At 36.1% G+C, this 60926-nt stretch overlaps 1 long non-coding RNA gene across 1 annotated transcript; it reads left to right on the top strand.

Moving 5' to 3' along the window:
- The first annotated feature begins 23884 nt into the window (after positions 1-23884).
- On the top strand, positions 23885-46008 carry LOC113963800. The gene is made up of 3 exons (XR_003532960.1): positions 23885-23986; positions 38666-38669; positions 45998-46008. It is a non-coding gene; the product is annotated as an uncharacterized LOC113963800 (long non-coding RNA).
- The last annotated feature ends 14918 nt before the right edge of the window (positions 46009-60926 follow it).

The raw sequence follows: 60926 nt of genomic DNA, 5'->3' as shown, positions 1-60926 counted from the left end.
AAAGAACAATGCATTCTGTTTCATTAATGAAGAAAAAATGTGTCAATCTGTGTAGTCCTTTAGGAGATTTCTATCTGAAGAAGCTAAGTTGTGAAATAAGAAACAGACAGAGAGAACATTTTGTGGAATCCAGACCTGCCTAACAGATATGAAACCGAAATAATGTTTTATAGAGATAATAGATCTGCATGTACTAAAAATAAAGTGGCAAAAGCATGTAACTGATGAACCCTGTGATTCATGCTTCAGAGCAACACTCAGTGTTTAGGCTGTAATTTAGTTAAAGTGACATGAAAAAGGCTTGTGCAGAAGGCTTTGATTAAACAATGTGTGTAGACAGTCTTCAAACAAGAAGTACATAAACAAAGCATCTTACTCTTCTGCGTATTCTTTCTATTCTTTCTCTGGATACAAAATCACATGGAGAAGCTCATTCTCCTCTTAGACAGAGCTTTTGATAATGCATCCCCATTGGGACTATGTGTGTATATAGTGATTTTTTAAGAGTAGATGGACGGTGAAAATGTCTTGGCAGACTGTTTAATATTTACTCAGAAGCCTATCTACGTTTTCTTCTCAGTGTTGTAGATATTCAGTGCACACTCTTTGCTTTATCTGATGTACACTTCAAGTTTGCAGTGGAGTACATGTATAACTTTTTAATATCAATTATGGATGAATACTGGTTGTATTTAGTGAAATGATTATACACATGATAAGAAACAATTTTTCTCCCATTTCCTTCTGTGTTCCATTTTCTGAAGTTTTCCATTATTCAAAAAATATATTAAAAAATAAGGAAGCTTCAAACTAAATAATAATAAAAACCATTATAATATGGACTATAAGATTGAATAAATAAGAAAATTGTCTGAATTTAGAGGGAGTTTGGGGAGAGGATTGGTTTTGGAGCTTTTTTGTGGGGGAGATATTGATATTTCTCTGATGTTTTTAATTCACACAACACCTGGATCAGACTAAAATAATCTAGTGCTATTAAAAAGTCTTATTTCCATTAGATTAATATGAATGACTCTAAATTACACCATTAGATTACTTATGCAAAGCAAGCCATGGGAGCAAAGGAAGACTGAAGTAATATAAATAGCAAAGGGAGAAAATAATGGTTATTTCTTCTTTTTCTCCCAGAGGGATTGCCCCTTGATGTGTTTGTGAGAACTGGTTGGGAAATCTGACAGCTTTAGCTACATAGATGACTTGATTGCAGTCGGAACCAAAGTCTTATCGCTTTTGTGCTTACACTTTTTACCAAAACTAAGTTTGAGAGTCACACACAGATAAAATTAAAAAGAAAAGTGAAGTAGCTAACTAGAATTTCAGAAAAACTCTACAGAATACAAGACAGGTCCTTGGCTTTATTTTGTTTCAACCCTTTAACAAGACAGTCTAAATGGGTCTCCTATCATTTCTGGAGGAATAGAAAATCTCCAGTGAGCAGTTTTTTCGATAGAAACATGTGCTCCTGTCCATAGTCTTGTCTAACTGAACAAAGAGTATCTACTGTATCTATGTGGAGCAAGGAACTACTAAAGATGAAATTCATTATGGTCCCATTAATACATACAGAAATTTTACATGTCATCTGTCTATCAGCTATTACAGACTCTATATAAGATATGGTTGGAAAGGATGCAAATAGAGGTAAGTGAATGTTACCATAGTTCATGTTGGTGCTCAGATGAAACCTTTCCAGGGGTTACTGTCTGGAATTATAAAAAAAATTTAATGCCCATTCAAATAGAATATTTTAGACCCTTAGTACTGAAAAGCCATATCTTCTTATTTTTATAAAAACTTTCTGGACTTCACAAGTTATTTAGACATTTAAGAAAGCAAGCAAGAGAAGGATAACATGAGTCATTTCTTGTCTCAAAGTATAGCAGGAGTAGGAACTGACTCTCAGCTTTTATATGACTGTCACAGACTCGTAGCTTATTGTATAAACCAGACTAAATTTTATCTGTCCTACATTTTTTCTCCATATGAGAGGTTTCAGTTATTTCAGGATAAAACAAACACAACCTTCATCCATTTTGTAGAAAATTGGTTATTTTGCCAAAAATAACCTAAAGCAAGATTAAGTTTAGAAGGTAACAGAGGTGATAGGCCAGTCCTTATAGAGTTTGCTTAAAGTACACAAACTTGATTTAATTTTCAATTTCAATGTTAAAATTTCTCTCCATACAGTTGAGGCCCTTCGTCCTTTTTGAGAGCAGTGTTCTCAGCTCTTTTACATTTAAATCCTTCCCCAGAACAGTGCACACTTTAGTAGTTTCTACAAACCAAGATATTTTTCACAATAAGAGAAAAATTCAGTACAAGAGTATGGACATCTAAGTGTAGATCTCTAAGTGAGAACTACAGCCAACACTGTATGTTGCATTTAACATAAAGCAGTGAGTAGAACAGAAGAAGCCTTCTCATAATCACAAAAAAGGTGCTTATGTTTGAACAGATGAACAGCTGTCTAGGCAAGATTTACTATATTAATCATTCCTCTATTTACAATGGGAGCTGATATCTAGACACTTCTATTTATGTTTCTACCACCTGAAGATTTGAATACCTTTCAGGAGGAATGATGATGGGATGGAGTAAATTAACTAGAAGGTCCATTGTAGATGTTAATGAAATATATTTCTGGCCTGATGACCAAAAAAGGTCTTTGGTCTTCCTTATTTGAGGAGTGGTTTGACTATGATGTTTTTTGTAAAAGGCCAGAACAATGTCAGGTATTGCTGTTCAATGCAATTTTTTCTTGATTTATGGAGATAGTGATTTTCAATAAGGAGGTAAGGGATTAGGTAATCTATTCCTTACTTTCCCCCAGTCTCTTCCTTTTGCTTTGAATGCAAAGCTAATGCAGAGAGATTTTCCTCAATGAGTTTTTCTTTAGAGTTCTTAGTTTCCTGTTTATGTTGTTTTTTGAAGTCACAAAATCTGAAATCCCACTCAGGATTTAATATAGAAGTGGGGTGAACAGTTTTAATTAGCCTCCAAATTTCTTTGGTTAGTCTAAGTTAGAGCTTAGTTTCTTTGACAAACAAGTTTTAAATAAACTCATTGGGCTGTTTGGATTTGGATTGTAGACGGCTATGCTCTGTAACTACTGTAGTTAAGCTAAACCTTGATCTTGGAGGAATTGGCAAGTACCATGATTTTCTCTCAGAGAAGCTAAAGCAGAAATTCTAGACTAAATTTTCTCCTACTCTACTGGATACAGTAGAGCAACCCTCTGTTTGTTTGTAGCAGTTTTTTAATTTTTTTTTTCTATCACTGTTAATCTCTTTTACGCCTCCTGCACTTAATTCTCAAAGGTTGTATCCTCTCTGGCAGCTTGGTTTTCCAGCAATGCAGAGATTAATACACTACAGGGAAAAAAATTACTCCTTCACACCATGGTGTTGTTGCTGGCACAAGGGTTCCCCGTCAACACCTGAGGACCCATCCTATCCATACTATCACCCAGTTTTTAGAGAGCACATTCAAGACTAAAACAGGGCTATTGCAGAATCAGAACTGTGAAATGGATGGGTTTTGGGAATGGTGCTATGCATTGTGACTTCTCAGACCCTCAAGGACAGTATTCTCTCCTGTCATCCAGATATCATCCAGCAATGAGAAAATAGCAACACCTCACCATCTCCTCTTCACATATTTGCAGGAAATAAATAATGCATGTCCAGGAATGGCTTCGTTCTTGGTGTACTGCTGCAGCTCACGAGGAGGCTGTGTTTAATGTTGTAGTCTCTAGAAAGGCTTGTTTTTAAATTGAATATACCTTTGTCATACCAGGTCAGAAAGTATTAGATGCAAACTAATTCTGACCATTTTAGACCTCTGATTTGGTCATATTGATGCAAGTAAATTGCCAGATTTGACAATGAGTTTAATAAATGTTTGGAGAATAATTAAATATTTTAATGATAATTATTTTCTGATAAATAGAAGTTCATAGGAATGAGGAAAATCTACCTGTTTCCTGACTTCCTCTGCCTGCCGATCTCTCTACATCCTGACTCTTGCTTCCTTGATTCACTCAGTTCTGGTTCTGAGCCGCCTCTGTCCTAGAGCACTACTCTGTAGACCTACATTTCAAACAGGATGTAGAATTCTTGTAGATATTGTTATTCTCTATATGTTTCATAATATTTCTTTATGCATTTTCTACTCTATGTTTTATAAGCATGTACGATAGACTGTTCTTCAATTTCTGAAGTGTAGTGTCAGGTTCTGACATTAACCTACAACCATATATCCAAGGGAACTTCAACTCAGAATACTGAGCTAACTTATACTAAAATTGTCAGAGATCTCTTGGAGTCAATTGCAAAACTGCATGAACTTTAATAAATTATGTAAGGTGGGAGAAAATTAATTAGAGAAAACATAGTGGAACTGATTTAATTAGGGGATTTCACAGTTAAATTCATTCTTTATTAATGCATTGCCTCCCTGGTTTACACTATTCTATATACAGAAAGTTGAGACAAAACAATAATAATAATAATAATAATAATAATAATAACAAAAAGATTTCACTATAAATCACAGGAAAAATATTCTATATTGTCTGAAAGATTAAAAGAAAATGCATTAATATTTTTCAATTTGTCTATTATATATTACACTAGTCAATAATTTTATCTCTTTTATTGCTGGATGGTTGGTATATTTTGTCTTTATATGAATGCAAATCAGGTTTTCCTGTTGATAGCAATGCTGACCAACATCTTACCTTGGTCAACTGTTAAAACAAATCACAGCTTCTAGATAGCTGATAACTAAACACTGAGTCTTGTACTGAAGAGGAATAGCTGCTACAAGATAAGTTAAGTAAATATTCACTGGAAATCATAGAAAAGACAAAAAGAATAGTAGGATAAGAACCAGATAGATTTTATTTAAGGAGTCTAACATGCTTAGTTTATTAAGAAACCAGGAAAATACCAAATATACTTAACTATAGTTGTTACTACTTAACTAGATTAAAAAAATCGTAGGATTGTAGAATGGTTTGAATTGGAAGGGATCTTCAAAGTTCATCTTGTCCAATCCCCCCTCAGATGGGCAGGGATAGGTTTCACTACATAAGGTTGCTCAAAGCCCCATCTAATCTTGAACACTTCCAGGAGTTGGGCATCCACAACATCTCTGGACAGCCTGCTTCCCCACCCTCATCTTAATAAAACAGTCTAGCTTTTATCCAATCTAAATCTGTCCATTTTCAATTCAAAACCATTGCCCCTTGTACTGTCACTACAGGTTTTAGTTTAACTGAATTGGCAGCTAGAATTGGAAATACAGCTCTTTAGAGAAAAGAACTTATGTTACAACATCTAGTGCAAGCAGAGCTCATCCATCACTTCCTCCTTCCACAAGTGAGATAGAGTAATAGCATCTTGTTTTATACAGTTTATGATATTTGGTGTCTGAAACTGGTCTTGAAGTCAGATAATTTTCTGATTGCCTAAACCAGAAACTATTGGATAAAATATTCATCTTTCCATAAATTTCAAAGAGTTTTGATACGTCTTTGTACAGTTGGGAGGTGGGGAATATGTTTTGCCTTCAGCTTAGGAGTTTCTTGTTTCAGAAATTAAGAATTTGTAGCAACAAACTAAATAATTGCAGCTTTTTCCTCAGCCCTTTAAATATTACTTTTCAAATCTCACTTTCATAAAATAAGTACAATAAAGCTGTTTCTGCACATTAGCAATGCGATGAATATTCAATAAAGGAAGATCAAGATTGATATTTTATGTAGTGAGTTAGTATTCTTCATCTTGTTTCTATAACTACAATAAGCAGTCCAACATCAATATTCATAATGCATTAAGTTCTATTCATTTATTAAACAGTGGATGATTAAATTAAATACAACTTCAGCATCTCATTTGACTCTCTCAAGTCTGAAAAGCCTGAAAAAAACACTTAGATGGAAGTGCAGTTTATTCTGGTAGTATCCTCATGCCACTATAATTTCTTTCTCCTTGGAAGGTCAGTATTGTGTATTTCACTGAAATGCAACCCCCCAGCTTTCCCACCCTTTACTCAGACACTTGTGAAAAACATTGTATTCAAGAAGTTGGTGATATTGGACAGGCCATGTCTGGTTTAATGGGGCTCCTACTTAGAGAAACCTGAGATAAACATTCTTGAGAATCTATATGTAATTAGTACAACCTGCAACTTAGAGTACCTTGGAGCATTCTCAGTGAGATCCAGTAATAGCCCTGCACTGGCTCACTCTCACCTCACCCTATCCCCAGTGAAGAATACCCTATATTCCTAGCTCAATTCCAGAACAAAAGTCTTAGAATATAATGCAAAAATATAGCAGACATAAGCTAAATTTATTTCATGAGTACACTCACCATTCTGACCTGGAAGTGTTTCAAGACAATTTTTCAACTATTCCATGAAGCAAATTAATGTAATAACAAGGAGCCTTAAGTTGCTAAAGCTTTTAAAGTCTGTAAATTAGTGAAATTTTCTTTTATCTTATTTCCCCCAAAAGCATTTATATGCCCCTATGAAATGATAACTGTGCACTTTTAATTATTACCAGTTTGTGCTAACGGGGTGCCAGTGTTAGTGTGCTGTTTGGTGAAGCAAACGTCTTTACAAAAGTAGCACAACTAAAACTATTTTATCCAGAGGCATCTCCTGTTTTTAATAAGTCTATAATCATCATTACTTTTGTATTTAGTTATGACACAAAATTGTTGCTTCATAATAAAATCACTACGTATAACTAAAATACCACCCTGCTTATATACCAACTGCTAATACTTAATTGTTTGGAACACATTGCACATTTATATGTGTAGTTCCAACAAAATATTGTAGAGACAGAATGAGTGTTGATTTTGTAATTAAGACCTAATTTTCATACATATTGAGATATATGTTAAATGTAAATTTAAAAATGGGTAGTGGCTCAAAACTGCTTGACACATGGTAGTTTTTAGTTATTTACATGTGATGCTCAACAAGAGTCCTGAGTTTTTCGTACCATATAAGTGCACCTGGAAATGACTTGTCTGCTTCATGATGGAAATGAACAGAAATAACTGTCTTGATATTGATGTGACTTATGAGCTGGATGTGTGGAACATAATATTTCTTCTGGATAGTACCTGTAATTAGGAAACTCAAGAGTGCTTTCAGGCTCTTACAGTCCTGTGCATACCCTGAGTCTCAGGATGACACCAGGAAACAGCTATTGCCAAATGACAGCTATTCACTACCCTTTCATATACCACAGAAGGAGATGCTAAACAGGTAGACAGTCATAAGAAAGTGAGAAGTTAATTTTCACATCCGAAAAAATAAGTCTGCATGCAGTCTTTGCCACAGGAGGATTAATTCTTTGGACCCTGTTCCACTCTTGTCAGTATGGCTTGACATGTTGTCATACTCCTAAGGGCAGCAGCACAAAAGAGACAGCAGTTGCTTTGGGCCACCTCTTTAGAATCTTAGTAGGTGAAGAAGGGACCTGCTCAGTTGCAGAGCTCTAAAATATTTACTATATGATCAGGTAAATATACAATCTTTTCTTTTTTTTTTTGTTTTGTTTTGTTGTTTGGCTAGATTGTGTCATTCAGTATCAATGAATATATATCATTCAGTGTTATGTTATATTACATCACTGTATATATGCTTATATAATTCAGTGTATAATTCAGACATAAAAAACAAAAAGAAATGTCCGACTTCCTATCTTTTTTACCTGCTTTTGCATTTTATTTTTTTTTTTCTCTCCAGTGGAAACTGCATTGAATCTAGAGATGAACTAAACATTTCAGTGAAAACTATAATCTAGTGTTTTATTATGGTATTACCAAATGAATATGAATCATAAGTCTTTGCTTGGTTTGACGTATAGAAGTGAAACAAAGTTTAAAAAAGTGCAGGAATTTAAGCAGTATTATGCAGGGATCATTGGAAAGAATGTTTCCGCTATGAAAAAATCAAGCCTACCTGATGCTGGAAGTTAAATGACATCAGAATGATATTTTGGTAGGAATTAATATCTCTCTAGTTCAGTATCTTGCATATAGCTGTAGCCAATAGTATATTCTGGGACAAATAGTAATTAAGAACACAAGGAACCTGTGTCTTAATCAATTCTGTCTTAGTCATCTATGGCTCAAGAGACTTTCTCTTCCAGAGCCTGTATCTTTGTACTTGATAGCTCTCAGTGGCCTTGCCTGTTCTTCCATGAATTTGCCTGGCAGCTTATAAAACCAATTGAAATTATTAGCTTCCATAATATCCTGTAGCAATTTGTACCATAATGAAATTTTGTGATGGAGTACTGCATAATGTAAGGCACTGTATCGAGGCTGCAGCATAGTGGCAGAGTTACCACAAAGGCAGATGTAAGATGGAGTGGGCTGATCCCTGACATTAAAGCAAAATCTTAGTACTGAGACCAGATCTAAGAACAAGTAGTTGCACAGAAGCAGCCTCCCTTCTGTGAGAGCAAAAACATCTGTCAGATATGCACTCAGAACTCAGTAGGCGAAGCCCTGTAAGGGCAGAACTGATGCAGGCATGCATTCCTCTGAGCACAAGAGCTAAAAGTCACTAGAGAAAGCACAGTAAGCTCATCTCCAACAGGCTTTTACATTCATATTATGGATTATCCAAAGCTAGAACAGAACAAACAATAAAAAGCTTATATTTATTTCTCAAAACACATCTATGATCTGTAGAGCTGTTTACATTTTTTCTCCACATCATAACTAATTTTTTTCATTTTTTAATCTGGAAGAAAAACTATATTAAAAAATGCTTTTGAGATATTATCAACTATAATTTATTAGAAGAAAAAGCAAAAATAACATTGATCTGTCTTGTGACGTGTAGATCTTGGGAGCATGAGGCATGGTAATTGCTTTTGTGCTTTAGTTTTCATAGTGAAGAGGTTCCTGGATATTTGTTTATCATGTTTCTAGATGTCTGTTACTATGGAAATTTAAGTAGGTGTTTCTCTATCTTATTTCGTCATTCTTAGTTAGCCATCCATAACTACTGGTATCGAGATCCTGCCTAATTTAGCTGGAAAGTCTCACAAGATTGTACTTTATGAAGAATAGTAATTAAAGCCAAAATAATTGAGAGTCAGATGAGCAGAATTCAAATAGCAATACTAGGAAAAAAGTAACCAAATTATAGTAAAGTGAGGATGCCTCTACTGGTAGACAGAGAGTTATTTCAGAATTTTTTTTTTTGTGTAATTTGGAAATCAAATCCAAGGCTGAGATAAGGATTTAGTGTATTAAGAAGAACTAAAATAGATTTTATGTGCTGCTTCTATTTGATAATGAATTATTGGATGTATCTTTTCAGAGCTATTTGTAGGAAATACAGCTTTTGCAAAGGCTATGGTTAAGAACCCCCTGTAGCAGGATACTCTGCCTGGAATGGGGTAAAACAACTTGAACAATGCCCTATCTGCAAAGTTATCAGTGGTAAATGAAGAAGGGGGCTCATGCTGCTTTTGATGTTGAATAATGTTGAAACGAGTCTGATTCATCAATTCCAAAGTTAAGCATCCTGATAGTGAGGTGAAGATGTAGTAGACCTAGTAAAATACCCCAAAAAAGGAACAAAGAGTGATACTACTGATAACTTATCTAAAGCTGATGAGCTGACTTACCTGGCTTCAAGACATATGACTGACAGTCAATCACGTTATACTATAAAAGCCCAGTACCAAATTTAACAGCAGGGCCTTCTAACATATTCCTCCTTGGAGTGTGTTGTGGAGATTCGTCCCTTGAGTGGAGGTGCCCCTCAGGGTTACTCCTCCAGGCTGAGCAAAAGAGATTTGCCCCTAGTCATTGGTATGGGTGAGTAACATCGATCTCTATGTAATAATTAGTTTTGCTAGGTTTAATATAATTGCTTTAATATAATTGCTTCAATATTGCTTCATAGTGCACTATATTATAATAGTGCATATAGCTCCTGTATTGTGTAGTAAGAAATCCTGATAAAGGTTTTTTATTTAATCATTATCATAATAAATAGTGTATATTTATATATATATGTCAGGTTTGCTGTCTTTAACCCTGCAGGGCAAAGTTGTATAAAGGTTCAACTACACCTATATAATCTTTAGGCTATTGACAAAGTCTGGGGCTGAGATTGGATCCAGGTACACCAAGGCTCTTCTCTGAGAAAGAGTTTATAAAGTGAGGAGGTCCTTTCTGCACCTTGTGACTCAATGGGAGGGCTTCTTTAATTAACTTTATCTGAAGCTCCTACTCTGCCTGCAACTCCCCTGGCCCACAGGTTTTTGTATTTGAAGATGTATCTGCATAATAGCAGTCCTGTGCTGGGCTCTAACTCAAGCATTTACTGATCCAACAGGCTTATTAACTGTGCTGTGCCTGAGTTTATACACATTTGATCTTAGTCTTTTAATCTGAAAACAGTGATATGCTATTACAGTCAACAGATTTTGGATGAAGGAAGTTTTGGATTTGGAAAAATTAATATATGGTCAGAAAATATAAAATACAATGCAGACATGGTCATTGTTGATGTTTGATTACTTGCATTACCTGAATTTTCTTTGCACCAAAACCCTTGTGGAAACAGAAAGTGACTGTTACAATGGACTTACCTAGAAATGGGAAATTTCAATTTAAAGTAATCAAAAATATGTTCTGGAGAAACTACTTTAATATAGAAAAATAATATAAGAATGCAACAGTCTTGCAGCCAGAGAGAGAATAAACAGAGGGGTTTAGATATGACTTTAATGAGCAGCTAAGATGATAGAGATTCTAAATATACATAATTGAAAACTTTAATCATCTTTTTTTTTTTTTGATTCTCAAGTACAAAAGTCAGTTAAGCAAGATGGGATTTTTTGCACTTCTCTTCAGTTTTTTTATGTCAATTCTACTTCTGCTGACTGCTTGGGGCAGAAGTGCCATTTTGGATGCTGTACTAAGTGGTTAGATAACTATTGTACGTTGTTGCTGGGAGTTAAGATTTGCATTTGTGTTTTTTAATGTTCTTTGCTTGTAATTCAAGGAATACAACATTTCATTAAACGTAAATGTCATGTAAAACACTTTAGACATTCAACTGGAACAAAACAAGCACTTCATGTCTTTGAGCAACAAGGTAATATACAATAACACAAGATCATCAGAAGAATAAACTGGTAGCTATGTATTACAAGGCATTAAGTCGTAGTCAGTCGCTGCTCATGAAACAGAAAGGTAATGTAAATTCATCCATTACAAATGAGGACATTTGTAGAAAATCTGTTGATTTAGTGAAATTCATCAATACTTAAACTGATTGTGTGTTATATTTTTTGGTCTGAATAAATAGATGTTATCCTGATTTTCTAGAATAAGAACAACTCTGAATATTACTATACCTTGTGAAGTACCACACACATATAAAACCGCCTGCCTTTTTTTATTCTTTGTATGATGAATCAATTGATTATATTGTATTTGTTAGTTAGGGGAGTGTCATAGAGCAACTGAATTAAAGGGGAAAAAAAGGCCTCTACATTTTACAATTACCAAACTAATTGCATTGTTAGAGTTTAAAAGGAAATCACAAAAGACATTGTCAAGACCATCATCACCACAGAAATCTAAAGAGCTGAGAATAAAGTTATTCCTTACAATCTAGATGGTTTTGTTTTCATGAGACTGAATAAATGCATAGCATCCTTAAATCAATTGCATGATTTTTATATAAACCCATTCTTCCCTAAAGCCTAGATTTTTCCATTTATTTGCTACTTCATTTTCATGCAGATGAACTGAAGACGAATTTGACCAACACCACTAGGGGGGAAACTGTAAGTTTGTGGAAATGCAGCTCTCAGTAGAAGTCACTGTCAGCAGTATGTCTGGGCAATGAGGTCAAGAGGGCTGCTCTGCCTATCTGGTGTCTGTTGCACCTGGTAGGAAGCTGGGAAAGGGCAGAGGAGTATGTATTGCCAAGGGGAATATCAATGGACATGTGCCAGGCACTTCCTAATCTTATGTAAGTGCGCACTAGTACTTTACTTACAGAAATTATGCTTTTGAAAACTGCAGTATTCAAAAAACAAACTTCAGTTTGAAGTTGTGTGTCAATAACCATACTGGTGTGTCAATAACCATAAAGCAGATCGTGAGCTTTAGCCACTGCAGAAAATGTAAAAATGATTTTTAAAAGAACTTTTCTAAAGTCATATTTTACATATATACATATACAAACCTCTACACAAGACATAGAATAGTTTACTATAACTTATAATAACAACAAAGAATTTATCTGAGTTAAGTTCAGTGATGGACTACAGTCAAATAGTTTATCTGAGGCTCTATAAAATTTTTGTTGTGGTGGATAAAGAGTTCACTAAATGTTAGTTATATCCAAAGCAGTATTCATTTTTTTTCCCAAGATAGTGACAAATATATGAATCTGCTACATTCTTAACTCGATTTTAAACAAAAATAAGAAAGCATAAAATGGCTATCAAGGTTTTCCATAAGAGACTTGATGTTTGGAGATGTTTTTTGTCATATCCAACCATAATACTTTAAGATGAAACATATAAATTTTAGTGCGTTTTCACCTAGATTTCACTAATTTTCAGAATTCCATATTTTTGTTTAAACTTCTGCGTGAAATTACATCAAGCAAAATTTTTAATGCTATATGTTTGTGACTTTTTTTTTCTGCTGACAACATTAATTTCTCTACATTGCCCTTAATATGTTTAATGCAAATATTACTTTACAGCTGAGCTTTGCAGTTTTGTTTAACTGTGTTTCTCTTTTGTGCTAAATTATGAGATTTTTTCTTTTTTTTTGTTTTATTAACAGTATTTTAACCTCAGTGCATTTTTATTCTGTTTTTTTTTTTTTTTTAATTAAAACATCAGGATGTACTGTCTGAAAGTACTGTGTATATATATGTATGTACTGTGGGCATATGTCACCGTAAAATTATTTTTTAAAATATCTATGACTTTCTTTAGAGACTATTTCATACTATGCTCCGATACTTCTCACTTCCCAGGTCTTTTTCACAGGGAAAGAAACACACTTGTATATTTGAATAATTTGCTTTATTATTTAGTTTTCAGCATTTTCTCTAGCAACAGCAATGTTTAAATGGCATCAGAAATATTTTTAATGATTTAATTAATGAAGCAGGTGTGTCTGCACGGTCAAATTACACTGTACTGTATAATCTAAGATAGATTGTTGTTTGAATTTCTTTTCTTCATGTCATTGTCTCATCAGACACTTTTCTTCCTCAAAAAAGCTTTTTTCTTTTCTGTCTCCTTGCTTGCTTGTTGTATACTCTTATGAAAATACTAAGATATTCTGAAGCAACAGTTTAAATTCAAATAATCTTTCTATGATTACAATTTAGTAGTAATCAGTATACACTCCTGAATAAAGGTCATCTTTTGCGAAAGAATAAACAGTTTTGAGGAGTCTCAGATGACAGGAAAAGGATCTTTGTTGGTGTTTCCCTCCATTTTAGTAAATTTCTCAAACTTTGTGCTTATTCACATTTCCTATGATGCTTATGTGTATATATAAAAGAATATTACAACTTCCTTTGTATTAACAATCACTGTGATTATTGTAACTTGGAATCAAATTTTAAACATTACCATTTCAACATGTCAAGTATTTTCCTTGTCATTAATATAGGCAAATTTTGTAATGTCCAAAATGTCATGGAAGTCTTTTTGCATGCACATGGATATTCCTCTTGTGCAGAAGGCTCTCACTGGTTCTCTAGCTTTTTTTCCTGTTTTGTATTATTTGCAGGTAAAGGAAACTGCAGGTAGAATAGATGGTTAGGAGAACGGTGTTGTTCAATATTAAAAATGGCCTTCTAGTAGGCACGGGTTGTTAATTTTCTTTTATTTACAAGAATAAATTCAAATTTCATCAAATTAAGTGCCATAAAACCTTATGAAATCAAAGTATTTTAAATTGAGATCTCATGCATTTTGAATCTGATCAGCTGAGCCAAATTAGCTCAACCAAATTGAATTCAACAGCTTTTAATACCATTTATATCATTGTATAAAAGATCCTGCCCCAGAATGCAAACTTTGAAGGGTCATGCTGCTTGAGAATGGTAGAAACATCATTTGACGTGTCATAGGAGGGAGCTTTCAAGAACAAGAGGAATATTTATACATTAAAGATCCAAAATAGCTAAGGTAATATAAGTGAAATAGAACTTGCTCGGGTCAAATATTAAGGTAAGGTAAGATGTTTAAAGATGTTTTATGCAAATAGGGCTGAATATTTTTCTATTCCCAAATGTCTGGATTTAGAAAGGGATAGCTGTTTACCTAGACAAATAGGAATAAATATGTCATCAATGAGATTTTAAATTTTAAAATACGTTATAAATTACAAATACTATTGATAATGTCAGGTTTAATATTTTTTTCTGCATGAAATAATTAAGATATATCTTCATCAGATAATCACAAAACTATTAAGAGGTGATGTAATTGCAGTTTCTTTTTTTCAATTTGATGAATGGTGAGATAATAGAAAAAATGGAAATAATAACAAGTTTATTTAATTTAAACTAAATTAAACATATCAAAATTTTACTTTAAAAAAAGATTATGTGAATGAAAATGAAACATTCAAGGAGCTGAAGGATAAAGCTTAGATTTATTTAAATCACAATCACACAAATTTTCTGTATTAATTCCTAAACAATATAAATGAGACAATAAACACTGATGCTCTCATAGATAGTTTCAATTACAGTTGGAATAATACTTTGAATCTCAGAAATTATCAAGCAGACAGTCTACAAGCAATAGAAACAGATGTAGACCATACAGGAAGCTATTTTATAGGTCAAGGTAGAGACTAAAAGAAAATTACTAGAAGCCTTATATGGCCAGACCTGTCAAAGACATTAAGCCAAAGAGGTTCCTTTTTATGTAGACAAATGCAGAGTAAGCATAGCAAAGAAACAAAAAAAAAAATACAAACCAGGAAAGTAGAATAGAATAAAATTATGTATAGTCTAAATACCATCTCATATCTAAGTGAATTTTGTCTCTACTTTCAAAGAAAGAAATTATATTGGTTGTAGGAGCAGGGGCTGAAGGCCTAAAGGGAATGAATGTCTGTTGTGCTAATGGAGCTATAGGCAAAACTTTTAAATTTGCAGAATCTTCTTGTCATAAACATGAAATAACTGTTACATGACAATGTAGTTCTATTAAACAAACAAACAAACAAACAAAACCTAAAAAAAAATCACTTTTGTATGTATGTGAAAACATATGCAGAGAGAGAATTACTGGGAAAGACAAACTTCTCTAGTGGAGAAAAAAAGAGAAAGCCAGGTGAATTGAAAGAGAAACAGATTTCTGCTGTCCCTTTCCAGGAACACTGATAGTATCAGGAGATCATGAAACTTTGACTTCTCATCCTCCTTCTTTATTTCATTCTTTGCAAGGTACTGTGGCAGGTAGTTTCAAAACAATATGCAAAAATAGTTTCTGGTAATTGTGGGAAAAGTAAAGTAATATGGAAAAAAAAAAAGAATAGTCATGATTCCAGTCTCTAAAACCTTTATAATTTCTATATTGCTAAAGAGTCAGAAGAGGAAATATCAATGTGACATCAAAGATCTGGTCATATATATCATAGTAGCAAGAATCAGCAGAGGAAGCAGGTTAATAGTCCATGGAAATACTCTCATTAGTACAGTAGTTTCTTCCTGACATTTGATCTACACTACATCCAGTCTTGGGTGATCAAACATTTAAAAGTCCATTCATAGTTCATTATGCATTAAAAAAAAAACCCAAACCACATTCTGGTTTGGGAAACTACCAATCTCCAAATTAGAAAAAGTACTCTAGTAATTTTAACTCACTTCATACTGCCTGAGACCACTTTCAAACTCAAGAACACATAAAGTCTTTTTAAGTATCACAATAATTTTGCACACCTCCAAATCATGTGTAACTTGAGCTCCAATCTTTCTGAAGTAAAGTACATTTTCAATGCTGGAGACTACATCTTAATTTTTCCTAGCACAGGACTCAGAGGCAGAGGAGAAAGACAGAAACGTGAAATCTGTGTTGATTGTGGGTCAATCAGAAATAAAAGATGCAAGCCGGTGAAATTTGCATTTGCATTGGGTAGGAAGGTGGTCTCAGTTAGCATGACTCCCCTTGAACAGTTGATAGTTTTGAAATACCATAAATCACAACACAAAAAAATAAGCACTTATGACGTCACCAAAATTCTGGATTACCCGTCTGGTTTCTACTTACTCCATTTGTAATACACAGTAAACTAATAGGAATCTGTTCTTATACACCCAAAGAGTTAATGACTCATTATTTTTTGTAGATGTTTGTGATGCTCTAGTTTAAAGCTTCTTCAGGAGTCTCTTTGGCTATTTCTTTGGTCCTTTCTGTATTCTTTACTTTTAATGATGCTGTGGCTTGACCTTGACTGGCTTCCAGATGCCCATGCAGTGGCTCTATCACTCACTCCCCTTTTCAACCATCGTCTCTCCATAGGCTGTAGGGGAATCTGCTCAAAAAAAAAATCAAAATAATTATTTTTCTCACAGTTCTACTCATATTTTGAAAATTCTATGAGAGATTTATTAATTCTGTTCCTTTCCTCCTGTTAATTACTTGGTAGCCAGAAACTGAAGAAAAAAGAAGGCGGACAGGAAGGAAAATTGCTGTTTTAAGCACTTGTATAAGTAATAAAAGAATAAAAGATGAAGGTTTATGAAGTCTCTCCTATGTGGCTGCAGGTTTGGGTGGTCTGGGCCACAAATAGTCCATGCAGATCTAAAATTAATATCACTATTGTAAAAATTCGAGACATCTGTTCAGCACAAAGTATAGGCAAACCTTACCGATATCTGCTTTTCCTGTACATGCTAACTAAATGGAGGCTGGTATAACTGTATGATGAACATGATGTTTTGCTGCAGAAAGGAATCCAGGAGTATTTGCCCGTCACTTCTCAGATACAAAATTATCTACTAGAAGTGGTTTCAGACATGGCTAATTTTATACAGATTTACACTGATGTGTAAATGAAAAAAGCAAATAGAAACTCAGTACTATGAATGGAAAGGCAAGCAGCCAAATCAAGTAAACAATCAGAAGGTTTACTCAGCTGTAGTTGTCTACATTTAATTTAAAAACACTCACTCTAATAAAACTGCAAGTTTTATCAGATATATGTGATATTACCTGCTCTTTCAGAGCACTTTTAAAAAAAAATAATTAATTCATATAAAGTTATTTTTAACGTGTTCATCACTATTCCCTGTGAAACCTTTATCCTCTTCTCCCCTTTCTTTAAATATTTATGTTTTTCAGTTGGATTCAGAAGTAATGATAGTAGTTCTCACATTCTAATTGGTCCTTTACACATAAATGGACTATTCTGTCTTCTATGCTAATGTATTTTAAAAGATACCATTATGGTCACCTGATGACATTTTTCTGCACAACAGCTTAGTAGAGACTTTTTTTGTAATTTACTCTATACAGATATTTCTATTTGTCCAGTTTGTTTGAAAGACGTTGCCAAAGATATAATGCAAATATTCTTCAATTCATCCTTTCTCCTCTGTATATTTTTACTAATAGTAAACTAGTGGATAACATATTTACCTTTAATATGTAAATATATTTTCATTTTTGAACTGGTAGTACATATGTGTCTCTGCCTATGCATCTAGATGATTTGCTACAAATCTGAGATAATTGCCTGATGCAGAAGTTATATAAGTGAATTTGCATGATAGTCAATTTGATTAGTGTTGTGTCAAACTGTGAAGTCCTATATAAAACCATAACACCTGAGTCTATCCAAAGTTATTATTATCCGTGTTCTTAAGGGCATTGTCCAAATGCCTCTTACATACTGACAGGCTTGGGGTATTGACCACCTCTCTAGGAAGCCTGTTCCAGGGTTTGACCACCCTCATATTAAAGAAATGCTTTCTAATGTCCAATCTAAACCTCCCCTGGTACAGCTTTGAACAATTCCTGTCAGTGGATCCCAAGGAGAAAATATTATCACCTCTCTTTCCACTTCCCCTCTGCAAGAAGCTGTAGAGAGCAATAAGGTTGCCCCCCAGCCTCCTTTTCTCCAAACTAGACAAAACTCAGTGTCCTCTTCTGCTCTTCATAAGGCATTCCTTCCAGTCCTTTCACTAGCTTTGTTTTCTTCTCTGGATCCTTTTCCTCTCTTTACATCCTTGTTAAATTGTGGGGCCCAGAACTGCCCATAGAACTCAAGACGAGGCTGCACCAGTGCTGAATACAGTGGGATAATCACCTTTCTGAGCAGCTGGTGTTGCTGTGCTTGGTGAACCCCAGGATGGGGTTTGTCCGCTCGGCTGCCAGGCTACGCTCTGCTGACTCACACTGAGCCTCATGTCAACCAGCAGCCCCAGATCCCTTTCTTCAGGGCTGGTCTCCAATCACTCCTCTCCCTATTTATACTTGAGTCTGATGTAACTCTATTCTAGCTGCAGAATCCAGCATTTGAAGTTCTTAAATTTCAGACCATTGAGGGTTGTGCAACGCTCCAAACTATCACAAACCCTCCGCAAGACTTGTCCCTCAGGAGAGCCAACAGCACCTCCCAATTTGGTATCAGCAGGCTTGAATGCATTCAGTCCCTGAATCCAGATCATTGATAAATGTATTGAACTGAACTGGACCTAAAATTGAAATCAATTTGATCTTTATGTTCTCATAACTTCCTCTTTTATATAAGAATGTCCATACTGAGTTAGGCTTAAGTACCATCCAGCTCAATTTTCTGTGGTAACCAAAAGGGATTGTGTAGGAATATAAGAGCATAAAGGATTTTATTTCAGAGATTCTATATTATTATTTTCCTTTTTTGTAAGATTATTACATACTTTATTAGATTTTGTGAGTGCCTCACAGTAATCCTTAGATTATTGCTGCCTATATGCATACTTTTCAGCCTCCATTTCTACATATTAATTTCTACATTTTGGTTGCACCTAAGAACAGATATTCCCTTTATAACCATTATAAATTTATTAACCACTATGCTATCTAAGTTTATAAGATAAATCATGAGCAGAAGCAGATCTAGCATGAGGACAGTAGCCAGTGGTATTTAACACTTATGCTACATATATTTTTTTATTCTTTAAAAATAGATAATAGCTTTTGTTTCATAAGATATATTCAGAAAAATATTTCCATACTAGGATCTGACTATATCTCTTCTAGGCATTTAGGAGTATAGTTTAAATATATTTTCCCAAAATCTAACCAAAGAATGAACTTACACTGACCCATTTATAATTATTTGCATTTTTTTTTCCTTTTTAATAAAAAATGTTGTTTCCCTTTCTGCAATCATACAAAATCTGCTGTACCCCCTGTAATTATGAAAAATATAATAAATGATGATCAAAGAAAACAGTAGGCAGGTCGTACAATATTCCCAAATATTGTATGTGTGCTTAGTCTACCACAAAATATATATCCTATAGTCTTATCTTCATAACTTTGCTCTGAAATCCTACTTTGTTCTTGAAATTAACCTTATTACTTGCATGGTTCTAACTACCTCTTTTGTGGACTTCTATATGAAACAGGCAGAGCAGGAAGATAAGATATGCTGCAAAGACCTCTGCCACTTATATGTGTATGTGTGTATATATGTATATATATATATAATGTTGTCCACCATGCAGATCAGCCAATAATATTTATAAACATATGGTGACTAGTGACTCAGGAAACAAGTGTCATGGATGCATTCATTTCCAGGCTGTTGAAGATTAGAAAAGTAATTGATGCCTGTGATGGACGTGATATGGGATCTTCAGTTTCCTCAAATTGAAATTAAATTGAATAGTTCAGGTTTGACTGCAAAGCAATGCAATATATAAAGGTACTCTTTGGGTTGTTGGGAAAGCACAAGTTTATGTGCTTTTATCCTTACAATTCTCTCCCCAGTTTCACTGGTGAGGGAGTGAATGAGCAATGTGGTAATTGGTGGCAGGCTGGGGATAAACCATGACACTTTTGGAGGTCCCTTCCCACCTATATTCCTTTTTTTTTTCCACGTGGTTTTGAATTTCTTGTTTCTACTCTTCATTCTGGCATTTTATAAATCATTGCAAAACAATCAAACTACTTGAATCTTAAAGCAAAGTTTTTCAGGAAAAAAGTGATGTAAACAAAGCTTTTCAACGACAGGGTAAGGAAATTAAGTGTAACTTATAAAAGATGATTTGTTCAGGTCCAGCAATTATTTAATGAAACTATCACTTTGCAGAGGAAGAATCTTTAATTCAGCAAATCATAAAACGATATGGTAGGGCTTAAAATCTTTTGAGCCCATAATGGTTGTAACACCTTAATTCACTCAATTCAGGACTCCAGGTTTTCTGTCTTACTATGACTTGAGTGAACTGTGATGTCAGACATATGATTCATTTGCACATAAATAATTTCCAGACTAAGACTAGAAAAAGATAAGCATATTCTCCAATAAGAATATTAATTATATTACTTGTTGAAGTGTCCATTCTTCTCTGATATCACATGGGGCTTTTTATAAGAGATCTTTACAATCTCTTATAATTTCATTACAAAATAAGAACAACATTGTTGTAACAATAGGATAATTCTTATTTCTTTCTTGCTATAACATTAGCCCAGTTAACGTGTGCTTGCAGTTTAATGTATCACATCATAGCACACTTATTTTTACAGTACTGTTTAGCTTAGATGATAATCTTGTGGATGCTGATAGAAGTTTTACACTTTTTTTTTTAATCAAAAAATATATACAACCAGTACACTTCTTTGCAGCTTAATTAAAATAAATGCCTTCCTTTTGTCCTCCTTTGTAATTACTTTCCTCACTTTTATTGTGTTTTGCCACAGTCTTTCCACTATATGACAGTGATATATGACTAGCCAGTGGATGAGCTAATGCTCCATGCAACCTGAGTCACCTAGCAGGTAATTTCTTCAGGCAGTGAACACCTGACCTACATTTTCAAGGAACCAGGCAGGTCAACTTATTATCCTATGATTCTATGTGTTTTCAGATAGTAGCTAAGCAGCTACTGTAAGGAATCAAATTCTAGGCACCTAACCAGTGTCTTTCATGTTTATAGCGATCACAGTTTCCTAAAATTGTCTTTTGACTTTCATTAATCTTGGCAGTTGGTGGGTTACTTTTTATGAGATTATAAATACATTATGTGATTCTACTTTCTACAGGTTGAAGTTACTGACTTGTAGTTTTCTTACTGAATATTTTAACAATGGGGCTAGAGAACTAGGAAATAGGATATTTCCTTTCCAGAAAGTGTTTAAAGAAAATTATTCTCTTGTTTGCTATATAGTCCCTTCTGATCAGCAAAATTCTGAGAGTTATCACTGGCAGGTTTTACAAAAAGTATCTGGTTGCCTAAAAGCTACTTGTAATGCAGTTCTGAGAGGCAGGAGTCTGCTCTAAACCTGAACCCACGACAGATTTGCCATGTGTCTTTCAGGTTTTTCTAAGTATTATAAATTATAACTCACACTGTGAATGTGAATATTATTGAAATACTCTGTAAATATAATGCTGTATTAAGTAAAATATTTCTGGACAGAAATCTAACGCATGCTGTGCATCTCCAAACATTTTCATTTCCAGATTCAGTGGTAATGATGGCAAAAAATTACAATTTACTTTTCAAACATTTAGTTCTTTAGGACTTTCAGGACTGAAGATGGAAATTACTCAATTTCTTTGCTTTTACTATATATTTAAGAATTTTCTTAAGATTAGTCTTTGCAGCATCCTCTTTATTACAGTAATCAGAATGTGAAAATGTTTGAGACATATAGTGAGAAATATTCTCTGTATTTAGAAATGAATAGTGCTACCACTGAAGCAGTAGGGTTTATTTAAACCTATTGCAAAGGAAATTTTGTGATTAAGTTCAGGAGTTAATTCCACAGTCTTAACTCTCTGTATTGTTTCCCATGTATGTATACATCTAGGCAATAATTCATTTACATATTTTTCTGGAAGCCTTCTCCTCCTTAACAAGTGAAAAAATTATTTTGGAGATGGCAGTTGGAGCTGCAAGGGATATGAAGGGGAAACAGTGATTCAAAGTCTCTCAGAATATAAACATTTTGCTAACAATACTCAAATCCATCAAAGTATGTGCATGATTGCAATATACTGAAGACCTTCTTGGACAAAGTCTGGACAACTAATGACAGGAGATAGTAATAAATGGTGTAATGCAATATGATACAGCATTTTTTTATTGAAAAAGTGCTCACAGCCAATAAAATATTGATTGAAGTACCTCATCCACAGGGGCATACACCTATAGTCAGTATCATTGGTATCTGAGCTAACACCAAACCAAATCAATACAGCTATTTGCAACATTCAATCTTTCTTTTTCTGAATTGATGTAAACACTATATTTATTTAGTTTACAGGAATATGTTTTAGTAAATAAGTAGCTTCTGAACTGGTGTTGAAATATTTTTCATTCAGCAGCCATATCCATCTCACAAGCATTTCAAAGCCTGTTTTAAACAGAGGGCTATATATTTTTAAGTCTCTGAAGGAGTAACCCTGTTTCTATCAGCCAATCATTCAAAATGCTAGCTTTGCCAAAGCTCGTTTTGAAAATATTGTTTACAGATGTCAAACAGGAGTAAGAAAATACAGGGGCAGTTGTCACAATCTAGGAAATTACATAAAATATATCTATCTGTACTGCTGTATATCAAGACATGGTTTTAACTTCGTGATTAAGGGAAAATACACAGTTTATTGTGCTAGAAACTGAGAATAACATATATGTTATTGTGAGGAGCCAGTAGTTTAAAATAACTTTCCAAGAAGATACATTAATTGTGAGACACGAAGAGATGGTTACAAAATATTCAACTAATGAACGTGGTTTTCCCTAAGAAAAGTTGTGTTTCTCTTTGTCCACTGATGTGCTGTAAATTTTGGTTTTGGCATCTTCTTTTCATCAAAAATAGTGAGGCAAGTGTAAGATAAAAGTGAAAAAAGATTGTTTTGGTGGGGGTTTTTTTATGAATAATTTTTTTATGGAACATACTGCCTACCGACCTCAAGTGTCTTTAAGTACTTGAAGTAATAATGGGATCTGGCTAGCTTTTACATTTCCATTAATAGACTTAGACTGACTGTGTTCTGCCGGTTTTGTAAGTGAAGTCAGAAAAAATTGTGTATTAAGGGGGTACCCAAAGACCTTCCTCTTAGCTTTGTAATCAGCTCACTCTTCTATCTCAAGTATCCTGACTATCCACAGAACCAAAATGCCCAATATACTTGTAAACACCTGTACTAGGGTGAATTTGTGCTGATACTTTTGGTCTGTGTTTGGCCCTAGCCACCTGCAGTAGTTTATATTTCTCCCTACCAAGTTCACTGATAAAACAGTGAATTCATCCTTGGAGGGAGAACTTCTGCATAAACTGTTTTAATTGGTATTCTGTGATTGGCTAATTGTCCGTCAAGGGCATTTGGAGGAGAAAGTGATGAGGAGGGGAGGAAGGCTCGCTCCCAGACTCAATTAAGAAAGACCGCCAAAACATATTGTGCATGCATGAGGGGATTTCCGAAGTTCTCACGCATGCACAGAAGAGATGCACTTATATAACCAAGAGGGTGGGATTGGGAACCTCTGGCGAGGTGGTACTGGCCACACCTCCCTGGGCAGAGGTTCTCAATGGATTGTATAAAAGCAGACAAGTTTTCCATCGAGTTTGGGCCGGCTCTACATGAAGGACCAAGTTGCTTTTAGCAGGGACGTCTGCTGAAGTGGGAGCTTGTCAACCCTTCGGAAAACGCAGCTGCTGAAGAGGGCTTTATAGTATTTACAGTGGGTAAGATCATCTCATAAGTGACACCTAGGTGAGTAGGGTGTCGCACCTTCCTCTTTGGTTTTGTTTTTTTTGGGTTTTTTCCCCTTTTCCTTTTTCCCCTTCTCTCGAGTGCTTGTTTTTCTTTGTTAGCCACCTTTTGTAATAAATATTTACTTTATTGAGTTCCAACGGTGTCTGGGTTTTCAAGCTTCAGTATATTTCGAACCCTTCCCTGTTACAACACCATGATCATACAAGAAAAAAAGAAAAACATAACTTTGTTTGACTAAATGAAATGCAAAGGCAATTAAGTTCACTGCAGATGGCTGTTACTACAAAACTAGTAAATCATAAAATAGCTAGTTATCTCTTCTGTCCCAAGTGACATTACAATTTTACCTTGGGCTTTCCACTAAGAATAAGGGCATAGCAAATATGAATAAATATGACATTTCGTAGAAAATAATTGTTTGAGGGAGGGTCTCTGTACAGTAATTGATAGTAATAGATAAATTAAAATATTTAAATGGAGCATTAAAATGCAGATATAATTAAAAAAACCCACCTGATATGGGTGTTCCCTCTATGATATGATTAATGGAGACACATGGCAGTAAACTTTCCATGTGTTGCACAGGAACTTAAGTTGTGTGACTCTTAATACCAGTGACAGTTGAGCAGCTAGATCACTGTTTACCACTTTGAAATGTCATTTTACTTCAGTAATGGTTTACATGTTATTTGAAATTGCTTTAAGAATTACTCAAAAGAAAACATTTTATGCAAATTCAGTGCTTCAAAATGGTAATTGAAATTTTCAAGCTTGCATATTAATAATTATTTTTCTAAATTCATGTTCTGATTCTAAAAACAAAATGACAAGACTGCTGAACAACATCTTCATATGAAGACAGCAAAAACTATATTCTCAGCAGAGTTGATAAGAAATTTGGCCTAAATGAGGATGTGGGAAATATAAAATACACAGAACTAAGACTGTCATGAGATGTCCCTTGTCCCTTTCCCTGCTACACCCTCTCTTGCTGATTTTCAGTGTTTTACTTTGGGACTTTTCAATTTTGAATGGACCACTTAATGAGCATTGGGGTGGAAAAAAAAAGTTGAATAGTGAGAAACTTTTTTTTAGTTTCATGCATATCCATGCATACATGGATATAGTGATACTGACTGGATGTTAGCTGCTCATGGAGGAGATAGTGGTACACATGACAGGTAACCTAAGCATCCACAGGAGTGTGCTGTGCTGCTCACATCCCTTGGCTGAGGAACACAATTGACTATCTCCTTGTAACAGAGGAGCCTGAAGGCAGGTCCTGTGTGGTATTGGAGATTAAGCCACCTGTGTGTCTTTACCTTTATCTAATGGTCCAGCAATAAGTTCCCAGGTTAACATCCTTTCTACTGTGAAGGAAATGAACTCTTTCCTAGCTGAAGTCACAACACAGTGAAATAGCTCATTTAAGTTATGGAGAGTTGTTAATAATTAAACAGGCCATGTGCATGAATTGACCAAACCAGGCTGTCACAGTTAAGATTAAAGGCTTGGCTATTCCAGGTGCCAGACTAATTAAACAGATCTATAAGAAATCACGTTTCAAAACATGGCTGTATTTTCTTAGAAGTATCAGGTTTTAAAATTCGATTTTGAAGATTGTTTGTTAGATTTATTTAAATGTATTTATTACATGTCTTCAGTACTAATGCAGGTACAGTCAGAATGGGGCTCTGTGTTCTCATAATATTGAAAGAGTGAGAAGAGGCAGTCATTGTCTGAGGTACTTACATCCAGAACAGACAAAGCAAGTAATGACTGAGGAAAGAAATAATCATGTTAAAAAATCAAACACTAAACTGTGACCTATAAAACTCATAATTCTTTGATATCTATTTGGTTATAAAAATAATTCTAACAGAGATACCTCGAATTATATCGTTGTCCAGATGCCAGGGCATTTGCCTGTATCACCTTCAGATGTTTGTGAAAGAAACACTTATGTCCAATCTAGGCATGGCAGCATCTGCCTGATAACTGTCTGAGTATTTGAGGTAGTGTTTGGTTGAATCAAATTATCCTTCAGGTTGGAGAGATGCTAAACTATTTGGTCAGGACGAGATATGAAAACAGGAGGAAGGGAGGATTTTGGCAGGGTGCAAGAGCACCTGTGATGCATGTGAGATAACAGCCAAACATCAGAGCATGCTGAACATTTCTGAATGGACTGACACCACTAGCACAACTGCTGATGAGCTGTTTCCATCTCTGAAATACTTTTTTTTTCCACTTACTTTACCAAAGTTAAAGAGAGAGAAATAAGGAAAAAGGTCATATGGATTATAAAGCTCAGAGAAGTGTCATATACTTGCACAAAGCCAGTATTAATCCATGGACAAGATTTGTCTTGCTGTCACTGTAATTTAGTTTAGTTTTTCATTTGTTTAATTCATTTATTATTCAAATAATAATTTTATTTGTTTTGTTCACCTATTTTATCTGTTTAGTTCAACAACCTTCTTTCCTCTGAATATTTAATTCTCACATTTTTTTCCCAGAAGAATCCTAGAATCCTTTTCCAGAATCCTGGAAAAGAAGTTTTCCAGGACTGTGATAAAATTATTGGAGTATAACCCTTAAATGCAGATGGAGTAGATGAAATGCAGACCTAGCATAACTAAATGAACCATGGACTTACTGTATCTCAAGCTGAAAATTACAATAAACCAGTGAATGCATAATTTTCAAGACCCCAATAGTATTCTGAAAATACAAGTTCTTAATTGACTTCCTGGTGTTAAGTATTGTATAACAGTAGTTATTATATCCATATGTTACATAAATGGTAAAATGATAAATTCAGACCCCGTGGATTTTATATTTGTATAGTATAAATCATAAGTAATATTAGTACCACATTTTCATACTGATAAATTGATGTTTCTTCATATTACTGATTAAAAAAAAAAACCAGCACAAAATCAGTATTCCTTAACATTCATGGAAATATCTGGTTTCAGAAAGATCAGGCAAGTTATTAGCAAACATATTAGCAGATTTTTCAAGCTAGTGTGATTAACATAGTGCTGTTATTGCAAACATGAACTCTATTTTTCATGAATGACAAGTTCTATGCTTCATTGGGAGAATCTAATTATTTTTTTAAGGTCCAAGTGTGTTTCAAAATAATAAAAACATTTCTTGTATACAAGAAATGTGTAAAAGTAAACTCAATTATCTAATTCATGGATCAGTGAAGACAGGGCTATTTTATTATAAGAATTTGCAATATCAAGTAAGCAAGAACATTTTAGCTTTTTTACATTTTATTGATCAATATCTATGTGAGACAAAAATCCAAAGAATTTTATAAATATCTAAGAAAGTTTTTGGCGTCTCACAGAATCACAGGTTTGAAGGGACCACAGTGGGTCGTCTGGTCCAACCTCCCTGCTCAAGCAGCATTATCCTACAGCATGTGGCACAGGATTGCATCCAGAAAGTTCTGGAACGTCTCCAGTCATGTTCATAGTTCAAATATTCACACTGTTCTCATGTGGTGGGTTCTTCACAACTTACCCTTTTTTTCCAAACTGTTTTCTAAGTAGGGTGATGCATTCCATTTAATAGTATTAATATTGGGGAGCACGCCGTGTGGTCGGGGCGCCGCGCGCGCTCCGCGCGCGCGGGTCAGTCCCCAGGGCACAGCTGCGGCAGGCAGCAGGGGCAGCGGAGGCAGCAGGGGGTGGTGGAGGGAGGGGGAACCTTGCCGTCGGGTGCTGGACCCAGTGGAGGTGGAGAGGGAAGCTTCGGAACACACAGGTTTGGGATTCCAGGTTTTGGGGGGGAGCGGGGAGGAGGGGGAAGGCTGGTGGGGGACGGAGTGGAGGGGGAGCGGGTGGTGGGGGGGACGGGGGGTCACGGGGGACAGGGGGGAGGGAGAAGGGGGGGGGAGGGGGGGGGGGGAGGGGGGAGGGGGGGGGGGGGGAGGGGGGGACAGGGGACAGGGGACGGCAAGGTGGAGGGGGGAGGGGACAAGGGACAGGGGAAGTGGGGTCGAGCAGGCCATGGAGGGTCCTCTGACTGGCGGAAGGGAGAGCGGGGCAGTCCTGTGTGTGGTGCCACAGGTAAGCAGTGCGCCTGAAGATTCGTGGTAACACAGTGGAGGAAGGACATGGTCAGGGTGGATAATGGGGTTCCTTTAGAGTGACGGGGGTCCCAGCTAGGCTGGGACCTTGTAAGGCACCCCAGCCTTGGATGGGTACAGGGGCCAGAACCGTTGGTTTGTTTTGTTTGTCTGTCTGTTTTTAGTTTACCTGTGGCTACTGCCCAGGTTCAGCATGTTCTGGATATATTTGCTTTGCTCTGTTATGTCCTGAAAGTGTGGATAGGTCAAAGGGTTGTTCCTGGATTTCTCCTTGAGATTGTGTATAGGTATGTGTTAGTAAAGTAGGAAATGTAAGACTTGCCGAAATTGTGGTAACAGGTATGTAGCCTGTGTACCCCTATATGGTTGCGAGCTATGCTGGTGTTGGTTCATGCCTTCAGTAGGGTCACCCATGCCAGACAGGTCAAAACCGTAGGACCAGATACACTACGTTCTTGGGCAGGATGAGCTCGTTAGCCTTCTGGCAGTCATCCTAGGAGAAGGACAACTCTAATCTCAAACCCGGGTAGATGGAGCTCGCTTAGCCCTGTAAGGCCATCCATCTAAGAGAAGGTCACTCTAATCAAACCTACGTCCTGAGGACCTCGCTGCCACTGTCCAAGCTTGCTCGGCCCTGGCAGATGAACCTTAGGATTAAAGGGTGGGTTCAGTTTCACGCATACTGCATCTCACCTAAAAAATCCATTGCGCAGGCTTGAAGGCTTTACCCACATGCAAAAAGTCCTGTAGCGACGGGCGAGGGTCTAAACGGTAGGTGAAAGGTGCACTGGGAGCCGCAGACCCAACCCTGCATGCAGGCGGTTCAGGATATTGGTCATTTGAGACTGACGGAGATGAGAGTCTCTTGGGGCAGCACCCTGAACGTCCAAGCAGCCTTTTCAAGGACAGCACTGCTTGCTCCACTCGGAGAGGGGCCTAGAAAAGGTGGCCTAAACAAAGCTCATCTCCACCTTCACCTGGTTGGTTAACCGCAGACCAACGGGCATCTTCTTCCAATGCGGTCGCACAAAGAGCAAAAGACAAAGGCATGCACCTGCCTCCAAAGGTGTACCTAAATTAACTTTAGCATGTTGGAACATCAGAACCATGCTCGATTCTGCGGAGAGCGGTCGTCCTGAGCGACGTTCTGCCCTAATTGCCCATGAACTGGCCCGTCTCAACATTGACATTGCTGCTCTCAGTGAAGTTCGCCTTCACGAGGAAGGCAGCCTCAGAGAACATGGTGCCGGTTACACACTCTTTTGGTCAGGTAAGTCCAGAACTGAAAAACATCTCTCAGGTGTCGGCTTCATGATCAAAAACTCTATTGTCCCTAAACTCGAAAATCTGCCGACAGGTCACTCTGACCGCATTATCTCCCTACGCCTTCCACTAAACAACAAGCATCACGTTGTCATCTTTAGTATATATGCCCCAACTCTCCAAGCTGACCCTGCTGAAAAAGATAAATTTTACACTGACCTGCGCTGCCTTACCCAAAAGGTACCAGCAGATGATAAGATCATTATCCTTGGTGATTTCAACGCCAGAGTAGGTAAAAATTTTGAAGCATGGAAAGGAATATTAGGCAAGCATGGTGTTGGAAACTGCAACGATAATGGTCGACTTCTGCTAGAATTCTGTGCGGAGCAACAGTTTACCATCACCAATACTATCTTTCAGCAGAAAAATAGTCTGAAGACAACCTGGATGCACCCCAGGTCTAAGCATTGGCACCTCATTGATTATGTCTTGGTGCGACGGAGAGATGTCCGCGATGTCCTCCATACCCGCGTGATGCCCAGCGCAGAATGCCAAACAGACCATCGGCTTGTGCGCTGTAAACTCAACTTTATTCTCAAATTCAAACCCAAAAGGGGCAGTATCCCAAGGAGAAGACTCCAAGTCAACAATCTCCAATCAGCCACAGTAAGAGAAAGATTCCAGGCAAACCTTCAAACTAAGCTTGATAACCATTCCACAGATTCTGCAGATTCCTCTCCTGAAACAATTTGGCATCATATTAAAAGCAGTATCCTGCAATCCTCTGAAGAATCCTTAGGGTTCTCCCTCAAGAAGAACAAGGACTGGTTTGATGATAATAATCAAGAAATCCAGGAATTGTTGAGGAAGAAGAGAACTGCCCACCAAGCACACCTTGCACTGCCATCCTGTCACGCAAGAAAAACAGCCTTTCTTCTTGCTTGCAGCAAGCTCCAACAGAAACTCCGTGACATCCAGAACAAGTGGTGGATCGATCTAGCTGCAAAAACTCAACTATGTGCAGATACAGGGGATCACAAAGGATTCTATGAGGCCCTGAAAACAGCATACGGGCCTACATACCAAGTCCAAAGCCCACTACTCAGTGCAGATGGTCAAACGCTTCTGACAGATAAAACCTCCATTCTGAATCGATGGTCTGAACACTTTCAGACTCTTTTCAGTACCAACCGTGTAGTCCAAGACTCAGCAATTCAGTCCATCACACAACAACCAGTGAAGTATGAATTGGATACTGCTCCCACTTTAGGAGAAACCCTCAAGGCCATACAGCAGGTGAAAATCGGCAAGGCAGCTGGGGTTGATGGAATCCCACCTGAAGTCTGGAAACATGGGAGCCTTGCACTCCATGCTAAATTTCATGAGCTTGTGGTGCGCTGTTGGGAACTAGGCGAACTACCATCAGACCTTTGTGATGCAGTCATCATCACCTTGTATAAGAAGAAAGGTACTAAATCAGACTGCTCAAATTACCGTGGTATTACTCTGCTCTCCATTGCTGGCAAAATCTTGGCAAGAATACTCCTGAACAGACTAATACCTGCTATAGCAGAAGATATTCTACCTGAAAGTCAGTGTGGCTTCAGAGCCAACAGGAGCACCACAGACATGATATTTGTTCTCAGACAACTGCAAGAGAAGTGTAGGGAACAGAACAAAGGTCTCTATGTAACCTTTGTCGACCTCACCAAGGCTTTCGATACTGTGAGCAGAAAAGGTCTGTGGCAGATTTTGGAACGTTTAGGTTGTCCCCCCAAGTTCCTTAAAATGATCATCTCACTTCATGAGGATCAGCACGGCCAAGTCAGATATGGCAACTCACTTTCTGAGCCCTTTCTAATAAAGAACGGTGTGAAACAAGGCTGCGTTCTCGCTCCTACCCTATTCACAGTCTTTTTCAGTATGATGCTCCAAAGGGCCACGGCAGACCTTGATGATCAGGACGGTATCTACATTCGATATCGTACTGATGGAAGCCTATTCAACCTAAGGCGACTGAAGGCCCATACTAAGACCCTAAACCATCTTGTCCGGGAGCTGCTTTACGCTGATGACGCTGCCCTTGTTGCCCACACAGAAGCAGCTCTGCAGCGTTTAACATCCTGCTTTGCAGATGCTGCTGAGCTCTTTGGGCTGGAAGTCAGCTTAAAGAAGACAGAAGTTCTCCATCAGCCTGCACCTCAGGAAGTCTTCCATCATCCCCACATCACCATCGGCCAGTCAGAACTCAAATCAGCCCAACAGTTTAATTACCTAGGCAGCCTCATCTCCTCGGATGGTAAGATTGACGGGGAGATAGACAATAGGTTAGCGAAGGCATATAGTGCTTTTGGAAAACTCCATAAACGAGTATGGCGTAATAAACACTTGAAGAAAAGTACCAAGATCAGTGTTTACAGAGCCATTGTGCTGTCTACTCTTTTATATGGTTCCGAATCATGGGTCATCTACCGCCACCACCTGCGTCTCCTAGAACGCTTCCATCAACGCTGCCTCCGTACAATCCTAAACATCCACTGGTCAGATTATGTGACCAATACATCTGTTCTTGAACAGGCAGCAATTACAAGTATTGAGGCCATGCTACTGAGAACGCGACTGCGATGGGCAGGGCACGTCTCCAGGATGAAGGACCACCGCCTCCCTAAGATCCTGCTTTATGGTGAACTTGCCACCGGCTGCCGCAAGAGAGGAGCTCCGAAGAAAAGATACAAGGACTCCCTGAAGCAACAACTCAGCCTCGGGCATATTGACCACCATAACTGGTCCACTCTGGCCTCCAATCGGGAGGCCTGGAGACACACCATTTATAACGCTGCTGATGCTTTTGAGAAAGCACGCAGGATCACTCTTGAGGAGAAAAGACAACGCAGAAAGAATCGTGCCTTGCAGAATATACCATCTAAGGAGTCTTTCTGCTGTGTCTTTTGCAACCGGACTTGCCTCTCTCGTATTGGCCTTTTTAGCCACCAACGCGCTTGCAAGAAAAGTGGGTAGAGCCCTTCCCAAGTCTTCGTTCGCGAAGCCTAGCCATGATGATGATGATTAATATTGGAGTCAATATTAATATAGGCACCAATAGTATTAGTGTTGAAACCAAATTAGTAGTTTTTTTTTTTTTTATTATTTCAGAATTTAGTGCGCAACCAAGCAAACACATAATATTTGAATAGTGTAAATTACCAAGATTTATTTTAAGATTTTCACTGGTGCCCCTTTGGACCGACACTATCTCTTTTGTTAAGCCCAGGGCAGATGTTATCTAAAACACTCAATGCTAATATTAGGATAGAAGTAGAATCCAAAATTTACTCAAATGTTTCATCTGATTTTCATAGCATTCCATGGCATTGCTTCTGTATATTCTTGTCTAAACTAACAGTAATTCTACTGAACACTGGAGAGAGGGGGGAGAAAAGCTTTAGTTCACCATTTAGAAATATCTTGCAAACAACAATGATTTTGTGTAATAGAAAATATAGTAGATCAGGTCATATGATGGATCATAAAGTGACTAAATATGACAGTACTTGATTTTTCTTCATTTTCCTAAAATTATTTTTTAATTGTTCATATGGATGAAAGGCATCAACTTGACATGAAACCATCAAGGAAAGAAATATAGCTCAAAGAAGATGAATTGAGGTATGCAGTACTTCTGCACATGAATTTGTATTTCCAATATTATATGTGTTCAATTCCCTTTAGAGGTGAGAAAAAAACTAATGACCATTCCTGTTTTGACTGTGCTTATGAACCACTGAAAATGAGAAAAAAATTACAAGAATGTCATGTTAAAACTGAATTGGTGATATGTCATGTGGTAAGGGATTAGGTTAATTTGTTTATCCGCTGAAAGTATTCAAAATAATTATGATCTTGAAATGAACAATAATTTATTTAGTTACTGTTTACAGATTGTTGTGTAATACACTATGTTTTGAATGATAGGAAAATTAACAAATAATAATGATGGCCCTAGCATCTTTAATGCATAACTGATTTTTTCTGAAACTGCTGCGAACTATTATATTAAGGAGGTTAGTATGAATATTATTAAGAGAAGCCATGGAAACTGATTCTATTCTTCCATTCTTCTATTCTTTCTATATTGTCTTCAGATTAATATTTTTAAACTAATACATGTGTTAAAATCAGTTCAGATCTATTGTCTTTAGACATAAAAAATATAAATTGAGAAGCTATGAAATTTTCAAGATATATACCCACAAATTTTTATTTTTGTGAAATAAAAATATAGAATACATTTCAATTACTGAAAAAAATCATAGAAGACTGAAACAAGAACCCAGAATCATAACTAAAAGGTTAGCAATAGTAATTTTCATACACTTTTTTCATCAAAAATTAATATTCTCTGTATTGCAGTATCCTTACCACCACAATAGACTGTAGCTGCCATTGGAATTTGCTAATAGAATAGAAACCCCATAGTTTAGTTTCTCAGGTTTCACAATTAGAGTGAAGTAAATTAATAATCTTTGTTGGTTCACATCACTAAAAATTATTAAGCAAAACTTAAATGTAACGGATAGAAATTGAAGATAAAAATATTTCTTAATAAGAAAAGAGAGGAACTATGCAGGTATTCAGTTTACACACGCTTTTTAAAGATAATGTCCTTGTCAAGTTTGTGCGATGACACCTGTAGCACATTAGAGTTTGTGGGAATCTCCATAGGAAGGCAGAGAACAGTTTCTGCTTCCCTCACGTACTTTTTGTTTCAGTGATTTCTGTTGCTGCATTTTATGCTGGTATACATGTTTTCATGAGAAAACACAGAAAAGTTTTGTTGATGTCAGTAATATCTGGTGCAAATGAAACTCCCACCTGTGGAATCAGCATCAGGGTTCAGGTTGATATCAGGAAGATAGGTTGCCAAGAGGGAGCACACCTGTAACATGGCTCAGCAAAGCACAAAGTGGTTGTCTGAGCTTAAGGATATCTCCCAACCATAATTGTGGGGGCCCTCAGAAAGGCTCTTTTTAAAGCCCTTTCTCAGAGTTTGTTTGTTTGTTTGTTTTTTGTTTATTGGGTTTTTGTTTTGTTATGTTTTGGCTTTTGTTTTGGGTTTGTTTGTTTTGGGTTTGTTTGTTTTTTGGTTTTGGTTGGTTGTTTGGTTCAGGTTTTTTTCCATAGCTTTCTTTTTCAAGGCTACACAGTTACAGAACATCAGAGCTGTCCCGAAATACAAGACAGCTAAAGCCCTAGATTTGGGAGATCTAGGGAGGTGGCCTCACGATCCTGACAGAATCACTTTGGATGATGTGAATTAAAAATAGGTCAAATTTATCGTGCAATTAAGTACTCATAACAATTAGAAAGTCCAAGGTTTTACTTCACAAATGTATTCTATTTAGCAAATTCAAGGGAGAGACTAAAACTTAACAATCTATACAGCTGGTCAGTTTGCTGTGCTTTCTCTTAGGCAAGTGTAGGCAATATGAGGGAATTTAATGGGTGCAACTGAGCTGAGCTATGTTTACCAAGTAAACACAACACAAAAGCCCTACTTAATTCTATACTTTTTTGTTCTTCCATGTCTCCAATTACATAAGCGTGCTGGAGTAAATCCCAAAATCACAAGAACAATCATTTAGGACAGTTTTGATTCCATTCCTTTAAAAAATAGTATTAAAGGTAAGCAAAAGTACTTTAAAGACATCAAATGATGACACCTACTCAAGCAAATGAGAAAAGATGCCCAGTCTGGATTCTTGCAAATAAATTGTTCTCTCAGCTCTTTCTCCTATGGGAAAAAAAAGCTTTTGACTTTTTAAAATTTTTTATTTATATGGAGGTTACATTAGTACTCTCTTCACCATTTTTTGTATTAAATTAAATTATTTTATTGCAACGAATTATCCATGTGTGTTAGTTTATCATAATAGCAGGTAGCTTAATTTCCTGGTTAACTACTAGTTCCTGAAAAATCCTGATGCTTGTACCCAAATCTACTCTGCAATGGGAAATAAAGCACATTCAAAGTGATCATTGCAATGTATGCTTCAAAAGTACCCACTTGATCTGAACTAGAGCACTAACATAGATACTTATAATTAATTTTCTTTTGAGATTCCTTTTGGGGTAAATCAACTATCTGTGTTTGAGACAACTACAAGGAAGGTTTGAACATAATTTGCTATGGTCATTTCCTAACAGCAGTAAAAATGAGACCAGAGCCTGACTTTTACCTGTGCTACCAAACAGGCATGAATGTTATCCTATGAGACTTGTAACCTTCAGCACTTTCTTATTTTCTTGTGCAATGTCTCAGCACAGGAAATGCATAATCTTTAATGATATGCTACAAACAACAACAAAAAAAAAAACCTCAAAAACCAAAAACCAAAACTTATTTGATGAGGTAGCACATGATCAAAACTGTATTTCAGGATTTAGCATAATACGGTTTTTTTGAAAGTAAATTGGATTTTACAAATTACCTTCAGTGTGAGAGCCTAGGAGTCCTTAAATTCTAAATGAAGGGCAGTAATATCCAATGAGAGGGTATATTTATCTGCTCCAGCAAAGTCAAAAGTATGTATCTGATTCTACAAATACACAGTTTTTTGAATTGTTCTGGATTCCTCTTGAAACAGGCAAGTAGCTATCATATCTCTCATATCACTATCAGTAGCATGTACAAACCATCATATTGTAATGACTTACCAAAACAAGACAAAAAATTAGGCAGACTTTTCATGCAGATAAAAGACATTTATCTACTTGCTGATATGTGTACTTTGTTTCTTCTGAAAACCTGTGAGGTAGCAATTAAAAACTAAACTAAAACACACTGGCACAAAACAATCTGGATTAGACAGTGTGACATTGCTCAGGAAGCTGTGGAAGCCAAGAATATACTGAGTTTCTAAATAGAACTGGATGTTTATGTGGATATAAAAATAGTTGGAAAAAACTTGGAAGTGATCTGATATTTGACCAACCTGTAGTCATTACATGAAACCTAATCACATATATCAGAAGCTGCTTACTGGTATTCATGAAAAGGGTAATGCTTCCTCCAGCCATGCAATATTAATTCCTATTGAAAACAGGTTGCAAGACCAAGAGTAAATTCCAAGTCTAACTCTTGCTGAGCAATTAAAAACAAGAAAAACTCAAGACAAAAAAGTTGTTCCATTTCTATCAGTGCTATCCATGTGGTACTATTATGAACAAGACCCCCTGGCAAAGGGCATCCCTATGTTATGCAGATATACTCTGAGCTGGAATAGAAGTTGTAGTAATAATGTTGTAGTAATAATGTTAAAGATTACATTCTCTGGTATTTTCATCTGTGCTAGAATTGGTCAGCTTTAAACTGATGGCAACAATGAGAAAAACACAGTAATTTAAAGACTGCTTCTTTGCCAGACACTTCTCATAAATACATTTTGTCCTTCTTCTTTGGGCTGTGGCATGTTCCAGTAAAGTTGCCTAAGTGCCTTCAAGATTCTGCAGAGATCTTAGTGTTCAGTTTGGTTTCATCATCAGCAAAATCCTTTCCACAAACAATGAACGCTGCAGTATTCCCTGCCAATGGCACACAACAAAGTCTATTTTTGTTATAGCCTGAGGTGCTTTTCCACAGCAGATCAACATTCATCATTTTCTTTTCTGCAATTTTTTCTGTCTTGCAGTTTCATTCAGTTATGCGACAAACCTGTCTCTTGACATGACTGATGGAACTGGGTGTGACGCCTCACATCACCCACTGTAATACCTGGCCAAAAGATAGTTTGCAGGCATAGATTTAAGAAGAAGAAAAACGTATTTGCCCCATTTACAAGCCTTGTAAAACACTTTCTAGTCTGTACCAGTTAGCAACAATATTTTAAATAACAAGAATGTTCAGAAGTAGGCAAGGAATTTCTCATACTAACTTCAATTCATTGATTAACCTAACGAAGGAGAGTGTTAGGCGAAGTGCCTTCATATGAATGTTACATTCAAAAGACAAGTTTTAGGGAAGACCCTACCCTTGCTAGAAATTAGATAAATTAATGCAGATCAGTTCCTTTTATTGAAGGTTAGTTCTCAATGTGATTTTTAAATGTCAGCAATAAAAAAAACAAATAAAGGTTGCAAAACAATTTTCCCTGGTAGCTCATTTCCTTAGCACTGGTATGACTATGAGCCTAATGAAACTCTTAGGTTAAAGACCATAAAAATATATGCATATTTCTTAAAGAGAAGAATAATTATAGCTATTTTTTCCATTTACTAGTGCTGCTTATACAGAACTATTTTATTTAACAGAAATGTGATAACACTGATATTATTTTTTTTCCCAGTAGTAAACTGCAATTTTAAACACATCCAAATTTTCTTTAAAGTTTTCTAGGAATGGGGTAATAAATAAGATGTTTATATTTTGTGATTTAATTTTATTATCAGTCTTTAATCAATGAGTAATAACATTTTTTCTCTGTAAGCTGGAATACACCCAAATTACCTATAATGCTAAGAATATTCTGTGGAGAAGAAGGTGAGAAGGCAGTTTATTGATAGCTTTATTTGTGGAAAGTGATATGACCTGAGTCTTACAGTCCCGTAGTATGAAAATATAAAAATATAATATGGAAAAATACCATCTTGCACACACGATGTAAGCAATCCCTCAGGTGTATCCATCACATTTACTTCTGTGCCTTTGCAGAGTAATATGCATATCCTAGCCAGACGTGTCTGGCTAAAAGACAGCATGAACTGGCTGAACAGGGGGATGTACCTGTTGTATAGAATGTGGAAATGCTTTACTAGCAGAGGAACAGAGTATTTTAGTGATCACAATCTGTGTAAAGCTCCTAAAAAATCTGTGAAATGCAAATTACATTTAGCCAGTGTGTCTTGTAACAGATTTGGATTATGAAATGATACACGATACGTGACACTGTAACCTTGGCCAGTTCATAGGAAGGAGCATGCCTACACACTGCATGATGAAAGCAGAATAATTCATTCAAATTACCTGCATTGCAGCTGAGCAACTCTTTAACTCCCCTGAAATCCTAGAGCCTTTAATGCTACCTCTCAACCACGTAGAAAGCCAGTTGTCACAAGATCCTATAATTCATTTCTCATGCAGTACACTGGAGACAAATTACTGTCAGTACTCAGTACTGCAGTTTTTATCATCTTCTAGAACAAAAGATACAGGTTTGGGATGAGGTTTTTTCCTTTCTTTTTTTTTGTTTTTCCTCCCTCTGGGGGAGTAAAACAGTCAGAGCTTTGTCAGCCTTTTTGGCCATGAACCTTAAAGAACTCACTCAGTTTAGCAGCCCTAATATCTTTGCAGCACTATAAATAAAGATATGTTTTCCCAAGGTAGGCAGCATTTCAGGAGCAGATACAGAAGAGGGAAAAAAAAAGAGAGAAAGCAAACAATGATGGTTGAAATTGGGCAATCACCAACCTGACCCCTTTGACATTGAGACCAGAAGCTTGCTATAAATTATCATTTTATTGAAGAGGGAAATTATATTTGTTATGCACCAAGGTAGCTTAGACAGAGATATTGCACGGCATTTCCTAGCACCATCCCTGACCTTATTTTGCCAAGTTATTTTAAATTAAAAGAGTCAGACTTGGAGCAACAATGGCTGGCAGTTGTTCCTCTGCATTAATTGATGCTTCAGAATGAAATTCAGAGGGAAAGTGACTAAGATTTTTTTCACTTTGTTTCCCATCAAAAAAGGCTACTTGCTTTTTCTGTAAGATGAAATCCCTTACATTTTCTTTACAAGAAAAATAAATATCCCTCACAATCACTTCCATTCCTATACTGCTTTATATCCATGTGCAACACAAGGATTCATGTGTTACGCTTGCTCATTTTCATGTCCATGTTTCAACCTTGTTCCCATGGGCTTCATTGTTTGCTTTGCAGTAGCATTGCCCCTTAGAGCAGCAGAGCTTCAGTATTGCTGCAGGCTTCCTAACATTACAGCCCTGCAAATGTCAAATGGTGTTCCGGTGAAGCCTGATGGCTCATTTGCTTGGATCTTCCCCCTCCAGGCTCTTTCTAGCTTTCTCTTCTTCTTCCCTCCTCCCTCAAGAGCCTGATGCCTGGCATATTTCCCAACTGCATTAGTCATGCCAGAAGCGGAACCTCATATCCTCAATTGAGCTGGTTCCACTGGCTGCCCAAGAGCCCTTATGAGACCAACAGACCATCCAGCTCTTATAATTTTGCTAGAAACACACCATTTATGGATGGGGAAGCAGTAATTGTGTATTTCAAGTGTTCTTTCTGAGCTTTCAATTGTGATAACTGCAAGATTTGTTTGGTGTAAACATGAAATTTAAGGTTGCTGTTTAAGTGTTTTTAGTCCTATGGACTTCAAACAAGCTTCGATAATCCAGAACCTTATATTTTTAAATGCAAAACTGTTTGTACTTAGCTGTCAGCATACATGTTATCGCTCAGGAGAGATCCTCTAACTTTTATGTTATAGCTGTTGATACTAAAGTTAGTGAGAAATCTGGAAAATAAAACAAAACCAATTGCCCCATAATTCTCTACTTATTATCTCTTCATGAAGAAAAAAATCAGAAGGAGTTTGGTGGTCATAAATAAAAAACATAAACCCTTTCAAGTATTTTTCTGCATATTACTCCCTGTAAATGTGTCTGCTTATAACTTCATGACAATGACAGAGAGATGGATAACTATATGCAGATATGTGACTAAGAATCTTACATTAACCTCTACTGATCTTCCATAACTTTTATAAATTAAGTGGAAATAATTCCACAAGCTTAAAGTCCATCTTACCAAAACAGTGGTGGTCAGGGTGGGAAAGAGGGATGGAGAAAGAAAAGTGGGTCAAGGAAATACATGTTTGTCCATTAGGAGGGCTAGGTACACACTGTTAAAAAAAAATAAAATGTATTAACACAATTTTTTAACACCTAAATCTGCAAAAAAGAAGGGAAAAAAATTATTTTCTTTTTTTGTGGTTTAACTTTCAGATAGTGCAAGAAAGATACAGAGGATGCTATGAGGAGGACAAAAGGGATGTAGAAAATTGTTGGAGTCCATCAAAGATGCTATCAAAGAACTGTAGCAAAGAACAAAGCTGTTCGTGTGAATTAGCCACACTAGAGACAACCTTCAAGCACATGTTATATAAAAAGCCCAAAAATGTCATGGCTGTTATTAATTTTTATTCTAAAAATATCTTCTAGCTGTTTCCCTAGTAGGAAAAAATAAGATTTTGAAACATGAACCAATGTAGAGCAATTTTTAAGCTTTAATTTTGGTCTGTTCAGGAACCTGAATCTAATCTATACAGGAACCTTTGCCTGTGTCCTAATCATATATGCAGGTCGTATTAAGTGATGCAACTAGCACTTTTCATCTTATATTTCTTCTTTAGCCTCTTCCAAGAGAAACTTTCACTAAAATTTAAAAAAAAAAAAAAAAAGAAGAAGAAATGTGTTGGGTTCCTTGACTGGAAATGAGTGTTAGAGACTTGGACAAGTTCTGAAAAAGTTTTGACTCCTCCAGAAACAAATAAAAATGGCTATAAAATCAGAGGTCTCTGAGTGTCTGACTGGAATGAGGCACAGTCTTCTGTTGCTAATTGGAACAAAATTTCTATTATTTTCTATTAGTACACAAGGCATAAGGCTGAGAGCTAATAACAATTAACATTGCCTGTCCCACACAGACTATTAGGAAAATAATATTTATTTGGTCTATTTAGAAGTTGTTCTTATTACAAGATTTTTGTGGCAATTATTTATTAAAAAATTTGAAAATATGCTAGGTTCTATCCATCTTTAAGCCATAAACCACAGTGCAAAAGGAGTCACACGACTAAGACCCAATCTATATTTTGAATAAAGCAACTCTTTGAGCACCAGTAGCAGCTCTCCAGTGGCAATTGAAACTTTCTAAGACTCTATGAGCAGTAAAACAAAAATATTCATACTAGAATTAGATAACACATTTTCATCAAAATATACTGAATCCTGAAATATTGCTAAGGTGTACTGATTTTGCTGACTTTTTCAGTAGAAATTATTGCAGATATAGGAATTTTTATCACTTCCAGAAAAACAGAAAGGAGACATAGGCAGACACACAGAAAAACACCACCCTTTTCAATCTGAAAGTAGGCTTTATAGGACAGGTCTATTTTGTAAAAGAAAAAAAAGAAAAGAAATTGCAAGATCAGATTTCCATCATAGTCGACAATAACAATAACAATACAATCTTCCGCCGCAGCAGAAAAATTTCCAAAAGAAATTATTTAGACATCTTTCTGACTTTTTTTGTTAGTTTTATTTTTGACCAATATCTTTACCATGTTTCTCAACTATTTAACAGTTATAATCAGTTTTACATCTCTGTGGAAAGTAGTCATAACTATATGCCTCTCAGCTGTTATACCAGCTGCACTGGCATCTGGATGCCTGTCTTACTGACCTGAAGACAATAAAAGACAATATTCAAACAGGTTAATATCTTATCTATGTCTTTGACTGTATTCCTCCCGAACACATGCATGCTTTGACTTTTACTTTAGCAACTCCCAATAAATATTACAATTTATTAAATGCTTCTAAAGTTCACTTGATTTCAGAAGATTATATCTTTCTGAAGGTAAATACAGGGAAAACATCAATACTTGGACATGATGCTTTGCCTTAACTAGAAATTAAGGGAATCCAGACACCCATTTTGAAACCAGATGTTCACAGAAGAGGCTACCAAAAAAAGGTAATCTTGAGGCTGACCTGCTGGAGCTGACAGCAGAACTAAGAATCAGCTTTTGTTTGTGTTTACTATGAGGACCCTCTTCTTAGATGATTTAAGTTCTGTGGTTACCTGGTAACCTCCCTCTCCAGAGTCACTATTCTAAAGGAAGAATTTCTAAGCAGTGAAGAAAAATTTATCATATGTCCTAAGGTATCCAAGTTCTGTTCTTTTGATAACTTTTGTGCACTCTTTAATAATGACACAAAGAGGTTTTCCTTCCATGATTATAGCTAGCAGCATAGTAAAACAGAGGAGTGTTCTGAATGTTAAAGTTTTATTGTTGTATAAGGAGCAGGATGATCAGACAATCCAGAATGTAGTACTTGGCTTCTGGGCTGGAGCTCCACATGGGACAATTAAATATCTTAAAATGATATTTGAATTTTTTTTACAGATTCTTTACTGCCTGGAAAGCTTAGTTGCTAGTATGTATATTATAAGTAAGTTGATTACTTAAATAGTCATTAAAATGCAGTTTTGGAAAAAAAAAAAAAAATTCTTAGCTTGTTCCAGATTACAAAGAGCCAGAACTTGAGTCTGTATCTTCTGCATACTCAAAAGGATGAGAATGAGGAGGAAAGAACTTTTAAAATAAATTCATTTGGGAAGAGGTCAGCAGGAGATAAGGAACATTTATTCCTTTATCAATTCAAGATAACAAATTTATTTTAAAAAATTATGCCTGATATAATTCTGATCTCGGTGAAGACCTTCTATGTTTGCCCTCCTATATTTGCCCTCCTATATTAAAGGCCTAAATGGCAGCAAAGATGACACAATTGTCATCAGTTTCCAATAAACAGGGATGTTTATGAGCCAGAATACAATGCCACAGAATGAAAAGAGATTGCAAACTCACCCACGATACATAGTTCCTCCTAAACTACAATAAAGGATGCAACATCTTAGTGTTTCAGGTTTTGAAAGATGGTTTTTTGTGTTTTCTTCATATTTTGAAGTTTTGTTTCAATTTGCTTCTGATGGGAGGAAGACAGAAGTTTCCCTCTGGTTTTGGGGTTTTTTGTTTGTTTTTATATGTGGGTTTTATGTTTATTTGTGGTTTTGTTTATTTGGAGTTTCTTCATATTTGACTACAATTTCCTTTATGAAAGAGAGAAAATTTCTGGAATAAAGAAAAGATGAGTGGGAATAATTTCCTTTTGTTTCTTGAAACATTTCATATCCTATGATAGTGCTAAGAACCACAGTTAAGTTCTCTTCCATTCACCTATTCACCCCTCATTTCCTGCACTGTCAGTCTCATTTATAACAAGAATTAGAGCTAATGATAAACACAAAAGATGAATAATTAATAAATTAAATAACTAGCACTAAAGACTGGATGGAGATATTTTATGAACTGTGAAAAAGACTCATCATTTTTAATGACTGAAAATTCATGTACTAATTTTTTTTGTCCTAATGAGAATGTTTCTAAGTCACTGAAACTACATCTCAGTTAAAAATATATCAAGAGAAAGTTATTAAGTGGTTTCTTGTTGTCAGTTTCATAACATTACACAATGTCTGTTAAATTTATCACGCTATTAAAGTAGCAGTGGAAAGCCACAAGAAGTAGTTAACTGGCACAATCCTGCTGCAAACAATTAGCCTTCCTGAGGTAAAGCTCCAGGGAAATGGTTGGTTTTAAACAGTCAGCTAAATAGTTATTCCGTGTAAAATCTTGAGAAACTGATCTTTGAAGACTAGTTTTGCTAAGGACTTCACCTCAGCAAAATCTGTATTTAATTTTTTGCTTCTGACTTGATTTTTAGTGTAAAGTAGGAAGCAGAACTACTTAAGAAAAGATATTTTGGTACACTGTTAGCAGAAAATGATGTCTGTTACCGTTTTATTTTTTTTTACAGGAAATATGTCTCTGATGAATTTTCTTGTTTTCTTAGTAAAACATGATTAGATTCTAATAAGTACGGTTTCTTTAGAGTTTTGGGATTTGCCAAATTAAAAATCCTTATTCAAACAGTCAGAAACTTTTAAAACAAATGCTAACAATTGATTTTTTAAAGATGCTAATAGTTTTGGTGCAATCAAAGAAAAGCTTTAAAATTTAAACAAAATGAAAACAAAGTATCCATCTCTCAACAACTGATTGTGTTTCCTGTCCCTATCTCAGCATTTATTGATATTTGTGCTATAATAAGTAGAAAATTTTCAAGAATTTACAGGTGGAAAAAATCAAACCTTTTTTTCCTTTATCCAATAGATAATCCATGGAAACCCAGTAATGAGATCAATCTGAATATACATTTCAGTAATGTCTGTCAAACATACCTATATTTGCTATTATATGTTGCATTACCATTTCTTCTATATTCTGCTGGAGCAAAACTTCTGAAACAAGGTGCATGGCCTCACCTATGATTATATACAGGCTCTTCTAGTCTCAGACTAGAATATGAGTGTTGCAGAGATACACACCGATGTCTCCCACCCACTCTACCTTCCAGAAAAAAAGTATTGTAGTTGCCACAGCCAAATCAGATATTCTTATGCTGTAAGTTTACGTCTGTATAGCTTTCCACATTTTTCTCTCAGTGACTCTTACACATGTACTTTCCACACATTAAACAGTTCTCTCTGCAGCAATGCAGAGAGAACTCTTGCAAGGAGAGAGAGAGAGAGCAGGCAACAGAGCAGAGAAAGCTCAACAGAAACAGGGTAAGAACTGAATGCAGAGTAGAGTTAAGTTTGTGATGATGTTATACTGATGTGTAGTAGAGAGATTTTGATTATATTTTGGTTTGTTGAAGATTGCATGTTGATTAGAGTTTTTCAAATTGTTGTGATATGTTTAATTTCGCATGAGCAAGGGGGTGGAGAGTTGTAGTGGGGAAAAAAAAAGTGTTTTTTCCCCCTGGAGTTAAAAAAATTGTAACCCCCAAAGGGGTGGTGTCTCTCTTGGTGTTGATCCAATCAACGCTCATGCAAAATCTAAACATATCACACCAGACCGGAAAAGAAGGATGATGAGGTAGTTGTTGGAGAAGAAGTGGCCATGTTCTGAGACCAAGAGGGGAGAAGGGGCAGGAGCCCCACTGGGAGGTCACGGCCCCCCACCCCCTGGGATGGGGCTACAAGAACTTGGAACAGTGTTAAACTGGGCCGAGTTCTGTAGCTGAGAGCTGGAGGAAGTTTCTCCACTCTGAGTGGACAGCAGGAGATACTGAAAGCAGCAGCGGCGTAGCAGTGGATGGAGAACTGTGGCAGAAAGCCAAGAGATAAGAAGAAGCAGCAAAGCCAGCATGCAGCCAAGCAAGAAGACACAGAGATCTCTAATGGAGAGGGAGAGAGAGGACTAAGCTCTACAGAGAGAGAGTTTTGGGGTAAGAACTGAATCAAAAATCCCCCAAAACCCCTCTAAGACCTCTTAGAGAGGAGGGGTGGTGGACTCCCACTTGAGGGGAGTCTTGGATTGCAGCAGTACCGGAGAGAGGAGCTGAGAAGCTCAAGAAGTCCTGGAAGCTGGACCAGGATGGCCAGATGGAATGCAGAGGGGATGACCTTACCCCCCCCACTGCTGCTGCTGCCAGGCTGGCAGCCTGAGACAGAGCACAGGAGCTCTCGTAGAACTCTTGAAGCAAAGACTTCCAACTGAAAGCTGCCCAAGACTCAGGGGTAAATCCCCTGAGGAAAGGGACCGTCACGAAGACCCCTGCACTTCGTGATATGACGTGGTGAAGCAAGCCTGTCCCTGCTTTTGCAGTCCACACTTCGATTGGAGTTGAAGGACTGAGAGGAGTGAGAGAAGACCCCCTCGTATGTAATGGAAAGAGATCCAGCTATAACTACAACTATGACTGCTGCATGGAAGAAGAGAGACTGCTGCCCTGAGTGGAAAGGAACTTTTCCTTCTTCCCTTCTGGACTTTTACTGGAGGGAGAAGAGATTTGATCGATTGTAAATACTGCTTTATCATAGGAAAGATAGTTAGGATTGTATATATAATGTATTATAATATTTATTTGTGTAGTGATTGTAATATAATTCCTTTCCCCCCATATTCAGTCTTGTGTTGTGTTTGGAAAACACATCTCACACTGGGGTGAGATATGGGAGGGGGGCTTGGACTTGGGAATTGGATTTTTGGGGTCTCAAACTACCACAACAACTTAATGGATTGCATCTTCTTTTCCTGTACAAAGTGTGGAATATAGAGGATGAAGGATGATAAAATGTAAAAAATTTTTAGTTTTTGTTTAGTATAATCTGACTTCAAAATTACTTGCTATGTGTATAACGAAGCAATAGCAAGTACCAAATTATAAAACCATCATGTCACATCAGCTACTGCTTTATTTTAAATGAATATAAATGCACCTTATTGAAATATAAATTCACAAAAAAAGGAAGTAGTAATGTTTTAAAAATTAAGTGTCATAACTGTCCTTGTCAGGTTCTAGGCTGCCAATAAGTTCGATTTTTAATAAGAAGTCATGAAAAACACAATGCAATGACAGAACAATACCCGTGGTATTTAGACCATTAATATAATAATAATAATGGCCAGTCTTCGCGAACAAAGATTTGGGGAAAGGTCTTTTACCTTTCCAGCCTGCGCAATGGATTTTTTAGGTGAGACACAGCCTGTGCTGAACTGAGCCCACCCTTTAATCCTAAGGTTCATCTGCCGGGGCCAAGCAAGCTTGGACAATGGCAGTGAGGTCCTCAGGACGTAGGTTTGTTTAGAGTGACCTTCTCATAGATGGATGGCCTCACAGGGCTAACGGACTCCATCTGCCCGGGGGACTGGCTGGATTCGAACCTGGGTCGCAGAGGTGAGAGTCCTGCATGCTAACCACTAGGCCACCAGGGGTCCCCATTTAGACCATTACATAATTTCTAAATAACAGTATCACTGACATCAAATGCTATGAAACTGATTTTAAACAACAAAAAAAAATAGTTAATTTTCTCTGTTCTTTCTTTAAATTAGATTTATTCTCTATTACTTTGTCATTAACAATTGCATGAGAAACACGAATCTTGTTAATACAAACACAAACACAGCAGGTAGTTCTGAACGTGAGCCAGCAACACTGGTTTTCTAGGCATAAAAAAATGAATAAAGGACTAAGGAGCGACTGAGATAGAAACAACTATATTCAGTAGCATTCAGAAACTGAAAAGCTGGTTCATGCTAATATTTTACCTTGACAACAACTGCAGATTTGTCTGTATTAATATACAGACATCATCAATATGAATGAAAATAAAAAATATTAAGGAAAACTGTAGTATATAGTGTCGGAATTGAGCTACCGATTTCCAAGGAACAATTTTCACATTTTTCCTTGAATATTTAAGTTTTAGAAAAATATTCATTTTATAACAAAATTAATTGTATTAAATTAATTTCATAACAAAATTAATTTTATTAAATGATGTTAGTTATGTTGGGAACCTAAGTTCTTCCTGTGTTGTTACTCAGAGCTGCACAACAGAAATATCTCTATGTCCCTCCACGGGGTGTTGCTTTAAATGAGTAACATACACTGCAAGGATGAACTCAGCACGGAGATCAAACCTGTCATAATAGTGCTGGTGTGATAACTACACCAGTAATATCTGCATGATTGGTGTATTCATGCCAGACTTGAGAAACAGAAGTGTGTGCCTTTCTTAGTCTGATACATATTCTATCTTCAAGGATGATTTGAGTGTCAAAGCAAAGTTTAAAGTAAAGGGACCTCATGAACTTGTACTTACAGAAAGGTAGCTTTGCAAGGCTTCTTATCTCTTGGACTAATATTCTAATAACAAAAGTGTAAACTCCAGTATCTCTCTTCATAATATTTTACAGAAAGAGTTTATTGTTTGAACTCCAGGGGAAGATTGAGACCAATGTATTTGCAGTTCAAACTATGAATTTAAACCTCAGTGTTGTAAATGTTTAGGGATAGATTTATAATTGCTTAGAAGTTGGTATTCCTCTCCATTCTTATTGTTTAACTCTCAGCAAGCATAAAAGAAAGAATTTGCTTGGTATCTACCACATTACCCTCATCAAATTCCAACAGAAATATTGCTGAACATTCATTTGATATTACATTTTTTACTTATCAGTAATCAATGCCAATGTTGACAGCCCTATATTTAAATTCTGAATACAGTAAAATTTTATGGAACTGCAAGCTCATTAATTTAGGAATTATTGTAATACTAAGCTAGTCAAAATATATTGTGTCTTTATAAAATTATCTATCTGACCAGGCAGGTAAAATCAATACTGATTTATTCAGCTAATTTTGCTAATATATCTAGATATGGACAGCATTTTTTTATGATTTATCTATCTATCTATCTATTTGAGCTACTAGTTACATGTCAAACCTTTGTATCCTTCAAGAAATGGAAACTGTAGGGTACAAATTGGCTTCACAAGATGCAGCTGGGATATTTGGAAAATCCTTTTTTTTCAGTTCTGACAATACTAGAGTGAAGGCAACTGAAGTACTATATTTAAGCTGATTTAAGTAAGACAGCTGGCTACAGACTGCCAGATTGGTACGGTTGTTTCTATAGTATCACACTTATAGTCTCTTCTGTTCAAATAGTTTACATTATGCCAATGGCTTAAATCAATATAAAATTTCAGAAGAATATTTTATTTATTATCAAAAGGATTTACCAGTGAAAATATTGCATTTTGTTCAAATGTATTTATTAAGATCAGTAAATTAATCTACAGACTTGATTATTTTTGATATATTGGGAGACCACTCTCATCAACAATAAAAGTTGTCTCACCTTTTTTTATCCTTGTGTTTACCATCTGCTGGTTTCTGTTTTTCCAAATAATTTCTAAGAAACAAGGTGAGAAGCTTTGTATATAAGGTGCTGTATTTCATCTCTACCAGCTCCCTCTAGAAGTCAACGGTTCCCTTCTATTCCATAGTCTCAGACATGTTTTTCAGCAGAACCATCAGGGGGTGGATCTCTCCAGATATGTATGACTGTCTCAAGCTTTCATCTGAGAAGACTTAAAGGATTTTGTATGCTTGGCTAGTATTGCTTTGCATGCAGCATTCCATATAGACATCATCCCAAGAGTCTCCAAACCAGGAATTATACAAGCTGCTATCAACTGTAAAGCTAACATGCAATGAGTCTATTCCTTTTGCTAAGTATTTGACCAAAGACACATGAACTGTAGAACACTCTTGTAGCACTTGTATAGTTTGTACAGTAGTTTGTTAGTTTGTACAATAAATAAAAAATCTGAACATGATGAACTTCCTGATTATGTGTGGAACATCTGTTCAGTGTGTGTTCACCAAAGAGGAGTCTAGACAGTGATATAGTACCTGCATTACCATGAAAGAGCATTTTAGCACCATATATTTTTTTTGAGGACATCACTTTAGGTTTTAAAGTCATTCATAGAACCACAATGTTGTTTAGGGTGAAAGGGAACTGAAGATCATTTTGTCCAACCTCCCTGCTCAAGCAGGGCCACTTAGAACCAGTTCCCCGGGACCATGTCCACAAAGCTTTTGAATATCTCCAAAGATGAACACTAAGCAACCTCTCTGGGCAACCTGTGCCAGTGTTCAATTACTTTCATAGTTCCTGAGAAGGAACCTCCTGGGTCTCAGTTTGTGCCCATGGCCTTTATCTGTAAAAACCTTCCTGAAGGCTCAAAAACTGCCCAGAACACTTCACACATCTGAATTGACCACTGAAATGTCTTATGCCTTCACATATATAAAAACTGAAAGCCAAAATAAAACAAAAAACCCACAAAATCCCAAAACCAAACAAATAAACCACACAGACACACACCAACCCCAAAAAACAAACAAACAAACCAGGATTTCCTTCAATTTCTAATAGCAAAACCACCTGCAATTTTAAATAGGCTAGTGTGTATGATTTATATTGTGCTGTGCACTTTGGTCTCAAACATTTATCCATGTTCTAAAATATTTAGTAGATGATGTAACTACACTACTGTAATTCTTTTTGCTCCTCTGCATTCTCCTACTTTTCTACTCTTTTCTTGAAATTTTTGTATGTGATGCCTCATATCATTACATGTAGTGGATGTTGTCTTGAGGATAGCAGGGCCCATCCCTGCCAGATCCTCAAAAAACTCACTAAAATCTTATTTTTTTTTTCTGTCTATGTCTTATTAATAACACATATTAACATAACAGCAGCATTACACCATCGATGTTTAAGAGAACAATATTGTACAAATAAAGACCAGTGTGGTTTATTCACTGCTCAGAGTACTAACCAGGAAAGAATATTTAATAAATATAGTTTGGAAAATGATGTTAGGGAAAAAGTCTTGCAAAAGAACTTTCTCCAACACACCTCCTTTCAATCAGTCAAAGTAGTCATATGTTAGTCCGTATCAGTTTGGAGATAGTCAGTAAGAAAAATCTTGTCATCATTATCTTGATAATGAATAATCTATACTGGTTGTGTTTAGTGTAGTATTCTTTGAAATCTCCATTGCCTTACATGCAAACACACATACACTCCTGCAAAAACATACACTCTCACATTCAAGTGTGTAAGAAACCTTTCTACTGAAACTCCCCAACAGTTAAATATATCAACATAACCCCTTTGATTCATCAATCATTACATAAGACTTGTACACTCTGAGTGCAGTCTTGCTAGACTATCCAGACAGCAGACAAGCTATCCAAGCATATCCAGACAGTAGTCTTTCTGACATACTACGTTGTTTCTTTACTTTTGTAGATTATAATAACATTCCTTCTCATGTAAATTTTTTGTGTTCCTTAGGTTTCATATATAGTTGCTCACTGCATCCTTTTATTAATTCTTTAGAGGTCTTTTATATTTCCAGCTCTATCTGTACCATCTCATGCCTCTGTCATAGATTTCTACAGTATTGATTAGCTTCCCCTGATGTATTACCTTGTTTTTCCCCTCTTGTATCTATTGCAGATTGAGCTGTCATTTCTGTGGCTTTATATTTTCAACATTTTGACATGCAGAAAACTTATCTTGTCTTAACTTCATTGAGTTATTCATCTTTGTTAATCTTTTCCATCAGAGATGAAATTAATTGGTTATTTGTCCTTTGCCATTTGAATGACATGACACAAAATTAAGACGTTCACACATTTTTACACCCACACATTTTTTCACCTTCCATTATTAGAAAGTGTATAGATTTCTACTTTAAATAAAGAGGTGTATGTGCATACAAGGTTTTCATGTCACAATTTCATTACATTGCCTTACACTCATTACATTGCAAAGCCAGTGTCAGAAATAAATACCAAATGGTAAGAATGGTAACAGACATGCCCTAATTTCTTTACAATCATGCAGAAAAATTGCAAACAGAGAAGAAAAATATATTTTAGTTTGATTTAACTTACAATGAAATATGTGATAAATTCTTTAATATAACTTCTAATTTATTAAGACAATTCACAATAAATAGTAACAGAAATGGAAAGAAGAGATCTAGTTTTAGAGCTACCTCTCAGAATCCAATCCTGATGTGAACCTACAACTAATCAGGAGCTACTGAATTTTCAAAACCACGTATATAATGCTTTATATGAAAGGGGAAGTTTTACAGGGAGCAAAAATCCAGCACATATGATAAATGATCCATGAGAGAATCATCAATCCAAGAAACTGTGAACCTCATGACTCTAAAAATAATACAGAGAATGGAAAAAGTATCAAACATTGAAAAAAACAGGTGTGCCTTCCAGAGCTGACAACTACTCAGATGCCTCTCCAGTACTGAGCTACTGTCACGTTGAACAACAAATTCAAACTGCTCAGAGACTACTTTATTTACAGTGAAGTTACTGAAGAGCTGGCAATAATAGCCACCAGTGCAGCTGTGCAGTCTGGCAAAGCAGCACTCCACTGTGCCCTTGCCTGTCTGGAAGTCAAGGCACATCAGCACTCTCTAAATGTGAAAGTTTCATTCAAAGTGAAGGATTTATAATGTAGCATAAGTAAGAAATGCCCGCATCCAAACAATACTTTACAAGTGCAGTGAAGGCTTATAAGTCAATAAACAAAGTAGAAGGAAACAGACTCTTTAGAAACAGCTGATCTTCCTACCCAAACAGCTACTGAATAGACAGAAGAGCTAATCTTTTGATCAATATTTCCTGATAGAATTTAAAAACTAAGCATACCACATCTTCCTCCAACACGGCAGAGAAAACAAACCCAAACAATCCAAACAACACTCTCCCTGCCTCCAACGTCATACACAGAAAAGAAATCCCAAAAACCCCAAAGTTAGAAGTCAAAGGCAGTCTGATATATGCTGTGGCTTAATTCATATCACTAACTTTGCTTTCAAATAAATGCTGTATCAGAATGCTCATTGAAACACAGTACAGTCCTTATTTTAGGTTCAGCATTAGTCATGGACATTAACAGCCATGGCCACTATCTACAAAAATTGTTACAGCTGCAATCTACAGAAAATTTTACAATTGCTTCTACCATGCCAAAATGATCATTTACAAATGATACCAAGTTTGGATGCAAAGTTGAGGCCCAGATTACCATATGGCAGAAACAAGCCTTACTCACTGGATTTAGCAGTCCAGAGATTTTGGGTCTCACTGATGAAGAAAAGCGGAGCTGTCAATATTGACACAACCAGAAATATATAATAGCAGTATTATGCATCCTGAGTCTTGACTTATTTGGCTTGCTTAAATTATCTTCCCATTACATGCCCAGTGTATCACACAAGGGAGATTCTGCAGGAACAGTGGTTATTTTCAAAGAATTCCATAAGGCTAGCAAGCCAGTTGATCTTCACTCAAAAAAGTAAGATGGAGTATCACTAAAATGCCTACTCTATCTCTGAAACAGGTAGAGCTGGAAGCATGAGTGAGCCTCAGCAAACTGAAAGGCAAGGACACCCTGTCTCAGTTTGAGAAAAAGTTGGTCTGTTTGTTTCCTGATTTTATCACTTTTTGAATTGCCTCACTGTCTGCAGTTTTCTAGCCCTTTGCAATGAAAGAAATGCGCTTTGCTCTTTTATTTCACAGCATGAATTTCCTTGCATGTTGCATGTACTTTTGTTGCATGTACTTTTGTTGCATGTACTTTGGAGGAAGACAAAATAAAACAAGACCAAAAATCAAAACCAAACCAAGCAAGCCCTCAAACAACCATCAATATATTATTTTAGTTCTTAGCTAAAGAAGAGGAAAACCCCAATAAGTTAAATGCACAATATTTGATCACAGATAATCAAACTCTAGTCATTCATGTGGAAGTTGAGAAATACCAGACCTTCAGTTTTGCAGTCATACAAAGAATGAAGAGGCAATCCCAGAGAATCATGAATTTGGTCAAGGGAATTTCATGGCAATATATTATGTTTATATTTAATAATGCATCTTTCTTTGCAGAATGACTTGGACGGTGTGGAGAGGGAGATTGGGCATTGTGTGGTGAAAGCACTTTATGGTGCACCACCCACCTGACTGGTCAGAGCAATTGACCTGCAGTTAAAAACAAGTCTCCTTTCTGGGAGGTAAGTCAGGTGGCACTGCTCAGCATGTATGCACCCATTGATTATACCTCCAGCAAGCAGTGCCAGAGACCATCAAGATTCTAAAAGTATACAGTGATATAAATTATCCATTAATTATAATCTATATAATTCTAATATTTCACAATGTGTACATATTTTTTATTAAACCCGATGAGCTTTGCCAATTCTCAACATCTGCAAGAATCTCAAAATCTTGATGGCAAACTGTGTCACTGCATGGGACCCTTATGAAAAATAATTTCCTAAGGAACAAAACATACCCTGTTGTTTTCCTCTCTGTATTTTCCTTTTTTTTATTATTTTTTTTATTACTATCATTGTTAGACATTTTCTTTCTTGAGTAATTTGTAGTAGAATATAATCCTCCACTTTATCTCTCTGTGGGTACATCCATATTACTGTAGTACCTTCAAAGACGTCGAACCACAACAGTGTAGAAAATTATGCTTGATATTTGAGAACTGTTTTCATTCAGATTAATTTATCCCTTCAATTTTCCTGTGAAAACAATCACAGTGAAGACTAACTGCTGAGTGATTTAGTTTAAACCACAGGTGCACCAAATCTTTTTATTCTGCCTGCAGAGAGATCTTTGAATATCTCCATATCCATTTCAGTAGCAGTAATTGGTTTATAATAGCAGTCTTGGAAAAATATGCACAAAGGTTTGAAGGAAAAAAAAAAAAATCTGTTATTTATTTTATAGTGTTGTTTAAAAAGAAATCCCTGTATCATAAGCTTACATGATTTGATATATAACATATTTATTGAAATTTGCTATAACATTAAAAGTTGTCTCTACGGTATAATTACAGAAACATTCTCACTCTTCTTTTTGTTTTACATTATCCATCTTGAAAAGGCCTTACCTCTTGCAAGATTCTGAAGAATATTTTGGATTTGACTTTATTTTGAATCTACTATGGAGAAGACACACATAGTTAATCTATACCTACCCTATTTCTGTAATGACATTGAAATTCATAACTGCTTCAGATTATTGTTTCAGTTTGTTTACACTCTGAAAATACCTTTAGGAAGAAAAAAGAAGGAGGAAAACCCCACCTCTATAAAATTAAGAAACAAATTAACAACTATTATTCCATACTGTTACTTTTCTCTTACAGTTGAATGGATAAAATATTACTTGAATTATAATGTTTATCTGGCATTTGTTTCTAGTTCAGACGAAAAAGGTTAAGTGCAAATATTTTGTCTTTTCTGCCCACTCCACCCCCTGCCCCACCTTCCCAAGCTTGAAACCTTCAAACCAAAAAATATATTCTTCTTTTCATCCTTCTTGAGCTCTAACAGAAATTGTCAACATTTGCTTCCAGGTCTGTAAGGTTCACAAATTAAGGCTTACTGAGACAGTAAGCAGCATCAATAGCCAACTATCATAGTCCAAATAGTTATGATTATATTTTCAGTGAGTAACTACCATTTGTACAGATTACATGAACTGTATGAGTCAAGAATAGCCATGTAAAACTGAAAATATTTCTGAAACTTGGCCGTAAATGCATTAGTTTGCTATTTCTTACTGTACATTTAAGCCTGCTGATGATTAATATAGTTTTAAATTAAATTCTGTTAGAAAATTCCATGACTATGACATATCTGATGGGTGTGAGTTGTATAAATGGAAAATTTTATAGAGAGGTTTCTTTTCTCTAATTCTATTAAAAAAAAAGATTAGACACACATTACTGTTATCATATAGTAAGGTTTACATAAATGGCATTGTATAAACACTGATTTTGAAGTTAACAGTAGATGTTATAATATATTTTAAAAAACAATAGGAAAAAAACCCCCAATGATAGTAGGCAAGTGACAGGTGGACTCTCTCATCAATAGTTAGTGAGTCCTATACCATCAGTCAGACTGTTTAGGTACCCAGTGTGGCATTCTGTACACTGTGTGGCATTCTGCAATACTTCTTTTCCTAACTTCCTAGGCACACTTCTCTCCCTTTTAGGCTGATGGACAAACACATTTAATGTTTTAGATTAAACGGATTTGAAGTGCTCAGATATTACAGCAGGAAACAGAGCCCAGGAAGTAATCCAAATTCTTATCAAATTTGAAACTGTATATCAGTGCCTTGTGGTTTAAAATATTAGTGCTTTAATTACTTCTGAAATAGTAAACACCAGGAGCACAGAGCTGAACATTCTGCTTAAGTTCTAGAAGACTGAAAAATGTAGAAATTAATGAAAACTCCTGTTTTCTTAGCATATTTAACTATCTTAAATGAAAGTTATATTTATGTTTTTCTATAAAGACACACATATGCAAAAGTAACATATATTAGAATGCATTATGTATATTTATAGTTGACCTTTAAAAATTAGTTTAATCCAACGTGAGATGAATCTGGGACTAGACACTGAAGGCGTGCTTTGTTTGGCTTGATTGAAGACATCTTAATTGTTAATGTAAGTCACTTCTTCCAGCTCCTACTGTTGGGAATGTAGAGAAGCCAGAATTTTCATGTTCTAATTCTCCTTGACCTACTATAATATCTAATCAGGTTATTTATATCATGCCCCACAAGTACCTAGGTTTCTACTTTGAGAAGCATGCTCCAATGCAAATTACACATATACAGTTAAATAAGGACAATGTTTTCCACAGTCCTTTAATCATAATCTTTTAGCATGTAGGACAAGGCTAAACTTGTTTGAGGTAAGTACATGTTTACAGTCCACAGATTACTAGTGTCCTGGTGGCTGCTCAGTAAATGTGTTAATATCAAACAAAATTCCAGCTGCCCATGGCTGTTGCTGCTTTGCTTTCTATTTCATATTTATTCTTCTGAGTATCACAAGTTGTGGACATTATCTACCAGCATTTTCATCACAATATTGTCTTAAATATAGGTCCAGAATACAAGTCTCTGCTAAAATTACTAGAAGTATAAGCAGTTAAATTTGTGGAAATGTTGACCTACTTGTGGGACTTCACATAAAAATTAGATCTTCTTTACCAAAAAAGCAGATGCCCATGCAGACATCAAAGAGGAAATCCCATACAGAGCAACCAGACTACAGTTTATTTCTGTCACAAGATTTAGTCCTCTAGTTTCAGGATTCCAGTGGAATTGACCACATATCGGGGCAACATGGGCTGGTGCTTTTTCTGCTCATTGTCTTTGGCTGTAAGCACAGTGAAAGTATTTCCTCATTGAAGAATGACAAATAAGATGAAAATGGAATAGAAGAAAATACCTACTGCATGACCTGTAAACTGAATTTCTCTGTGTTTCTATATTTACAAACATGGAAACACTTTAGCATCCCAATGAAGATCTCTTCCCTATCTCCACTTTGAGACATTTCTTTCCCAATATCAGCCTAATTTTTTTCTCACGGTTTAAGGATTTTCTTTATTGCATGCACAATTATTCCTGACCGACTTCAAATCTTTGCCAAATCTGATTCCTAAATGTGGAGCTGTAAAGCAAATCTGTGTTTTTCAAGAGAGCTTGTCTGCATTAAAAAAAATGGTTACAGTAAAGAAGTAGAATATATTTCTTGGACAAAGAATGAGTTCAAGTAATATCACCTCTAAGAAAGAGAATTGGAAGAAATTGAAATTGCATTTAGATGCAATTATTCTAATAACATAGTGCCAAAATCTTGTCTTGATAGCCATATATTCTACACACCTCATAGAAAGCTAGCGCAGAGGATATTTGATTTATTGAAGTGACAATTTTCTGTAACTACAGAAATTTGGCAAGTGGAATTAGAAGTATTACTTATCTATTTTTTGACCGGTAACAAATCATAGTGTGATTTATTCATTAACATATAAAAAGTCAAAAATATCTATTCATTTTCTCTCTAATGAATGTATTTTACATGATCTTTTTTTTCTGTGCAGCATATTCTAAAGTCACAGTAAATAAAAGCTAGAGTCACTGCTTTGAAGACAGGATCTCTATCTTTGTAGTGCCCTCCTCTGCCACCTCAAAACCTAAACAAAGCCCAGCCTTCAAAATCATCAGATTTATTCTGGTCACATTACATCTTATGGAAGTAGTAGTACTGTGCTACAACATTGTTTGACAAGAAACAGGTTCACTTCTAATGCTTTGTCTAAATGCCATATTTTTAATTTGATCCAATTATCAAGTTTTGTGATGCAGTAAAATAGAGAAATACTCAATTTACTCCACCTACTCATACCAGCTACTTTAGGCATCTGTCTTACAATGGTATGACTTACTTTCCATCAGAGGTCTTCCTCCTAATGTTTTAGAAAAAGAAATTTCTTTTTTTAATTTTATTATTATTATTATTATTATTTTTATTTTACATTCATGATAAAATTTGATGTTACAAGCAATTCCCTTGTTGAGAAATGTGTCTTTTACAGAAAAAATGGAACATGAACAGAATTATAAAGTTCAATGAGTGTAATTATTTAATTTCTCTCAAAGGTAAAAATATTTGTCTCTGTAACAACTTCAGGCCTTATCCAATAAATTTCATGCTCTCAGGTACCTGGTGTTATTCTTGGGTCTGTCCTGTTCATGACCAAGAGTTGGACTTTTGTGATCTTTGTTGGTCCTTTCCAATTCAGGATATTTTAAAATTCTATGAAATTTAAAGTAAATTTAGACAGAGGTTGGTTAAATATTCCACTCCATGGAGTTCTTCTGTCACTAAATATTAATAATAAAGTTACAAGAAAATCATGGCTAGGCTTCGCGAACGAAGATTTGGGAACAAGAAAATAATTTATTTTCAAATAAACAGGTATTAAGATTCAGGCTTTATGAAAAACTAATTGCAAATTGCTTTCTTATCTATATTTTAAAATAATTATGAAGACTAAAAGAAGCCCTTGCAACAATTCCAACAAAGCCTTCTCATGTATTACGGAATATTTTGCAGTAACCTCACTGGACTCAAACTCTAAATAACAACTTAGCTGATTATTTTGTAAATTTTATACTAGTACCAAAGCTGTCATAATAGCCCACACTTTGTCAATAACAGTGCTGATGAAGGGAAAAGGTCATGAAGTATTTGACCATGAGAGAAAATCTTTACGCTGAACAACATTTCATAAACCATATTGTTTCATCTCCTTAATATTCTGTTCTCTAATAAATCCCCCACTTTGGGAAAAAGAGAGAAGGTTTTTATCATCTCATTCTAGTAAAACTGAATTGCTTATGTTAGAGTTAGTAAAATTTACCTAACCAAGTTGTTAGTTTTTCTGCTCTCTCTACATATATATTCTTGAAGTCTGTGGCTGATCTACAAAACTGTTCACTAGAAAATGTCTGCCAGGGCTTTTGAGGTACAGAATGAGTGGGTGCTGCTTGATACTAATTTGTAATCAAGTTGATATTAAATTACATGAATGTGGCATTCAAGATAAATATCACATTTATTCTATTTGGACATGATGCAATTACTTAATGTTGATGAGAAATTCTTTAAGAGATTAGGTTTCATGAACAAAACACTTTGCATCCATTTGAAGAAGTGCTCAAATCTAACTGTGCAATTAGCTGTATTTTCAGGAAGTCTCTGCACAGTAACCAAGGCTTAATTCAGAAATTCCACAGTCTAATACCTATTTTAACAATACTGAGGACCAGTTGTAGCACTTATTCAAAGCATAGAATACCACCTATTTCATTTTCTATCTTCATGGCTAGGCTTCGCGAACGAAGACTTGGGAAGGGCTCTACCCACATTTGTTGCAGGCGTGTTGGTGGCTAAAAAGGCCAATATGAGATAGGCATGACCGATTGCAAAAGGCACAGAAGAAAGACTCCTTAGATGGTATATTCTGCAAGGCACGATTCTTTCTGCGTTGTCTTTTCTCCTCAAGGGTGATCCTGCGTGCTTTCTCAAAAGCATCAGCAGCATTATAGATGGTGTGTCTCCAGGCCTCCTGATTATAGGCCAGAGTAGACCAGTTATGGTGATCAATATGCCCGAGGCTGAGATGTTGTTTCAGGGAGTCCTTGTATCTTTTTTTCGGGGCTCGTCTCTTGCAGCAGCCGGTGGCAAGTTCACCATAAAGCAGGATCTTAGGGAGGCGGTGGTCCTTCATCCTGGAGACGTGCCCTGCCCAATGCAGCTGTGTTCTCAGCAACATGGCCTCAATACTTGTGACTGCTGCTTGTTCTAGAACAGATGTATTGGTCACATAATCTGACCAGTGAATGTTTAGGATTGTACGGAGACAGCGTTGATGGAAGCGTTCTAGGAGACGCAGGTGGTGGCGGTAGATGACCCATGATTCGGACCCATATAAGAGAGTAGACAGCACCATGGCTTTGTAAACACTGATCTTGGTACTTTTCTTCAAGTGTTTATTATGCCATGCTCTTTTACGGAGTTTTCCAAAAGCACTATATGCCTTTGCTAACGTGTTGTCTATCTCTCCGTCAATCTTACCATCCGAGGAGATGAGGCTGCCTAGGTAATTAACTGCTGACCTACATACCAAGTCCAAAGCCCTCTACTCAGTGCTGATGGTCAAACGCTTCTCACAGATAAAACCTCCATTTTGAATAGATGGTCTGAACACTTTCAGACTCTTTTCAGTACCAACCGTGTAGTCCAAGACTCAGCAATTCAGTCCATCAAAGAACAACTGGGGAAATATGAATTGGATACTGCCCCTACTTTAGGAGAAACCCTCAAGGTCATACAGCAGGTGAAAATCGGCAAGGCAGCTGGGGTTGATGGAATTCCACCTGAAGTCTGGAAACATGGGAGCCTTGCACTCCATGCTAAATTTCATGAGCTTATGGTGCGCTGTTGGGAACTAGGCAAACTACCATCAGACCTTCGTGATGCAGTCATCATCACTTTGTATAAGAAGAAAGGTACTAAATCAGACTGCTCAAATTACCGTGGTATTACTCTGCTCTCCATTGCTGGCAAAATCCTGGCAAGAATACTCTTGACAGATCTTCTATCTTAGAGTTTTCAGAAGAGGTTTTGTTCAGAGAAATAGTTATTTATTTGCAATTTAATGAAAATATTTTTCAATGTTGAAGTTCTTCCTTGTTCTCAGCAAATATTTGCCTATAGATTTTACAAGTGGAACAGCATTCCCCAGTGACACTTGGAAAAATCCTATGATGGCATCCCTTAATGGAATCCTATGTCTGTTCAAGGCACAACT

This window comes from Neopelma chrysocephalum, unplaced genomic scaffold, assembly GCF_003984885.1.
Source record: "Neopelma chrysocephalum unplaced genomic scaffold, ASM398488v2 Primary Assembly neopelma1_25, whole genome shotgun sequence".
Taxonomy (NCBI): domain Eukaryota; kingdom Metazoa; phylum Chordata; class Aves; order Passeriformes; family Pipridae; genus Neopelma; species Neopelma chrysocephalum.
The sequence above is the reverse complement of the archived record's forward strand: the minus strand, read 5'-3'. Positions and strand labels throughout refer to the sequence as shown.